At 52.0% G+C, this 61762-nt stretch overlaps 1 protein-coding gene and 1 long non-coding RNA gene across 3 annotated transcripts; one reads left to right on the top strand and one right to left on the bottom strand.

Moving 5' to 3' along the window:
* Positions 1 to 2355: 2355 nt before the first annotated feature.
* On the bottom strand, positions 2356 to 40765 carry CPD (carboxypeptidase D). 2 transcript variants are annotated; one of them, XR_008311799.1, is made up of 22 exons: positions 39978 to 40765; positions 36276 to 36523; positions 29880 to 30022; positions 27332 to 27501; positions 25802 to 26157; positions 24550 to 24741; positions 23503 to 23670; positions 22288 to 22397; positions 21105 to 21207; positions 17829 to 17971; positions 16466 to 16635; positions 13520 to 13831; positions 12444 to 12639; positions 12197 to 12332; positions 11752 to 11901; positions 11400 to 11495; positions 11162 to 11226; positions 10875 to 11006; positions 9594 to 9779; positions 7770 to 7869; positions 4769 to 5470; positions 2356 to 2616 (listed from the first exon to the last, which is right to left on the bottom strand). XR_008311799.1 is itself a non-coding variant. In XM_053274996.1 (21 exons), exons 1-21 carry the CDS (start codon positions 40736 to 40738, stop codon positions 5244 to 5246), a joined length of 4164 nt encoding a protein of 1387 aa, XP_053130971.1. In that variant the 5' UTR covers positions 40739 to 40765; the 3' UTR covers positions 2356 to 5243. The 2 variants fall into 2 exon arrangements, 1 of the variants encoding a protein (XP_053130971.1); XM_053274996.1 differs by having other exon boundaries at positions 2356 to 5470.
* Positions 40766 to 51735: 10970 nt separating this feature from the next.
* LOC128335987 (uncharacterized) lies at positions 51736 to 56188 on the top strand. The gene is made up of 3 exons (XR_008311800.1): positions 51736 to 53177; positions 54917 to 55443; positions 55506 to 56188. It is a non-coding gene; the product is annotated as an uncharacterized LOC128335987 (long non-coding RNA).
* Positions 56189 to 61762: the final 5574 nt, after the last annotated feature.

The raw sequence follows: 61762 nt of genomic DNA, 5'->3' as shown, positions 1-61762 counted from the left end.
AAACTGCCCCCCATATAATGGCTATGTATACGAGGTTGCCTCAAGAAGAGAAGCCATAAAAATGGCTTCTAAGGGGGGAAATGTGGAATGAGGGGAAAATGCCTTTTCTGAAAGCTGCTTTGTAATAACTTTGTTCTCATGGAATGGGAAAGTGTCTTTGCACTGGTCAAGAAATGGTTAATAGAGTCTGCAAGTTGCCTTGCCAAATTGCGAGCTGTCAAGCCATAAATTTGCTGACAAGGCTAGAGGGGGGGAAAGGCGGGGGTTTCCTTGTATCTCTTGAAAAAGCAAAGGCCTGAAAAATAACACCATCAAGGACATTTGGCTAGAGAAAGAGAATAAGAAATGTTTCATTGTACCAAGAGGAATGCAATGATTATAATATTTGTAATATGACGGACAATGATGTTAACCAATGAAACGATTGGTCCCTCGGGGCTGAATGTTGATGCCCAGCTATGTCGTTATGCCAAAGTATAAAAACTTGTGACCCAGGCAGCTGCGTGCGTCTCTCTGACTAGCTGTTAAGCTCAGAGAGGAGCCACCAGCGCTGGGTTAAAATAAATGGTGATTATTGCTTCCTTCAATCATCCTTGTTTGTTTTGGTTTGTGGTAACTGGGCCTCCCAGGTAACAGAACTACCACCATGTTTGGTTTTTTTTGCTTTGTATTCCAACTAAAGATTACAGCACAACATCATAAAATTAACGATAATCAACCTGTACAACAGCAGCGAATGCACCAAGGAGAGACCTTCAAGGCCAAGTGGAAGGCAGACCATGCTGGAGAGAAACTGTCTATGTGGTCGCTAATGGCACTTCATCCATCCATCCATGTAGGGCAGAGCTCAAGGACAACTTGCCTCTTCTTTTCTGTCTTCAGCCCAAGGGGTGTGTTAAGAGTGACTCTGAGCACATGCAGAGAGCACCTGGCCCTTCAACACCACAAAGCAATGGGCGCAGCCGTGGAGAGAGCAATACAAGGCTGGCTGTGCAGTAAAAATGGCACACTGCATCCTCTGCCTGAGCATACTGGGAGATATGAGCCAGGAAACCCTTAATTTCATACCCCTGTTCCTTTCCATGCAGCCCAACAGCTCAGGGTCATTAAAAAGCAGGGCTCTCTTTAATATGGTGTCACTGCGTGACACAGTTATGAGTGCCATCTCTATTTAATTTTCTCATTTATATCCAGCTCTTCCTCTGGAGAGCCCACAGCGGTGTACATGGCTTATGTTTATCCTCACAACAACCCTGTGAGGTGGGCTAAGGTGAGAGTGAGAAGCTTCTGTCCCAGTCACCCAGTGAGTTTCATGGCTGATGGGGACTTGAACCCAGGTCTCCCCAGTCCTAGCCCAGCACTAAGGCTCCTTTCTCTGCCGCTCTGGCTGCAGTTACCGGAACCCCATGTTCACATACAGTGGGAGAGTTTTGAGGAAATTTCTCTCAAAACGTGCACACGAGAAGGGCCTGTGACCCCTGGGCATCTTCTTCCAGCTGAGAAACCTTTTCCCTCACCACAGCATTCAATTTGCTCCACCTACCTGCGTACACTATTGAGCACATGAACATTTTGCCCCATTGACTAAGGTGAAGTTTGGGGAGGGGGTCCCTTTAGGTCCCCCCACTTGATATGATTTTTATTTTTTCATTACGACTATCGTGAAAGCTTCCTAGAGACTGCAGCTATCTCCCCCTTGCCTATAGCTGCCCCGATTCGTTTTTTTAAAGGAATGTTTGCTCCTATTTTTAATTAAAACTAATCTTAAACTTTGTTTTACTTTATGAAATTGTTTTTGTTTCTTTCTGTGAAAGTGTTTATTTTAGTATTGTATAGTAGTGCGAGAGTGTGTCACACACACACCTGTCTGTCTCACACACTCACACACTCAACATAATCCAAATTACAATATTTAAAAAACATTTTGCAGCAGAAAAAAACATATCAGGCAGTATATAAATATGACAAATGCACTCAGCTCGTCCAAGGCCTGCTTCAGAGGTTGCTTTGGTTATCAGTGGTGTAGCAATCTACCCACCCACCCCACCTCACCACATGAGGAGAAGGGCTCACAGCACAAGCTTCCTCCTGGAAACAGGTATGAGGATCACCAAGAGGACCAGGCAGCCAGCTGCTAATGGGGTCGGCTTGTGCTCCCTTCCCCACCGGTATTTCGTAAGGAAATCCCTCTCTCAGCCCAAGGTCAGTGTTGAGAGTAGCAGCCCCCCACAGGGAGGGGGGAAACCGAGGTGGAAAGGGTTTCCCTTGCTCCAGAGGAAAACAGCCCTTGATCTGTATGTTCTGCTCCACACTCTCAAGGAATGTTGCTACCAATGACACCAGTCAGACAGGAGAGACATCATAAAATAGTTTTATACAGATTAGAGCCAGTGTACATGTAAAAAAAACCCAAAGAGAACACTCACAGAACACATGGTTGGTGCAGAAAGATACAAAGCCGCCCTGGACACCGACGGGTTTCCATTCTGAAGCCAAACCTCTCGTTTCAACCACATTTGCTTCTGAAGGCACACAGCACAAGGACACCGGAGGGCACGCAGGCAAACTCTTGTGCCGAGAGGAAGCAGACGCGGGGTCTGGAAGGCATTTACGGTGCTGCACAAAGAACAGGAGGAGCTTGCTTTGTCAATTTAAAAAAAATTTTTTTTTTGCATAATTGTTACTAGAAGGTCAGCTGTTATTACATCAAGACTCACTTCCAAATTGTGGCTTTTTCGCTCATTTGGAACCAGCTCTTGAAGCCGGATGGGCCAGGGCTATGCTCAGAGAACCACTTCTTGCTGTCCGAAGTGGGGAAGGAGGGAAAGGGGAGCGTGATATGCATTATTCAGAAGGCCAAAGCCTGAAATGGGGCCCAAGGTGGACGTTTGGAGATGGAACTCTTTCTGAACCCTCGTGGCTCAGCGTCGGCAAGAATCCAGGACTAACCACTGAAGATCAATGACAGCAAGAACATGATTGGAAGGTAGTTGCAGGATCTTATGGCAGCCTTTGGGGGAGGATTCGAAGGGTTTAAGCGCAGGTGTTAACAGGCTCAGGTATTTGGTTTCCTTGTGCATCTCCCAGCTGCTGGTCAGGAAATACTTCAGCTAGTGAGTAGATTTAAGCATGCGCCAGATTTCTCCCACTGATTAAAATCCACAAGGAATGGATTGAGACCTCCAGGTTTAAGTGTGTGCCCTGACAGTCACCTATGAGCTGAAAGCTAAAACGGATGCATCTGTTCTATTCGCCTGCTGAGAAGACTCAAGGTCCACATTATTACCAAGCCCAAGCTGAAGAGGGTGAACGTTTTAGAAAAACCTTTATTCAAACACCAGGGGCACAGATTAAGCTGCTGCAACAGCAGGTTGATGTGGGGTTGGAGTGTCATCTCAACGATACTGCAATCCTCTGCACACTTACATGCAAGTAAGCCCACTGAATACAGTGGGACTTCTGAATAACTGTGCAGAGAATCACACTGTGAGCCATTGGTTTAGTCTTGAGAGGGCATAAAGAGAACTCCAGAACAGTGATTCTCAACCTTGAGTCCCCCAACGTTGGACTACAAAACTCATCATCTCCTTTGGCCATCGTGCCTGGGGGTGATTTGAGCCGTACTCCAATAACATTTGGGGACGCAAGTGTGACAACTTCTGCCTCTGAAAGATCAGCCATTAAATAGCTGGCAACCACCTGAACCTTTGAGACGCAGGTAAAAAGTACTGGCCTCCTTGTTAGTTTTACTCAAGAAGAAAGCTAACAGTGTGTCTCTCTCACACACACACACACACACTTGCTTGTCTTCAGATTTTGCTTTTCTTAACCCCCAGGCAATTCCATCAGCCCAGCTGCGCTGCAGACCACTTCCACACGGGGAACCCAAGAGCCGATGCCCAGACACATGCCAGGAGAAGAGTCCATCCAGGTGGAAATCAACGTGGTCAGCCACATTCTCCATCCCCGCCCGGCAGGAGCTGAGCAGAAGTTCTTCTCACCATCCTCGTCCTCCGAGCCGATCTACACTCTTCTGCAACTCAGCTTGGCCGTCTGACCTTTTGCGCCCACCCAGCGGAGTTCAGCTCCCAAAAGCCCCCCCTCCAGTCATGCTGCAAAGGCTTAGCAGGCACCACACAGAAGCCCTCAACGGCTGGTTTCCTTCCAGCCCAGTGATGGCTCATGCTGTCAGCTCTGTTGAAGAGCACCCCCTCTTCCACTAAGTGCCTCTAAGTCCTCAGCCCCCCAAGTGCTACCACCACAACTTACAACGTGAGATGGGTCCTCTCTCAACAGGCCCAATACACGGTCCGGAGAGGGGATTTTTTTTTTTTTTTTTGAGAATCCAATGCATGGCAGGGTTTCTAAAGGTCCAGTTCCCCAGAAGAAGAGCAGAGCTCTGTCCTAACAGGTGGGTACTGGAATGGCAGGGGCCCTGGGCCCTTCCAAAGCAGGGCCTGCTAACAGCTTCGTTAGTAGCCCGTCTCAAAGCCTCCCGAGCCCAAACCGTGAGTGGCAAGGAAGAGCTTGGCACCAGGCAGGGCATCTGGGCTCTTCCGACCAATATCCAGCTAGCATTAGAGGGATTCTTTCAAAGAGCGGAAGTGCCTCTCCCGAAACAGCAGATCTCCCGAAGCAGGATCTGTGCACGAGAGCTCGGAGGAACATTTATTTGACGACCCCCCCCCCCCATGGCAGCCTCACGAGGAGGAAGAAGTCGACAGCTCAGCACGCCTAGCCTGCAAGTTTATCACCTAGAGAAGCTGACCTGCCAGAATGACTGAACTTGAAGACGTTGTTAGGAGGAGGAGTTCAAGTTCCTTTAAGAAGGGAGCAAGCCTGCTGTGCCTTCACGTCCTTAGCCCGAGCAGAAAAGAAATCCACCCCGAAGCCTCCTTCCGGCCAAAGCAGCTTAGACAAGGGGCTCGGTGGCGGATCATTCCGCCCCACCCCCCCACCCCCAAATTGCAGAGAATGAATCGAGTCAGCGGTTCAGAACAACTCCGCTAAGTCGGGCGGGCGCCACAATCCCGGGGCGGACTGCAAGCAACCGGATGACCAGACCCAGCTGGGAAAAGGGATTCCAGTTCAGGTGGGCAAGCTCTTTGTGCATCAAACCGGAACGGGGGGGGGGCACGGCGGGGCCTGGAGGTCACGTGTTCTGGGTCCCACGGCTGGAGAAAGGCTCAGGCGTCGCCCGCCGGATCGGTCTCTGCAGGGAGCTTCCCCCGCCCGCAAGAGGGTCAGTGCTTGCTGGAGTAGAGTGTCTCTTCCTCGGTGTCCGTCTCGTCCTGGAACTCGCTGCTCAGAAGGGACTTCTTGGAGCCCGTGGACATCATGCGGATCTCGTCCTCGTAGTCGTCGTGGTGCTGCCGGAGGCGGTGGAAGCCGTCCTTGTGGCGGTTGGACTTGATCGAGCAGACGCACCAGATGATGCAGGCCGTCAGGATCAGAGCCGACATGGTGGCACCTGGAGAGGCGAGGGAGAGGCACTCATACGGTCAAGCCAAGCACGAGAACGCTTCCACACACACACACATACACCCGGCTTGCCTTTTCACGCCAGCACTGCCCCCTTCCCGCCATCACAAGCGGTCCCAAGGTGGTTTAAGCATCCAGGGCAAGTCGGCACACACTCCCAAGGAAGGCTCAGGCGGGACACAGCAGCAGCTGTGCCTTTGCCACCAGCAGGGATGGAGCCCGACAGACAATTCTCCATCCCCACATTTTTCCACAGATGTTCTCAATCTCTAGGAATTACAGGCTAATTTTGTAGAACGTAAAGGATACCAAGCAGGGATCTACCAATCCACTGGCCAGTGGGGCGGGCCCCCAGCCCTCTGACAAGCAGGACACCCAGCCCCAAACAGATCTTCTTTCCACGGCCGCTTTGGAGCAGAGAAGGAACAGCAGGAATCCTTGCCGAGCTGAAGGAGAGGGTCCTCCCCACCATTCCCTGCCCTCTCTATATCCCAGCACAGAGGGCCCACTTCTCACCTAGGCCTAGGGGTGTGCACAGAACCTGCCCGGAGGCCCATAAGGGGTGGTTCCGCCGGTTCTAAGGCAGGGGTGTGTGTGCTGCTTTGAGGGTGGGGGTGGGTGCAGTTACCCCTCCAGCCACTCTCCCCCCACCCACGCTCGGTTATTTAGAAAGTCCAACGGAGTGGCAATGTACCTCCCCGCCACCCCCGTCTGCCCCCTTTACTAATGGGTTAATTAGTAAAGGGTACTAATTAGTAACGGGTACTTCCCATTACTAATAATGGGAAGTACCTGACAGCAGGCGGGCGTGTCAGAGACTTCCAGTGAGTTTTGGTAGAGGGAGCAAATGGGGCGGGCAGGGAGGTACACTGCCGTCCCGATGAACTTTCTAGAAGTGGAGTGAGGGAAGAGCAGCAGGAGGGGTAGGTGCACCCCCCCACACCCTTAAAGAAGCAAGCGTGCGCGCACACACACACACACACACACACACACACACACACACACACACACACACACAGCCTTCGAGTGCCGCCATTCCCGCCACTGGTTCTCTATGAACCAGGAAAGGAGCTGCGGGAAGAGAGGGGCTTGGTGGCCACCATCAATAATGGCTAGCTAGTGAGCTAAGCTGAAATCTGAGGTTCCCCCAATACCACCACAAAAATCAAACCAACTGGACAGTTCTAAAGGTGTAGGTGACCCTTTTCCAGGCAACCACCCCTACAGGGAGCAAGGCAAGATCTGTATCAAAATAAGCAGTCACTTCACTGGATCTAGTTTCAAGTTGTATAACTCAAGGGTCAAGTTATTTCATCTTGAACTGCATGTGACAGCAGAACTAGACAGAGTTGGGGATTCGTTCTGACTCCACATCAAGCGCACACCCTGAGCAATTCCTCATTTATTTTGTTTAGCTGCAGTGGTTGGAAGTGTTGGTAGAGAACACTCGGCACTGTCTTCAATTTTTAAACAGTTCTGCAGAAGGCTTTGAATAGAAGAAAGTAGGCTGTGTGCTACAACGCTTTCTTCAATCCCTCATTTCCTAGGAAGTCCACATCACTGGCTACCAGATGTATCTCCCAACTACTCCCAGTTAACAGAGAAGACTCATTTTTCCCCACCCAAGCTTTTTAACTGGACTGTGGTTTCAAATTGTTTTAAGGTTGTCATTTTTAATTTGTTTCCTGTTGTTGTAAAGCACCCAGAGACAGGTTTGGGGCTGTCTACAAATCTGAGAAATAAGTAAGAATGTATTTTAGAAAATAGGTTTAAAAGCCCTGTAAAGTCTGAAAGTAGTTTCTCACTACAAGCAAGATATGGTGGATGCTAGGGTTACAGGATCGAGAGAGGACTGGGAAGAGAGGGTGGCTGAAAAGAACAGAGCCCAAACAGTCCTCTCCTTTGAGAGGAGAGCTGGTCTTGTGGTAGCAAGCATGACTTGTCCCCTTAGCTAAGCAGGATCTGCCCTGGTTGCATATGAAAGGGAGACTAGAAGTGTGAGCACCGGAAGAGATTCCCCCCCTTAGGGGATGGAGCCGTTCTGGGAAGAGCAGAAAAAAGTTCCAAGTTCCCTCCCTGGCAGCATCTCCAAGAGAGGGCCGAGAGTGATTCCTGCCTGCAACCTTGGAGAAGCTGCTGCCAGTCTGGGTAGACAACGCTGAGCTAGATGGACCGGACTCAGTATATGGCAGCTTCTTAAGTTCCTGTCCAGGGGCCAACCTGCCTTGCCTCCCTAAAAAGACTATCGGATAACACACACACCCCGCCCACGAGGAACATCTGCTTACCTGCCACCGTAACCACCAGCTCCCGCGAAAGCCCAAAGATCCTATTGTCCATGTCAAACTGGATGGCCACAAAAGTAGCCGCATCCTGGTGAACCACAACCTGAAAATAAAGCAACATGCATTCAGGAGAGTGAATTCGGGGTCGGGGGGTGGGACAAGCACAGCTCCAACAACCAAGACACACCACAGACATAGCAGCAGGGGCCAAGGAGACAATAATAGAGGAAGGGGGACAGGAAGGGGACTTTCTGATTTGTGGAGGCAGGGGAATGAACTCCAGGAGTATGGGGCAAGGGGGGGAAAGAATCCCACTAACATCCAAGTAAGGCCCTCCTTGAAGATGTGGCTGGCCCACACCCCTTGCTTGCTAGCAGGCTTCTTCACCCGGCGTGGCAGAGAGGAAGGGAGGCCACGCTCCGAAGGGTTGGGAGCACCAAGTTCTTAAACTAGCAGACACTCCGGGACCACGCCCCGAGTCTTTCCGGCTTAAAAGTGAAGCTGATTCGGAGTGCAACATCGAGACATCTGCAACTTTCCTGTTAAATATTAACGGGAATCCAAGACCTTTTCATTACGTAAACAAGACTATAAAAACCACAGGTGGGTCACGTGCAACCCTGAGCAAGTCAAGGACTTTGTTGCCTCTTGTGAAGGTGGGGACAGAAGGGAATCAGTTTTCCCGCTCTGGGGAGAGTTCAAGGATTTAAGCAGAGGGTCCTGTGGGGTTGCTCCGGGCTGGACTGGGGGCCTCTTCAGAGCCGGGGGGAAGGGGGCCACAGGTTGCATGAGACACCCTTGCCGCAAATGTGCCAAGAGCCTCGCCATCTCCAACAGCTTGTAAAAGGGTTGTAAACACACTTTTATTCATCCAGGCTTTTAATTAGATTTATAGACCTCAGCCTTGTCTGTATATTGCTTTAAGGCTTCAATTTTGTTTTAATCTGCGTTTTATTATAAACCGCCCAGGGGCATGCGTTTTGGATGGCATATAGATATGCTCAATAAATGAAATAAAGTGAGCCACTGTTCACAGAAGGCAACCTCAGGCCTAGTGGGCTATCACAGATCCAGCCCGGCTGGATCAGGCCCAAGGAGGCCCATCGAGTCCAGCACCCTGTTTCACACAGTGGCTCACCAGATGCCTCTGGGGAGCCCACAGGCAAGAGGGGAGAGGCATGCCCTCTCTTCTGCTGTTGCTCATCTGCAACTGGGATTTAGAGGCCTCTTGCCTCTGAGGCTGGAGGCGGCCTATCGCCCTCCAACTAGCAGCCATCGATAGAGCTGTCCTCTGTGAATTTATCTGAGCCCCTTTTAAAGCCATCCAGGCAGTTGGCTGTTCCCACATCCAATTCCATAGGTTAGTTATGTGCTGTGTGGGGAAAAAAGGCCTTCCTCTCATTCGTCCTAAATTCCTTGGCAATCCGTTTCACGCGATGACCCCTGATTCTAGTATGATGGCAGAGGGAGATAAATCTCTCTCTCTCTACACCATGCATGGTTTTATAGACCTCAATCACGTCTCCCCGCAGTCGTCTTTCTTCTAATCGAAAACCCCCAGAGCTGTAGCCTCGTAAGAAAGGTGCTCTAGGACCTTGGCTGCCCTCTTCCATCAGTCCTGGCCTCTTCCCACTGTCCAAGCCTCCCGTCACATTGCCCCCCAGCTCCCAGCATGCTCCTGTCCCACAAGCGGCTGCCAATCTTTTAAGTGGCTGCCAGCCTGTCCACAGGCTGGTCTGGCTGCAGCCCCACACCAGAGCCGGCTCAGGGAGGCCTAGCCACCAGGCTCTGGAGAGGCGGCGGCGACGACATGCCCTCTTCTCATACCCGGACGTGCTGCTGCTGGTAGCCATCGGCTTTCACGTAGATGTCGTGGGAGCCGGGAGCCAGCAGCACGTGGAAGTGGCCACCTTCCTTGGTGCGGACCGTCACCCCTTCATCCAGCACAACCTGAGCTTTTGACACCGGCCTCCCGTGTGTGTCGCAGACCAGCCCGTAGACTCCCTTGTGAACCTGAAGACGTTGTGGTTTTTTAAAAGAGAAAGAGGGAGAGAGAGTCAGTGAGTGGTATTCATCAAAGTGACCTTATGCATTAAGGCAAGGCTTCTCAAAGCTAGGTCCCCAGATGACGCTGAACTCCCATCACCCTCTGTCACAGTCATCGTGTCAGAGGGTGATGGAAGTTTTAGTCCAGCAGCATCAGGCGACCCTTGGATCTAGTTTAGTATCTAATCAGCTGAGCTGCTTCCAACTTAATAAGAACATAAGGACAGCCCTGCTGGATCAGGCCCAAGAAGGCCTAACCAGTCCAGCCTCCTGCTTCACACAGTGGCCCACCAAATGCTTCCGAGAAGCCCACAGGCCAGAGGTGAGGGCATGCCATCTCTCCTGCTGCTGTTGCTCCCCTGCAACTGGGACGGAGAGGCGTCGTGCCTCTGAGGCTGGAGGTGGCCCACAGCCACCGGACTAGTAGCCATTGATAGCCTTGTCCTCCATGAATCTGTCTAAGCCCCTTTTCAAGCCATCCAAGCTGGTGGCCATCACCACATCCCATGGCAAGGAATTCCATAGCTTAATTATGTGCTGTGTGAAAAAGTCCTTCCTGTTTGTCGGTCCTAAATTTCTTGATCTTCAATTTCATGGGGTGACTCCTGGTTCTAGTGTTGTGAGAGAGGGAGGGAAGTTTCTCTCCGTCCACCCTCTCCACTCCATGCATGATTTTATACACCTCGATCCTGTCTCCCCTTAGTCGCCTCTTTCCCAAGGCAAAGAGCCCCAGATGCTGTAGCCTAGCCTCATAAAGAAGGTGCACCAGGCCCTGATCATCATCATCTTGGTTGCCCTCTTCTGCACCTTTCCCAGTTCTACAATGTCCTTTAGATGCGGTGACCAGAACTGTGCACAGTACTCCAGATGTGGCCAAACCACAGATTCGTATAAGGCCATTATAATATTAGCACCCTTATTTTCAACCCCCTTCCTAATGATCCCTAGCATGGAATTAGCCTTTTTTGCAGCCACCGCGCACTGAGACGACTTTCAATGAGCTGCCCACCACGACCCCAAGATGCCTCTCCTGGCCGGTCACCAGGGCTTGCCATGACTCACCTCCACAAGCATGCTGAGAAGAGATTTCTTGTTCTCTGCCCACAGAGTACGGAGCTGCACAGCACTGGGGAAGTTACAGCAGCCGGTGTAGACGGTAATCTCTGGGCAGTGCCCATACGTCAGGCTGTAATCCTGAGAATGCAAAACAAGGAGGAGGGGGTGTGGCCAGAAGAGGGCCGCACAACAGCCGAGCACCAGAGCTGGCAAAGGGTCAAGTGGCAGCCGATTAAAGACGCCCCAAGCAAGGCTGTTAGGAGCACAAGGTCCAGGGAACCCCCCGGAAATACCTTCATGCTGCCCAGGTGACTGCGCCACTCCGCGCCCAGCAACACACCTCCGGGAATGTTCTCATCTGCAGAAGAGGAAGAAATCAGGTCCCTTGCGCAAGAGAGCAGGTCTCCACTCAAAGCAGGTCTCCACTCGGGTCCAAAGCAGGTCTCCACTCGGCCCAAAGCAGGTCTCCACTCGGGTCCCCCAGCTGCGGCAGGACTACAACTCCCATCAGCCGCCGCCGCGGGCACCTACCTGACTTGTTTGGGCAGCCGGGCTGGCCCAGGTGCATGGTGGGATGGTTGTCGGCATACAGAGAGGCCAGGCGCTTCAGAGTTTCTTTGTTCTCCACTGTAAGGGGAAGGGAGTCGGTGAGACATTTGAGGGGAGAGTCGCCGGAGTGAATCTTTCCCCCAATGCAGACCACAGACCAGTTTTCTTGGCCTCACAGGAGCCACTGAGAAGGCTACTGGATCACGCCGTCTACGACGCAGCCTGAAAGGCAAGCTGCTCCCAGTTTAAGGCAAGGAGCCCCGCAGCCGGCCCCCAAACCAGTGAGGAATGGGTGCTCCCCAAAGAGGCACCCAGAGGAAGGCACACACAATACCTGTCTGCACGGGCTTGTCGTAGGGATACGTGACAAGCAGGGAGCCTCCGTCCAAGGCAACAGAGAGACTGAAGTCTTGCTTCTCAATCAGGTTCTCCATGATGGCCCTGGTTTCTGGTTCTCTCACCCCAGAGTGCTGGGAGGAATTGCCTAACAAGGGAGCAGATGCACGAGGTGGTCTTAAGAGAGACTTCACACACACACACATATATATACACACACATGCCAAATACAGTCTTGCATCACCAACATGCTGGCTATCCACAGCCAATTCTGAGGATCTGCAAAACTTTGGAGGCTGAACTGGTCCTGAATTAAATTGCCCCAGTTTAGCCCAAACCCCTGTCTGGTTCAGGTCAGATGAGGGCCAGACCCAGAGGAGGTCTGGGCTAAAATTGGGCTGGTTTGATCTGGCACAGAAAGAAAAAAGGTTAACTTGCTTTACTTATGAAATCTGTGTCCAGATCTTTGCCGTTCACGTTGGTCTGCCCGATCTTCGAGGTGCATTCTCTCTCCTGAGCAACCTCCCGCCCGTCTGGATTCAGGGACGGCACAATCACGATCCTCGTCTTGTCGATCAGCTGGAAAGTACGTACAGAGCGAGTCAGAGGGAGAGCATCTCACTGGAGGAGCCGGAACGCATCTCAAGCCCCAGCCCTGGCGGGCGCTCTCGGGGCAGGCCGGCCCCCTACCTTGGTGATGGCCAGGTTCTTCTTGTAGTTCATGCAGAGGAACTCCGCCAGGGCCAGAAGCAGTTCTGTGCCCACCGGGGCGTTGCCGTGGATCCCGGCCACAAAGCGGATCTTGGGCTCTTCTGGCTCCGACTGGTTGGGCTTGTTGGAGATCTCCAGGGACCAGAGGTGGCGGATCTCCACACTCTGGCCCAAGCTGCCAAGGAAGAAGAGGAGGTCTGAAGGGTGACCCCGCTGGCTTCAGGGAAGGACGGCCATGCCGGCACCTTTTTAGCCCCCTCAGGGTCACATTTTGGTGAGACGCAGTGGCTTGGGGCGGGGGTGGGGGAGGCTGATGGAAAATGGCCTTTCCCCGCCTTAAGTGCTGGTCCGCAACTCACACAGCTGCACATGTGCAAAGCTAGTCTGGATGTCAGACAATGAATGTTTAAAACTGGGGGGGGGGAAGTATGGGGAAATCTCTTCCCCTATCTCTGGAGAGCCAGGGGAAGGAAGAGGGGGTTGCAGTGGCCTACGGAGGCCATCCTCTGACTGGCAAAAGCAGACGTCACAGGAACTGGCTCAATCCATGCAGCTCACATAATTCACGTTTCTCAGAGCCCTCGTTGAATTGACTGGTGTGCCAAACAGGCTGCTGAATACACACAACCCTGGCAAGATTTCCAACGAGGCTCTTGGTTCGAGACAGCTGAAAAACCTCTCAGCTGCACGTGCAACTCGGGGCTCTGATGCAAACCCAGTTGCAGGGGAGTCACAGCGGGAGAGAGGGCCTGCCCTCAAATCCAGCTTGTGGCTTCCAGCGGCATCTGGGGGGCCACTGTGCGAAACAGGATGCTTGTCTGTATGGGGCCGCCTTGGGCCTGATCCAGCAGGGCTGTTCTTAGGTTCTTAAGAATAAACGGTCTGTTTTTAATCTTTCAATCACACTTTTTAATATTTTATCTTAATCTGTTAAAGGTGTCATTTTTCTGGTCTTGTGTTAACTTTGGTGTGAACCGCCTTGGGGTCTTTTTTTTCCACGACAGGCGGGAGAGAAATTTAACGACAAAGAAAGAAAATAAAGTGGCGGGGCCTACCTGGTGAGGTTTGTGATATGTGGGTAATTCAGGTTCAGCCCTCGGAGGAACTGGGACAGGTAGTTGTAGGGGCTGTAGCGGTACGGCTCCACGTCCGCGGCTGAAGCAAGGAGCAGGCGCTCCAGGCCGTTCTCGGCCGAGAGGTCTTTGATCAGGGCCTCGAACTCCTTGGTGGCCGGGTCGTCCGTCTCCGCCAGGTTGACGTCGGGCGCCTTGCCCTCCTCCAGTTTGGAGTCTTTCTGAGTCAAAGTGAAGTTGGCTTGCACCGCGCACTTGTCTCCAACCGTGACCGTCTTGGTTTTCGAACTGTACCTTCCAGAAAGCAAGGCGGGCGGGGAGAGGAAAGTGTTCAGAGCTACACAAAAAGGTTAGTCTGTTCGGCAGGCGGGGTGGGGAGATAATGGAACGGTGTGGGTGTGTGTGGGGGAGAGAGATGGGTTCCCTGGGCCCGAGGGAGGGGCAGCCGTCAGCTGGGTAACAGCATGCTCTTCACGGGGGATGTTGCATGAACACATGATGTGATTCTAGTAGGTAAGTAAGCCAGGGAATGCACGTATATTGGCGTGCAAGATACTTTCACAGGAGAAGCCATGGGCATTCTGAGAACACTTGGGTTTTCACCATGTCATACGAACCTAGGATGCTGCCATATACTGAGTCAGACCCTTGGTCTATCTAGCCCAGTATTGTCTTCACAGACTGGTAGCGGCTTCTCCCAAGTTGCAGGCAGGAATCTCTCTCAGCCCTGTTTTGGAGATGCTGACAGGGAGGGAATTTGGAACCTTCTGCTCTTCCCAGAGAGGCCCCATTATCCCCTAAAGGGACTCTCTCCCAGCACTCACACATCAAGTCTCCCATTAATTTGCAACCAGGGCAGACCCTGCTTAGCTAAGGGGACAAGTCATGCTTGCTCCCACAAGACCAGCTCTCCTCTCCCTTACAGCTGCTTACAAAGAGCCCCTGGTGGCGCAGTGGTAAAACTGCCGCCCTGTAACCAGAAGGTTACAAATTCGATCCTGACCAGGGGCTCAAGGTTGACTCAGCCTTCCATCCTTCCGAGGTCGGTAAAATGAGTACCCAGAATGTTGGGGGCAATATGCTAAATCATTGTAAACCGCTTAGAGAGCTCCGGCTATAAAGCGGTATATAAATGTAAGTGCTATTGCTAGTGCTATTGCTACATGTCTTTACAGCTCTTCTGCAGCAAAGCCCCAGGGTGAGGAGGACGGGGGTGGCTTTGGGGCCCATCTTCATTTCTTGTTGCCAGCCTTGCTACACCTGTCTCCAACCCACACCGCAATCCACGGAGGCCATGCACCCCCGCCCCCCGTGCTATCACTATCAAACATTTTGCGAGGACAACCGTCGTTCAGACGCCAGGAACCCAAAGTGGGGACTGAGGAAATTCCCGGTTCAAGATGAAAACGTCTCTCTCGCCTTGCGCGTCCGCAAGCTTCGAGAGGCCTCCGAGAACTCAGTGATCAAAGATGACATACCAAGCCACCAACCCGGACGATTTGGACCAAGTCGTTATCAGTAAAGTCAAAAGAGCAGAGAGGCCTTCCAGGATTATTGACAGCCAAGAGAGGCTTAAAATGCTTTACTAGTTCAAACACCTCTGCGCCCAAGTACTTCTGGGAGTTGGTTGGGGGCAGCCTTTAGCATCGGTATTAGGAAGGCCATGGAACATGGTCAGAGGGCACTGCAATTCCCTACGGCTCTTCCTCTTTCCACATTTCATGAGCGGCTATTAATGTCATTCACAAATCTTTCAACAAGAAGTGTTGTGTTCTTCAATGGGGAAATGGAGCCGGGCCAGTATACTGCCCCTAGGGCACAAGATGTCAGGAAGTGAAGACATCTCTCTCCGGCCAGCAGATGGCGCTCCAGGCTACTGTCCAGCAACGCCATATATATGGCACTATTTGCCCAATTTTGGCTGAAATACAGCCCTGGCACTGCCTAATTGTTTTGACACGTAGTCATTTTCGCACTGGTCCCATCTGGATTTTACACAGAACACAGGCTCAGAAGGAGATTCACCATTCCGCAGTATACCGAGGAGGCTAGTGCCCCACAGAGTTCACCGCCTTACTGACGGTGAACTTGCTTGCAAAAAGAAGCCCCTTCCCAGCAACTGACTTGTAAGAAGGCGAGCACCTTGCATTCATGATCGTCATGCTGGGGTCACACAACCCTTCAAAATGCACCTCCCCTCCCTAAAATCTTTGGGGGGGGGCAGAATTGAAAGTGCCCAGTGTCCTTCCAAGAACGGACAGAATTTTATAGCTATTAAAACCCTGGAGAAATACTAGAGAGTTTGAAGAAGGACGCCCCCAACTGGACTCCCTCAGTCTATTCCGATTTTGAGGGCTTCCACCACAATCTCCTAGGAGCATAGGAAGCTCCCTTCTACCGAGTCAGACCCGCGGTCCATCTTGCTCAGGATTGTCTGCACAGACCGGCAGCGGCTTCTCCAAGGCTGCAGGGCAGGAGTCTCACTCAGCCCTTTCTGGGGATGCCAGGGAGGGAACTTGGAACCTTTTCTGCATGCAGATGCTCTCCCCAGTGTGGCCCCATCCCTTGAGGGGAATCTCCTAAAGTGCTCACACACGTCGTCTCCCATTCAAATGCAAACTAGGGCAGACCCTGCTTAGCAAAAGGGACAATTCATGCTTGTGACCACAAGACCAGCTCTCTTCCCGACCTGCTTCGGATCTTCGAGAACGAGAGCTTTAAAGTATGGGCCAACCGATCATAGTTACTCTAAAAGCAACTAGTGGATTGCTTCTCCATTTAAGTACCACGCACTGCACGTAGAGCGAACTGGGAATGAAAGTAACCCTGCCTCTCCAGGGCGTAGGTGAGTTTTACTCTCAACTGACTCGAGGCGGCAGCTCAAAGTGAAGCGTACGACCATCTCACACTTTCTCATTTGACACTCACCCCCTGGCCGATGCTGTAATTTTGTACGTCCCCGGGGTCAAGAGACGCCAGTAGTCTCCGCTCTTATAGGTGGAGACAGGGTGATCGAAGTTAGCCACACTGATGGTGGCATTCAAGATGCCCCGGCCATCGGTGGCATCCAGCACGAACCCTTTGACACCACGGTGAACCTAGATGGAAAGAACAGCTCTGAGACTCCACAGCCGGGCTTCCGCGGGGCGAAATCCATACGCCTCGACACGCATGCACAGTAACTAACAGCAGAGATCAAGTTTAAGAAGGGTGCCTCGGGAACTCCTAAGGTGATTTTATCTTCTTTGGAGCGTGCCCAGATACTTGAGGACACAGTCATCCCTGGGGTTCCGTTCTGGCAAAACCTCACCATTGGCAAGGTATTAAGATGTACGGAAAACCGGGGGTGAGGGGAAGCACGACTGCAAAAAGACTTAAAAATAACGAAAAAATCCCCCCCCGCCACACACACAAAAGCTGTTTAAAAAAATAATAATCACAAAAAATCCTGTAATATTGCCAAGAGTCACCAAGAAAAATGAACAGACCAACCCTCTGGGATTTTTTTGGGGGGGAAACCGCCCCCCCAATCACTCAAAGGCATTTTAAACTGGCAAGGGACAGCAAGGTCAGCAAGAGGAATGAGCAGGTCGAACCTCTGACCCACCCCCATCACTAACTCCCCACCCCCACCAATCACTCAAAAGCCTCGCCAACCGCGGATACCCAGGTAACCGGTCACAACTTCCTATCCGCATATATCAAAATCTATAAAAATAATAAATAAATAATAAATAAATACACTCAGAACCACCGCTGGCAAGGGGCGACTGTATACGCAATGCACGGCCTTCCAAAAGCGGGCTCTTCGTGCGGACGAGAGGCCGCCCGGCCTCATTCCCAAGCCGCAGGAGAGGGGTCCTCAGACTGGGGTAACTGGATGCGGCCAGAGGGCCCATTCTGGTTGGGGAGAGCAGGAGCCCCTCCTCATCTGGGGACCCGCGTTCCCAGCAGCAGGGACCCCACTGTTGGGCGAACTCGGGTCCTGGCCCAGGGATTCCCAGATGTGGTGGACTACAACTCCCATCAGCCCCCAAGGCCACGGCAGTTGAGGGTGGTGGGAGTTGTAGTCCAGAACGTTTGGGAATCTCTGTTACAGGGAGCCCAGCTGGAGACCCAAGCCTGAGAGCCCCTGGCTGAGGGGTAGTGCATGTGTGAACATGTGCACGTGTGAACTTAATGTTCACAGCTGGGGGGGGGGCGCGCTTAAGCTGAGTAGGCCTGCCCGTCTGGGAACAGCCCCGGCCTGCCACACAAGGCCTCCTGCGAGGGCACGCGGCCCCCTCCTCACCTGCTTGATGAACTGCAGCAGGGAACGGCGATTCTGCTCCCAGTACTTGGGCAGCTCCTCCGCCTTCGGGTACTTGACGCAGCCCAGCTCGATGGTCACTTCGAAGCAGTTGGTCTTGAGGTAGTTCCAGTCCTGCATCCCACCTAGAGCCAAGGCCCCCAGGAGAACCATGAGAAGCCGCCTCTCTTCCTAGCAGTCTACACTAGAGAAACTGAAGCTGGGAGGGTTCAGACCCAAGAGCTGGAACTCCCATGCTGACTGCACCGTGCTGACTGCACCGTGCTGACTGGAGTCTGCGGAACCCCAACAGACAGTGTTCCTAGGCTCTCCCCACGTAAAGCGTCAAACAGTCTGCAAGAAGGTGAGCAGGACTGTTCTGTTCTTGAAGGATCTTGTTTGGCAACTTTTTGTTTTTATCAACTAACAAATACACAGCGTGGGATAATGAAACAAATGGGAATGGGGGAGTAAAGCGGGGGTGTGTGTGTGCAGTGGTTTTTTCCTAAGCACTTCTGCCCAGATGCAAGAGAAATGGAGCAGGTCAACTATGCCAGTAGAATCAGGCATAGAGTTGCAAAGGACCTTAGTTTTGCTGTCAGAAGGACGTCCCTGGCCAGATCAGTTTTCTCAGACTAAGTTCTGAACAAGGACATCACAGAACTGGGAAAGGTGCAGAAGAGGGCAACCAAGATGATCAGAGGCTTAGAGCACCTTCCTTAGGAGGCAAGGCTACCACACCTGGGGGGGCTTTTTAGTTTGGAAAAAAGATGACTGCGGGGAGACAGGATACAGGTCTATAAAATCATGCATGGTGTGGAGAAAGGGAAGAGAGAGAAATTCTTCTCCCTTTCGCATAACACTAGAACCAGGGCTCATCCCATGAAATTGATTGCCAGGAAATGCAGGACTAACAGACGGAGGTACTTTTTCACACAATGTATCATCAGCTTGTGGAATTCTCTGCCATGAGATGTGGTGACACAGCCAACAACTTGGATGGCTTTAGAAGGGTTTGGGATAACTTCATGGAGGAGAGGTCTATCAACGGCTACTAGTCGGAGGGCTACAGGCCACCTCCAGCCTCAAAGGCAGGGTGCCTCTGAGTACCAGTTGCAGGGGAGTCACAGCAAGAGAGAGGGCATACCCTCAACTCCTGCCTGTGGCTTCCAGCAGCAGCTGGTGGGCCACTGTGCGAAACAGGATGCTGGACTAGATGGGCTTCCTTGGGCCTGATCCAGCAGGGCTGTTTTTATGTAAAAAGCTCTGTTCTTTTTTCTTTTACTTTACCTTAAATTGATAAATCTTACTATGCCTATGTGAATTTATATGTCTTTTTATGCCTCCGCCCTTTTTACATAACTCTTTAAAGGATGCTTTTTATAAGCCTTCTAATACCCATTTTTTACCAGTAATAACTACTGTTAACTGCTTAGACAGCCAGACATTTATTTTAAATTTCACTTTTATTTTACAGTCTTGTATCATATGCTTGCCTTGTGCTACTCACCCCTAGGCTTCTAATATCTACTTTGACTCTTAATCCTCTATAATAAAGTCCCTGGTGTGCGTCCGTGTGTTCATTGGATTGTGTGTGTTCGTGTCTCCCTCGGCTGTTCTGGAGAGCGCATGCCCAGAACACGCCGAGGAAGACACGACCGCCGGCACCAGGCGGCCATGTTGGGAGCGGGCGGTTGGATCCAGGAAGGCCTCGGGGGCCGGAGCGGGGCCTCATGCGAAGGGAGCCTGCGGAAAGGCAGAGACGGCGCCCTTCAAAGGAAGCGCCGCCGAGGAGGCCTGCCAGGAGGAGAAGGAGACGGCCAAGGCTGAGTCTGGCGAGACGGCCGTCGTGGTGGGAGGCAGAGCAGAAGGATGGCGGGGCAGCGGGGCGGACAATGGTCTATGGTGGTGGGGCCTGGCCCGAGAGGAGCCGCCGCCGCTGCCCCAACTACAGCAGCGGCCGTGGCTGAGCCAGGGGGAGGGAGCGAAGGCGGCGCCCGCCAGAGACGCAGCGGAGACGGCCATTGTCCGTGGGTTGGTGCAGTGTTCAAACGGTGTCGCGGAGGCGGCTCCGCAGCCCAGTGAGAAGCCAGCCGGGGTGCAGGTGGGAGGCCAAGCAGCAGCTACATCCATGGGGGGGAGGGCGAGGAGATGCCGCAGCAGCCGCCCTGGCCTTCATTCTGCGGAGGGGTTCGAGGCAGACACCTGCGTGATAATAGCGCTGGCATTCCTCTTCCGTCTGTCGGCTCAGAGCGGAGAAAGTAATGCTGTCAGTCAGCGGTGGGGGGATAGATGCGATGCCTTCTTTAATTTGTCAACCTCGGAAGCAATGCCCCCCACAGCCCTGGCCCGTTGCCCTAGAAACTGGTGCTTAGGACAGCCTCCCCCCCATTGCTGCTTCTAGCGCCCGTTAAGCAGAGTGGGCGGCGGCTGCCATGTTGGGAGCGTCGGAGCAATGAGGTGATGGGGCAAGAGTGAATGCCAAGCCCAGAAAGGTCGTGGGGGAGAGTTGGGCACCGAGCAGGGGAAAGTCGGGTGTTACTGTGAAGGGGTCACTGGGGTAGATCTGTGGGTGGGGGCTGGGTGAGGCGGATACCAGAGGTGGGGGGAGGAAGGGGGAGAGTCCCTGAAGACTTGCTGCCCATGGTGGATAGGGGTTGTGTGTGAGAGAGAGAGCATGTGTGAAAGGCAGCTCTGATGTGCAGAGACTGCCAGGACTGTGGCTTGGTACAAGCCAAACAGAGAAAGACTGAAAGGGGCTGCAAAAATAATTGCAGCGACAGCCACACAACTCTTCTAGCGCCCATTAATGTGACAGGGGAGGGGCAAGAGGGACTGGGGCGCAGGGAGGGCAGGAGGGACTGGGGCAGGAGGCTGACAGGGAGGGAAGGGTGAGAGAGAGGGGTGGGAGGGGGAGGGAGGGCAAGAGAGTGGGGTGAGAGGGAGGGGAAGAGAGTGGGGCAGAAGGGAGGGAGGGAGAATGGGGCAGGAGAGAGAAGGGAACAGCCAGCCCCAAAGAGCGAACCTGTTCCGCGGCCTCAGCCAGAGGAGGCGGTTGGACCGGCCGGGTGGAGGAGGACGCGGTGCGGTAACTGGCCCCAAAGGTCTACTAGCGCCCGTTAAAGTTTAACGGGCTTAAAGTTACTAGTATTAATATATTATTGCCCCTTATACTTTACACTAGTCTATGACAGTAATAAAGATATGATTTGATTTGTTCCCTTTCCCACATTGTCTTTGCAGACTCCAAAATGATGCCCAACTCCGGTCATACGCTACCTGGAACGTTGTACCAGTGCGCTCCATTTGTGATGCCATGGGGGAAGTACTCGTTCGGATACATATCTTCACATGGGTGGCCCTGGGACATCTGCGTGTTCTCCTGAAAGGCAGAAGCATGGCCACTCATGAAAACCTTTGACTTCCCAGGACTTATAAAACCAATGCTTTTATATTCCGTTCTTGAGAGGCGAGCGGGTCTTGTGGCAACAAGCATGAATTGCCCCTCTTGCTAAGCAAGGTCTGCCCTGGTCAGCATTTGGAGAAGCGACTGCACGTGAACTCTATCTGCTGTAAGACAGTCCACTTAAGAGGATGGGGCTGTAGCTCACGGGAAGAGCACCTCTATGCAGCTTCAATCCCTGGCAGCATTTCCAAGTAGGACTGAGAGACACTCCTGCCCAAAATCTTGAAGAGCTGCTGCCAGTCAGTGTTGACAATACTGAGCTGGAAGGACCAATGGCCTGACTCAGTAGACAGCAACTTCCTATGTTTATATGGCCAGAGAGCAATAGCCAGGATAACAGAATAGGCTGGCTATTTTGGCCACAAGCAGAAGCCGGTGCCGCAACCTATATCGCAAGTAGCAGCCACGGCTGGTCAGCTGCCTATAATTCAGAGTAGCTCACAAGTTTCACTTTTTTTCTTCCCGTTTTTTCACAGGGATGTTCCCTGCCATGATCACGTATATAGACACCAAAAGCCAATGTTTACCAACAGGGAAGAAAGTGTATTCGTAATCCGACTACCACCACGAACACAGGGAGCTGCCATATACGGAGTCTGACCCTTGGTCCATCTAGCTCAAGATTGTCAACCCAGACTGGCAGCGGCTTCTCCAAGGTTGCAGGCAGGAGTTTCTCTTCCAGCCCTATCTTGGAGATGCTGCCAGGGAGGGAACCTGGAACCTAGATGCTCTTCCCAGAGCAGCTCCATCATCCCCTGAGGGGGAATCTCTTCCAGTGCTCACACATCAAGTCTCCCCTTCATATGCAACCAGGGCAGACCCTGCTTAGCTAAGGGGACAAGTCTCGCTTGCTACCACCAGACCAGCTCTCCTCTCCACGAAATAGCATGATATGCATCACTGGAAGAACTGAAACGCCCGGAGAAAGACACACAACCACAAGCATCCAGTGGAGAAACTTGAGGCCATTCAAGGAGACACCTGGGGCCGTTTTACCTTGGCGTAGGAAAGAGCCAGTTGTTGAAAGATGGCGTCATCTGGGGATTTACTATATGTGGCAATTCCTTGCTGGTCATCATCATAAGGATAGTTCACCACCAAAGAGCCTGTAAGGAAAAGGAACATGTATTTGGTTTCTTGGGTCTTTACCTCTGGGGATGACTCAGCCCAGCACAAAAGGTGCTCGGTTTGTCAACACAATGCAAAACAAACTTGCTGTTTCTCTAAGGCCACCAGACTAAGCCAGGTAAACATAACTGGTCAAATGCTACAGTGCAGAATTCTCTTTTCCAAGCTGTTCAAGCAGCCCAGGAGACACACTGGAAAGGAATTGCCAGCGACTCTACAGCATCAACCGGCAGCAATCCATCTTGACAAGGTTTCGCTGAGCCCTCTGGGATATTTCTATATGGGCACAGCCATCCGGGACTTGGGAACACGCTCCCAAACCAAGTTGGAGCCTTCCCATCTCTGGATGTTTTTAAGCAAAGTTTGGAACCATCGGGTTTAAATCAGGCTTTTCCTTTTTAATTTTTACGTTTACATCATTTCTCTTTAAATTTAAAACCTTTCATTGATTTAACCTTTTGTTTGTGTTTTAAAATCTTAGAACCGCCCAGAGATTTATATTTGGGGCAGAATAAACATGGGTTAACTAAAGACCAACACACACACAAAGAGAAGCAAGAAAATGCAACCAGTTGAATTACAACCATCAAAAGCAGGAGGTTTTCAGTGCTGAGACCCTATAGTTTTTCAGGGTCTTCCAGAGAGGATTTTCTTGCAGTGACCCCCAGTCAAACAAATCTTTAAGAAGCCATCACAAAGGGTGGAACTTCCACAGACGGCCAGATTCAGTCCAACCTGTCCGCCCCTTCTTCAAGTGTTTGTTTTGTTTTACATTTTATATCCCACTCTTCCTCCATGGAGCCCAGAGCAGTTTACGACATACTTGAGTTTCTCCTCACAACCACCCTGTGAAGTAGGTTAGGCTGAGAGACACGTGACTGGCCCAGAGTCACCCAGCTAGTATAATGGCTGAATGGGGATTTGAACTCGGGTCTCGCTTGTCCTAGTCCAGCACTCTAACCACGACACCACGCTGGCTACTAGTGTTGCCTTTGGGAGACAGCAGAGACCTCCCAGGGCAATCGGAGGTCCAGAACGGAGACGCCAAAGGCCTGCAGTCCAAGCGGGGCCACATTCTCTTACCTCCGTGCAAGTTTGCAGACAGCACAAAGGGGTAGGACTTCAGCCAGTTCATGACGGCTCTCGTCTCCAGCTGCAGAGGGTCAGTGATCTGGACAAACTGATCCGGAAAGTTCCGATTCAGGTCAAAATTGTTGCTGTTGTTTCTGCCAACAGTCCCCATGCGGTCCCCTGGAAGCACAAAACAGATTGTACAGCCTTTGCTTCCGGTGTTTGCTTTCCCCTCTGCCCCCAAACCTGCGCCCCCAGGGGAGTGGGAAGGGACGGGCAATCATTGGCCTTGTGTGTGTTTTAGTCTTACATTTCTATCCCACTCTTCCTCCACGGAGCCCAGAACGGTATACAGGGTTATGTTTCTCCTCACAACAATCCTGTGAGGTAGGTTAGGCTGAGAGAGAAGTGACTGGCCCCGAGTCACCTAGTGAGTTTCAAGGCTGAATGGGGATTTGAACTCGGGTCTCCCCAGTCCTAGTCTAGGCTCTGTTGCTACCCACATGCAACCTCAGCCATTGCAGCTGGGGATTCTGGGAGTTGTAGTCAGTAACATCTGGGAATCCCTGTTAGAGGGAGCACTGGTTGCCTCCCCCGGTCTAGACCAGTGGTCCTTCTAAATCTTTCCATCTCTGTGCGGAATGAGTTTTGTTCTGGGTGGCAGGATCCAGCCAGCGTGTTCACACCTGCATTCAGAGTGGGGCCTTCCTGATTCAACCAGAGTGGGATCTAAATTGAACTGAGCGGACATCCGAAAACTTGTGAGCACACACTCGTGAGCACGCCTAGGATGAAACAGTAGTCTAGACCAAGGTTTCTCCACGTTGGGTCCCCAGATGTTATTGGACTTCAATCCCATAATCCTCAGTGGCCTTTGGTTGGGGATTATGGGAGTTGAAGTCCAAGAACATCTGGGGACCCAACATGGAGAATCCCTGGTCTAGAGGGTGGATGAATCCGGGCCATGAGCTTGAGAAGGCCGGAGATGACGGCCTCATAAACAGCATTCCCAACAACACTGGTATGACCCCCAAGCCGCTTGTACAAGAGACGGCTCACCTTCTTGGGCCTTTTCGTAGCCGTCCGGGTTCATGGAGGGCATGATGTGGATCCGCGTCTTCCGGACCAAGTCGGTCACTTCAGGGTCGGTCCCGTAGTTCTTGCAGAGATACTCTATGAGGTTCAGGAGCAGTTCCCGGCCCACCACCTCGTTGCCGTGCATGTTACCAATGTACTTGAACTCTGGCTCGCCTAGATACACACACACACACACGTTTCAGATACAGGTCAGCTTTCGCTTTAGCACTTCAAAGTATCTGGAAAGCAGGACATCTCAGAGCTGCCCCCAGGAGCATCGATTCATTAGAAACCCTCTCTGAACCAGAGTGCCTCCTTTAAATCAGCATCCTCATTCTGCTGTGCTTGCCTGGAAGACAGGGGCTTAGTATTTAGGGATGTGCCTGCAGCATTTCCTGGGCAGATGCCGCCACAAGCTAGACTCCTGTCACTTCCCGATCCGCTACATCATCATCATCATCATTATTATTTCTTGTTTACACAGTCAGTCAAGTGTTATTGACTGGTTTGTTTTATCCAGACATCGAGTCCTTCCCAAGGACCTGGGATGCCAGAATTTTATTGTCAATGGTTATAGATATCGTCGCAGAATATAGGCTGTTCCCAGTAAAGTTGCTTTTTGTAACTGGCTGATGGTGATTTCTGTGGCCCCGATGGTGTTGAGGTGCTCTTCAAGGTCTTTTGGGACTGCACCCAAGGGCGCCAATGACCACTGGGATTACTTTGGTCTTTTTCTGCCACAGCCTTTCAATTTCAATGTGTAGATCTTTGTATTTGGTGATTTTTTCTATTTCTTTTTTTTCTATTCTGCTATCCCCTGGTATTGCTATGTCGATTATTTTGACTTGTTTTTCTTTCTTCTCGATTACAGTTGTTGTTGTTGTTGTTATTATTATTATTAATTATTTGATTTCTATACCACCCTTCCAAAAATGGCTCAGAACGGTTTACAAAGAGAAATAAAACAAATAAGATGGCTCCCTGTCCCCAAAGGGCTCACATTCTAAAAAGAAACATAGGATACACACCAGCAACAGTCACTGGAAGTACCTGACTGGCTCAATGCCTGCTTGTCTCCCCCTTTAGAGGGACCCTACGCAGCTTTCACTCCGGCCAGCAGGTCTTCTGGGGCCAGCCCCTTCCAAAGGAGCATCCCCTGCCAGACACACTGCTCGTCCACGTTTTGAACCCGGCTCTGCTGCACAAGCGGAGAACTGCCTCCTCCACCGCTCACCTGCTTCGTGGATGCCCGGGCGGTCCGAAATCTCCATCACGTACAGGGCCCTCTCCTCCACCGACTTGCCCACTGGGTAGAGGCGAGTGATGTTGGGGTACTCGTTGGCGTACTTCCGCAGGAAGATCTCCATGTCGGGAAAGTGGTGGTGGCGGAAGTCCTCCGGCTGGATCGCCTGGTGGGCCGCGGTGGGCTTTTCTGGGCGGGTGGTGTTGGCAGCCATGGGCGTGGCAGGGACCGGGGCCTCCTGGGTGGGGCTGGAGGCTGGCATGGCAACTGTGGTCTGCAAAGAGAAGTCCACGACCGTTGTGTTCCCCGCTTTCACCTCCACGTTCTCTACGGTGACTGGCAGGTAACTGGGGGGGAGAGAAAGAGACAGACAAGAACATGCCTTCAGCTTGAAAGCGATTTCAGCGGGACTCAGCCAGGAGGATACCAGACAAGGGCTGACTAAACCCCATCTCCCCCCTTACAAAGACCAAGCAGCTAGGATACTGAGCTACCCCCAAGGATCCCGCCGGGGGGGGGGGATCTCTAAACAGAAGGCAAACCCGCTACAAAGGAGAGCGTGTCTGGGGAAGAACGCTTTTCTAGAGAACCAACAGCAAGTCACATCTATGGCACTCCCAACACACACACAGTGTCTCGTCCATCTTCCAAGCACTCGGTGAGAAGGGTGGCTAGCAGCGTTCCCTGTTAACAGGGATTCCCAGATGTGGTTGACTACAACTCCCAGAATCCCCAGCCAAAGGCCACTGCAGCTGGGGATTCTGGGGGTTGTAGTCAGCACCCAGGAATCTCAGTTACACAGAATACTGGTCACTCTTCTAAAGGTGGACGGACACGCGCTCACGTGCAAGGCCAGCGAGTGAATTCTTAGAGCCCAGATCGGATACCAGCTCACAGCCCAGCACTCGATTCGCTCAGCCTTGACGTGGAAGCTGGGCAGAGGTTCCAAAAGCTGCTTCGTCATCCCTCTAACCAAGAAGGGCTGAAGGGAGGAACAGGCCTTCCCGTGCGTGCAGCTGAGCAGGTTAACATGTTGCCTCCCCATTTGCTGCTGCATGTTCTGGTCTCCTGCTCCGTTTGCATAAGCAATGGGGACAAGGAGCAGTTCTTGCCCGGCTCGCGGCAAAATGAGGCCAGGCAGCAAAAGCAAGGCCATCTCCTGTAGCAGGAAAATGCTCTCCCAGCTCAAAGCTAACGGCTGCCAGTGGTCAAGGCACGGCACCATCGGTCAGCTCTTAGGAACATTGGAAGCACAGAGTCAGACCATTCCTCCACCCAGCTCAGTGTTGTCTACCCCAACTGGCAGCAACTTCTCCACGGTCTACCTGGAGATGTTGCCAGGGAGTGAACCCGGGACCTCCCGCATGCCAAGCAGGGGCTCTTCTCCCGCTGAGCTACAGCCCCATCCCCTCAGGGGAATATCGTCCAGCACGGACAGGTAGGCACCCAACCCAAGCAAACCCTGCTTAGCAAAGGGGGCCATTCATGGCTGCTACCACAAGGCCAGCTCCAGAGATTTACCCCAGGACGGCAGCCGTGACGTTGTAGGTCCCAGGCACGAGCAGCCTGCGGTAGTCCCCAAACGGGCCAGTGGTGATGTTGTGAGCAATCCCAGCCACCGCAATGGTGACGTTTTCCAAGCCCGCGCCGCTGACCGAATCCTTGACGAACCCTCCGATGCCAATGTGGACCTGGACAGATGGATGCAGAATGGATCAAAGGTTCAGGCACATCCACCACGCAATTCTTGGCCTCCACCATGCCTGTAGCTTCGCTCTTCACAGCAAAGGGTGTACTTCGCACTAACAAGCAGCGTCCTCTCTCACAGGGACTACAACTCCCAGAATCCTGCTGTGGACTACAACTCCCAGAATCCCCAGCCACAACGGCCTGTGCTTGGGGATTCGGGCGGTTGGCGTCCACAACAGCTGGGAATCCCTGTGAGAGGGAACACCGCTAACAAGTGTTCCCCACGAACAATGTCTACACACGCCCCATTATCAAAAATAGATATTGTTCTATTCAACACGTAACCTTATAAAGAGGGAGAGAATAAAGAGATCTGGCGATGAAGATCACAGCCTCGCCAACGCTCCGATACCAAGGTATAAAAAGGGTACCCGCTGCAGTATGAGAGACCCCGAGACAGGTGTCTGTTTATTAGGTACTTTTCAGAACCCCACATTATGTGACTCCGTCAGCAGAATGTCAGACAGAGCCTGGATATCAAATCCTCAGGTCCGCCTGAAACATGAGAACGGCTGCCGAGGAGGCCATCCTGCTTTCTGCATCCCTGCAGCTGCATCTCGCCCACCATGATGGGAGGACAGAGCTCCCCATTCAACTGTCGCCGACGCCATTCGGCAGAAGAACTCTCTAGAGCAGAAGGCCAGCGGGGCACATTTTCTCCTGCCTGCAGATCTGCAAGAGGTGGGTGCAGAGGGCTGGGCCAGCCCAGTTGTGGTTCATTGTGCTGCTTTTTGTGCACTGCTTTTATTTATTTATTCAATTTCTATGCCGCCCTTCCAAAAATGGCTCAGGGTGGTTTACACAGAGAAATAACAAACAAATAAGATGGAGAAATAACAAACAAATAAGGCGGTTGCTTTTGTGACGAAGGAAAGCCAGCAACGCTCAGAACGGATGCTGGATTAAGCCCCACATCGCCTTCGGGCAGAGTTACACCTCTTCAGCTCATAGGAACACAGGAACATAGCAAACTGCCATATACAGAGTCAGACCCTTGGTCTCTCAAGCTCAGTCTTGTCTTCACAGACTGGCAGCGGCTTCTCCAAGGTTGCAGGCAGGAGTCTCTCTCTCAGCCCTCTCTTGGAGAAGCCAGGGAGGGAACTTGGAACCTCCTGCTCTTCCCAGAGCGGCTCCATTCCCTGAGGGGAATCCTCTTACAGTGCTCATACTTTTAGTCTCCCATTCATATGCAACCAGGGCAGACTCTGCTTAGCTAAGGGACAAGTCATGCTTGCTACCACAAGACCAGCTCCCTTCCTTCCCAGCCACCGAGGCCCGAGGAAGAGATGACGGGCCCAGCGCCCAGCAGGAGGGCCGAATTTGTGCAGCCCTGCCTCGAATTTCCTCTCCATTTCCAAATGGACACACCCAGCTCATGTAAGCCGCCAACAATGTGGTCAGAGAAAGGCCTATTTACAGGAATGTGGGGCTGAACCAATCCTGCAATTCGGGGTGGGTGGGTGGGGAAGTCAAGCGGAAAGAACTTCCAAACTATAGAGAAGACGGATGGGTGACCTTGGCTAAACTGACGTTTGCTTCTTTTCTTTTCTTTTTAAAGTCTTTCTATGATTAGATAACACAGACAAAACTAAATAGATCGTTCCGTTGCAGTCCCTTCACTTTAGATGCTACTTTAGAGTTTATTCATAAGGTGACTTTCTCACAACCTTGTCCTTGCTTGCTTCATTGGTTAAATTCAAAATTTGAATCTTTTGCTGCAGCTAAGCTAGACATTTTACGCAAGCAACAGCCTCTTAGTAGCTCAGATGCGGTACAGTTTTGCTGTATCTAAGCTAGCAATTTTAACGTGTACTCCTCGGTAAGGAGAGCCGGTCTGGTGGGAGCAAGCATGCCTTGTCCCCTTAGCTAAGCAGGGTCCACCCTGGTTGCATACAAAAGGGAGACTAGAAGTGTGAGCACTGGAAGAGATTCCCCTGAGGGGATGGAGCCGCTCTGGGAAGAGCAGAAGGTTCTAAGTTCCCTCCTGGCATCTCCTGAGGGAGATTCTTCCTGCTTGCAACCTTGGAGAAGCAGCTGCCAGTCTGGGTTGACAAAACTGAGCTAGAGGGAACAAGGGTCAGACTCCGTATATGGTAGCTTCCTATGTCCCGTTTGTTACTCAGAGGACCTTGGGGAGCACCTGGCATTCTGGCAAACGAGCTACAGGATATGGAAACCCCTATCACTAGGGTCCTCACTTTCCTGCCCAACCTCCAGGCCGAAGTGACGGATGGGGCCATTTGACATTTCTATGTGCCTGAAACATGTACCAGGGACAGCTCACACTCACACCCAACATGAAGTCCAAGCAAGGTCTCACCTGTTCGATGAAGGTGAGCAGCGACTCCCGGTTATTTTCCCATTCTTCCTCAAGCTGCGAAGTCGGCGGATATTTGCAGCAAGACAGCTCAAAGGTGATCTCAAAGCAGTTGTGCCACACATAGTTATAATCTTGCATGCCGCCTAGGGAATTTAAAGGAAGAGTTATGAAGCCATTAAGCAAAGCACCACCACTCGAGGACCTCCGCATCCGCAGAACCTCATCCCATCATTTCAAATTAGCTTCAGCAAACGACTCTTGCCCGCCGGCTATGCGAACGGCTAAGAAAAAAGGACGACACTAAGCCAGCAAGGAAGGCTGCTGTTCTGGGTACCACTGCCAGGTCTGTGTCTCTGTGTCCAAGTGGACACAGAGACAGAAAGACACACACACACACACACCAGTGAGCGATAACATCCGTAGCAGCCAAGGCTCTTCGAAGCAACCTGCCAGTTTTCCAGATAAGAGAGTCCAGATTTTGAGCATCTAGCAGGTCTTCTTAGGTAGCACCTCTAGACACATTTTCAGAAGCAGTCAAGATGCCAGCCAGCAGAAATCCTGCTCTTTCAAAGGGCCAGGAAGAATCTGGCATAACCACTGCTCAGGCTCTCACTTCAGGTTACCCAAGGAGAAAGGAACAGGCCTGCTGGATCAGGCCCAAGGAGGCCCATCTAGTCCAGCACCCTGTTCCCCACAATGGCCCACTAGGTGCTTCTGGGAAGTCCACAGGTAAAAGCTGAGGGTGTGTCCTTTCTCCTGCTGTTGCTCCCCTGCAACTCGGGTTTAGAGGCATCTTACCACTGAACCTGGAGGTGGCCTCTAGCCATCCAAGCTAGTAGCCACTGACAAACCTGCCATCCATGAGTTTATCTAAGCCCCGCATATAAAGCCACCCAAGTTGGCGGCCATCACCAACATCCCAGGGCAGAGAAGGCCACAGATTAAGCGCCACATGGAAAGATACAAGAGAACACTTTTGCTGGTTCCATTTTATCAGGAAAGCTCTTTCTGCCTTTGAAGCAGACAAGTTTCCCCGAAAGAACCACAGAATGCTACCGACGTGCCCAGCCCAACTTCAAGTCCAACCCCACAATGGCAAAGTTGATGCATTCGCCTCGTGCTTGGCAGAGCCAAGGCACCCCTTGGGAAGACCGAACCAGAGAATTCACACGCCAGTCATCACTCACTGGCCGACGTCCAGGAGGTGGGCACAGAGAGCCTTAACTGATAGTCCGTAGGCATTTCCGTGGGCAGCTTTTCACCCGAGGCCTGCTCCTTTGCAGCAGCGAGAGACGTAAGAGGAAACTGAGCAAGCCACACAGCATTTTAGGGCAAGACAGCTTTCCACAAAGGTCTGGACCCAAACAACGGATGAGCAGGGGGCGCAAAGGCTGATTTGTACTGGAACAGGGAGGCTTCGTGCAGTACTAAGTCACAGGATATCGGGGGTTCGCATACAGTGCAAGATAGACAGCGAAGACAGACGACACCGGCTGTAGGATATCCACTCGTGTCTCTCGAGGGCCAAAAGGAGGCTTTGAAAAGAGCTTCCTCGAATACTTGCACAACTGCTTGCATGAACGGAAGCGCTCCTCTGATTTGGGGCCACACAACTCCTTTTTCATACACCCGTCAAGTCAGGAACGGCCCTTCCGTGAGCAGAGGAGGCTGCTCGCTCTCCCTGGGCCCCAGCCAAAGACTTCAGGAGAAGCCTCCTTCCGGATTCCTGAAAAACTGACCCCGACACACAGCTACCCACGTCCTTCCCAGAACATTTTTGCGACAGACCCCTCTGGCGCTACAACACTGTCCCCTCTCACAGGGACTCCCAGACACCGTGGACGACAACTCCCACAACCCCCTAGCAAAGGCGACTGCAGCTGGGGATGCTGGGAGTTGTAGTCAACCAGCTGATGTCACAGCCCTGGGGTAAGGGCCGCGTTGTGTCCGACTTGGGGCTTGCTGTGGTTGTTGGCGACCTGGGCGCAGAGCGTTTCGCCCCGGCAGGAAGCAAGCGGGCAACATTACGCCTGCACTTGGGCCCCCAACCCCAGAGGATTGGGGGCCACACTTTTAAAAAGCAGCACACGCACCTTGGAAGCTGCTTATGAGCTGAGTATTCTGTTTTGTAAGCCACGTCCCCTGAAGAAGGGGATGCATGGGACTCGACTCTTGGATAAATGGCGACTACCCCATTCCAGAGCTTCCCCCTCCTGTCTGCTTTTGAGGCTTCATGGCCCATTAGGCAGACCTCCTGCAGGCAACTTCTCTCCCCACAGAGAAGCTGCCCCACCGCTTTCCCAGGCTCAGTTATTCGCACTGGAGAACCTGAAGGCGCGCTTGGTTTACGCAAGGACCGGTTCTTATCAGCAGAGCCCAAGACGAAAACCTCGCCGCTTCTGCAATTTCCGTGAGCCCAGCAGAGGTTACAGAGACGCACAGAGCCAGTTTTCGAAATGGCCCAACTGACTTCAATCAAGCATTCAAAGCATGTGGCTTCCGTGGCTCTAGGATACCGGGTGGGGAGTTGGCCTTGTATCTCACAGCAAAAAGACAAGTCGGGCGGTGTGGGGGGGAGTTTCAGTGGGACCTGGAAGAAGTGCCTTGGGCTGCAAAGCTAGCTTCCTTCTGTGGCCACCAACTTCAGAAGGCCACTAGGCTCTTGACTAACAGCCCTAAACTACCCCATACTGAATTACATACTGAGACTATAGGTGAGCACTGTAAGATATTCCCCTCAGGGGATGGGGCTGCTCTTGGAAGAGCATCTAGGTTCCACGTTTCCTCCCTGGCTGCAGCCTCTCCAAGATAGGAAAAGATTTTTTTAATAGAACAAGATTTTTTTTATTGAACCAACAAACTACCAAAGCATACAGTATGTTGCCAAAGCACAATTATATACAAAGTGGTTGTTTGGACATGATATATCTACAAAGATTTACACACAATGATTTGGAAACCCACAAGGTTACGAAGTATATGCAGGTAGTACTGTAACTCGGGGGTGGGGGATTACAAGGCACATCAGGTAATGAGGGGGGGGGTTACGTCCGACGTCCATTTCCACAATTTGTCCCATTGCTGTTTAGAAGAGATACTCTTGTCTTTTTGCACATAACCATACAGACTTTTCCAGAAGAGATTTACTGTCTAATCCACGTGAACCTCTTGGTCACATCTTCCCTCCCTATTCCTATGCAGGAGCATTGCATAAATGACATACAGGTTTACTAACCTGATTACGAGGGGAACATTCCAATTCCCTAGTATGAGGGCACCCGCTCCATCCCGTTTCCTTGAAGGTTTCCTTCTGGGACCTCGAAAGGAGGTTCTATCGCTCAAACCCGAGGTTAGTTCTTCCCAAGTCTGTTTTCCCAAATCAGGCCACTCTAACAGCTTGCTTACTCCCTGCCACACTCTTTTGGCTACCACACACTCTTTTAAGAAATGTGAGTGGGTTTCCCTGAATGTTTTGCCTAGCTCACTAGCTTTCTGTTTGCAGGTGATTTTAGGGCACTCTTGCTGGTCCTCTGGGAGCCATGGCTTAGCCTCAGGGCTGAGAGAGACTCCTGCCTGAAAATCTGGAGAAGCCGCTGCCAGTCTGTGCAGACAATCCTGAGCTCAAAGGACCAAGGGTCTGACTCAGTACATGGAAGCTGCCTATGTTCCTAATTGCTGTGACCACAATCCACAGCACCGCAGCCAGAAGTGACTGCAAGCCAAGCTCCTCAGCCAGCGGACACACAACTGTATCGCCAGAATGCCCAAACCACCACAGAGAGCGGCTGTCAAATGTGGATCCTCAGATGACACTGTACCACAATTCCCATCAACCTCAGCCACAATGGCCAAGGGTGATGGGAGTTGATGTCCCACAACATCTGGAGGTGCACACCTGGAGGCCCCTGGCCTAAGTAGTAAAGACCATCTGGTCTGGGGAAGTCTTCAGTTGGGGACAATCGGCTTAGCTCAGGGCTACACAACTTTGGTCCTCCTACAGATGTGAAACTACAACTCCCACCACAGCCAACCATTGGCTGCTGTGGCAGGGCATTATGGGAGCTGTAGTCCCACAACAGCTGGCGGGCCAAAATCACACAGCCCTATCTTAGCTACTAGTGTTAGATGCTTCACTCACACACACACACACACACACCTTTATCTAACCTCTATTCTATCTGTGTATAAAACCTCTTTATTTATTCTCTATTTTATCTTTGTACCCCACTTTTGGGGGCCCTGACTGGCTGACAAGTGGCGTAGATTTAAGCACTGGAAACTCATGACTCTTCAAGAACACGACGCTCATCGGGACGGACAAGGAGTGGCCCAGCTCTCGCTTGGAGAAAGCATTTGACAATGAAGAAACCCCTCTCCAACACTGCCTCCGTGCCGAGGATGAGCCTCGACTCTTCCGGCCAGGGCTGCTGAGACCAACTTGCCTCTGGGAAGAGAAAAGGAGTTGGGCTCCTTCAGGATATCCTGGTCGGAGCTGAACTCCAGGATGAGGTTTCACAAAGGCTCCCTCATCCTGACTCCTTGCACATCAAACACAGCCATCCTTGTTGAATCAGTAGACCCACCATTTCCACCACCTGGGTGTGTCTGCAGTGGGGAGGGGAGGGGAAGCCGGAAGTAGGGAAGTGGAGGCAGCCGCCGTCGCTGCTGGCAAACAGCAAGAAGGCAACATGTGTATTTGAACAGTGAAGTTGCCAGCAGAGAAAACAGGATGGTCAAGTACGTACATGTTTCATTTCGCCCCAGACTGCAACCGAGAAACATTCCCACCGGTTTCTGACACGCTAGCTTCTGGATACTTCCCCAAATAAATACAAGATCCAAAGCAGCTTCCAAACCGTGGACACAGCTTCATAAATATAAGACCAGTAAAAGTGTTTAGCCTTGAAGAAAAAGCTCGGCAAAACTTACAAAATCAAAACAGCCAGGAGCCTCCACAACAAAAGCTATAGACCTCAGCCACAACTCCTTGACACACTTACAGTCAGGTCCCACTCAGTGGTGCTCAAAACTAGACCGGGGGAGCAGACAGGTGGACCCTTGACACCAGACCCAAAACCTGTGAAGCATCCCCTTGAAAACCATAGACAATTGTGGGGAAGAGAGCTGGTCTGGTGGTAGCATGCATGACTTTTTAAAAAAATTGTATTTATTCAATTGCCTACTGCCCTTCCAAAATGGCTCAGGGTGGTTTACAATTAAAACAAAACCATTAAAATCAGTTAATTAAAACAAATTGTAACACAGCATAAAACAACTAATGATGAAAACACCATAAAACAGCAATTAAACAACCAGAACAATTTAAAAACACTGAAAACCAGGTTACATTAAAAAAAATTACAATTATTTAAAAACCCTGGAAGGCCAGGCCAAAGAGATAGGTTATAGGGCTCTCCTGAAGGCCAATCCAGAATTCAAACTGTGGATTTCTGCCAGGAGTGCATTCCACAGTCCAGGAGTGGCTACAGAAAAGGCCCGCCTCCGAGTGGCCACCAGACGCACCGGTGGTAGCTGGAGACAGATCTCTTCAGATGACCTTAACGTGCAGTGGAGATCACGCAGAAGAAGGCGCTCTCGGAGGTAATCTGGACCTAAGTCGTTCAGGGCTTTAAAGGTAATAACCAGCACTTTGTATTTTAACCTGGAAACATATTGGCAGCCAGTTTCCAATTAGCTAAGCAGGGTCTGCCCTGGTTACATATGAAAGGGAGACTAGAAGTGTGAGCACTATAAGATATTCCCCTTAGGGGATAATGAGGCCACTCTGGGAAGAGCTTCTACAGGTTGCAAGTTCCCTCCCTGGCGGCATCTCCAAGAGAGAGCTGAGAGAGACTCCTGCCTGCCACCTTGGAGAAGCCGCTGCCAGTCTGTGCAGACGAGACTGAGTGAGATGGACCTATGGTTTCACCCAGTAATTCAAAGGCTCCAGCCCCAGCATGAGGAAGCTCCACATTCAATTCGGTGGGAGCCGTCACCTCCACCCACCCATGACTTTTGCCACTGACTGTGTTGAGGAGCAAGTGAATGGAACACACCGCATTCCTTGAGTCAAGAACTGTCCGTCAACAATGATTTAGACAACATCCGCGGCCAGCAATCTGCAACACGCAAAAGTAAACAGCAGCGTATTTGCTTATATTTAAACACACTCGACACAGACAACTCCTTTACGGATTGTTTTCTTGTACGAACAACGAAATGCACCCCACCGAGACAGGCACACGTGGCTATATCAAGAGCAAATGATACATTGTGGAAAACATGCCTCGGGATACTCTTTCAGAAGACCAGACAACAACTCAAGGACGCATCGACCTGTGACGGGCACCGAGATCAGGTTGCCAGGAGTCCCGCAGTTCATTCCAGCCGCCTTACCTTCCAGGTCGTACCACTGAGCGCCATTGGTGATGCCGTCTTTGAACGTTTCCCCCTCCTCGCCCGGACAGTTGGGGGTGCCGGTTTTCATGATGGGGTGGTTTGACGCATAAGCCTTGGCCAAGTACTTGAAGACCTCGTCGTCAGCAGACTTGCTGTACAGCCCAGAGATCTGGTGCTTGGGAGAATCGTCAAAGGGATAGCTGGCCACCACCGAGCCCCCGTGCAGGTTCGCAGAAAGGACAAACCTGGTGGAAGCAGGAGAAGCACAGCAGTCAGCAGAGCCAAGGAGACAAAAAGAGAGAGGAGCGCTGGTCTCGTGGCAGCGAGTATGCATTGCCCCCTTGGCGGAGCAGGGCCCACCCTGGTTAGCATTTGGATGGGTGACTACATGTAAGCATGATAAGATATTCCCCTTAGGGGATGGAGTTGCTCTGGGAAGAGCATCTGCACGCAGAAGGTTCCAAGTTCCACCCCCCTGATATCTCCAAAGTAGGGCTAAGAGAGACTCCTGCCTGTACCCTAGGAGAAGCCGCTGCCAGTCAGTGTAGACAATCCTAAGACAAGGGCCTGACTCAGTATAGGACAGCTTCCTTTGCGATGAGACCATAGCTCAGCGGTAGAGCACCTGCTTGGCATGCAGAAGGCCCCAGGTTCAGTCCTCAGGTGTAGAGCTGGAAGAGAGTGCTCCCTCTAACAGAGATTCCCAGATGTTGATGACAACTCCCAGAACCCCCATGCAAAAGCCACTGAAGCTGGGGATTCTGGGAGTTGTAGTCCACAACCTCTGGGAATCCCTGTGAGAGGGAACATTGATGGGAAAGAGTCTGCCTAAAAGCGTAGAAAGTTGCTGCCAGTCAGTGTAGACAACCCTGAGCTGGGCAGACCAACAGTCTGACTCCGTATCGGGCAGCTTCCCACAGAGTCAAGATAAGCAGACTTAATGGGGCATGCTTTATCCACCACACGAGACTCCACTAAAGCAACAAAACCAACTGGGTGGAATTGCGGCGATTGTTTATAGGTTAAAACCTGGTTGAAGCGAAGGCCCACCCCAAGCAAGTGTGGTGCAGCAAATAAGATGATGGAGCCCTCTCTGTAAACTCCTGCAAACAACTAGTAACTAGATAGAAAGCCCAAGAGCTGTCAGTGCTAGCAATTATGCTGGCAAAACCAACTGAAGTCTGGTATGGGGAAGCCAGACTGTAAAAGCACTCTAAAGGCAACCGTTACTATGGTTCCCCACAAGTGCAGTAACTGGGGATGCAATTCCTAAGTTTGTAAATGTCATTCTAGATCAAGAACGCACACTAGCTAAGAAATGGATGTGCAACGGAGCTGCAGAGACTCGCCTCACAGGGACTGCAAGCAAACAGAGGCACAAAATTGCTAACCTGTCCAGAGTTCCTCCCAGGGCCCTCGATATTCAAACACGTGCATTTAAAGACAAGCCTGTTATTGGCAGAACTTGTCTTTAACACGAGGCTGCTCCACTGTAGTGTTAACTTGATTCCATAGAAGCAGCTCACAAACCGTTAATGGGCTCCCTGCGCAGGCTTCAGCTGGTTTATCCAGCTTTGTACCACCAGCAACCAAGAACTGCAGCAGCAGTTTTATTGCACGCCGACGCAAGCCAGGAGGCGGCCACAATGGGTGGCTTTGTTCAGCTCGTGTCCATCGTTTCAATCTGAATCATTTCAACAGTCGAGTTTGGGCGCCTGGATTTGGATTTACACCGCAAGGGAGAGCTCGGCAAGATCCGGTTGGGTCGGTGCAGCAGGACTGCAGCTATTAAGTCCTGTGACCTTTTGGAACAAATGTGGGGCTGTTTAGGAGTTCTGTTTCTGTCCTGTACCAGATCGCTTGCTTAATTTCCCCCCGGGGTGGTAAACAGGTTGTGCTTCCTAGGGCATCGCTGATAAGGGAGACACCACACCAACTGTCTCCTCCACGGACAATCGTTAGGACCTCCTAACTCAGTAACGAGCATGACGCACCTAAATCAACAGTGTACTGAACATCCAACGACGAATCCTCGAAAAGCACGCTGGGCTCAGAGACCCACACTTAACTGCATGCCAGGAGATAGCACAACTGCTCTTAGAGACTATCAGCACGTCAATTTTAATTCATTCTCATTGTCCACCACACTTCTCTTTAGCAGAAGGAGATTCGAGTTAGAGGATTCCCCAACTCCAAAGAGTGGACTAGTCTGCCACAGCGGGGGCTCTCCTTTGCTGGGGAGTTTTCAAACTGAGGCTAAACTAGTACCTGTCAGCAGGGCTGGGCTAGAAGACCGCCGAAGTCCCTTCCAGATCCCAATTTCTATTACCTAAGAGGGAGATGGTTTAGACTCCACTTCCCAGTAATGCAAAGGTTCCCAATCAGGGGTCTCCAGACGTTGTGGTGACCACAGTGCCAAGTATGATGGGAATTTTAGTCCAACATAATTGGTTGTATTCTATACACGTAGGTCCCACTCTTCCTCCAAGGATCCCAGAGCAGCATTCCGAGTTACACCACCCACAACCACCCTGCGAGGTAGGTTAGACTGAAAGATAAGTGACTGGCCCAGAGTCACCACCCAATCAGTTTCATGTCTCAGTAGGGATTCGAACTCAGGGCTCCCCAATCCTCGTTTGACACTCTAACCACTATACCACACTGGCTCCACAGATCTCATACCCACAATGATCCCCAGCTTCCAGAAGTCCTTGAGCCCAGTGGCAGGGATGGTGGGAGCTGCAGCCCAATATAATGTCAGAACCTAATGGGAGCTGCAGTCATAAGAACAGCCCTGCTGGATCAGGCCCAAGGAGGCCCATCTAATCCATCATCCTGTTTCACACAGAGGCCCACCAGATGCTTCTGAGAAGCCCACAGGCAGGAGTTGAGGGCCTGCCCTCTCTCCTGCTCTTACTCCCCTGCAACTGGTATTCAGAGGCATCCTGCCTTTGAGACTGGGGGTGGCCGATTGACTAATAACCGTTGATAGCCATCTCCTCCATCAATTTGTCTAAGCCCCTCTTAAAGCCATCCAGGCAACATCACCCATCAATATCGCCACTACAAGGAGAGAGAAGCTGTCCTCCAACATAAACATCTCCTGACGGGAGCTGGAGTCCATCCCTGCAAGCACCCCAGGGATGAGGGGTGCTGTAGTCCAACATCACCACCCCCAGCAGGAGACCAGCACGACTGAACCCCTGCAGTAGGGGTCACCCCCACCCACCCACCCCTCCAACCCTCTGGCCAGCCCCGCCCCCTTGGCACAAGCCCCACCCCTCTGATATAAACATCTCCTGATGGGAACTGTAGTCCATCCCTGCAAGCACCCTAGGGATGATGGGCATTGTAGTCCAACATCACCCCCTTGGGTCCCTCCCACTCACTGGACACCCCCACCCTGGTAATCATCTCCTGATGGGAGCTGTAATCCATCAATGCAAACACCCCAGGGATGACGGGCATTGTAGTCCAACATCCCTCCCACCCACTGCCCCCCTTATCACCTCCTGATGGGAGCTGTAGTCCATCACCGCCAGCACACCAGAGATGATGGGCGCTGTGCTCCATCCTCGCCACGTCCTTGTACTCCATCGCAAACCCCGCCCGCCCCCCGCCGCCAGCAGAAGAACCGGCAGGGGTCACCCTCCCCACCCAGCCACCCCTGAGGCCCCGCCCACCCACCCCCGCGCTCACCGGTTGCGCCGCATCCACTCCATCAGGGCGCGCACCTCGGGCACGGCGGACAGGTCGGGGGCGGCCTGGCCGAACTGGTCGGGGAAGCTGCGGTTGAGGTCCTTGCCGAGCGCGTTCTCGCGGCCCCGGCCGGGCGGCTGCTCCGCGTCGTCCACCAGCTCCTCCTCCTGCTGGCCTCCTCCTGCTCCTCCGCAGTCCCCCTCGCGGGCGCGGGCGAAACCGTCCGGGTTGAGGCTGGGCATCAGGTAGAGGTCGGCGGCGACCAACAGGCGCCGTGCGCGCGCCTCGCCGCGCCGCCAGCCCCGCAGCAGGTGGCGCGCCAGGCGGACCAGCAGCGCCCGGCCCAGCGGCTCGTCGCCGTGCACGTTGCCCACCAACTTGACCTGCGGCCGGCCGGGCAGCGGCGCGCCCCCGCCCGGGGGTTCCTCCTCCTGCTCGGCGGGCAGCCCGGCGCTCAGGCGCAGCACCCACAGCGGGCGGCCCTCGCCCGAGCGCCCCACCGAGAAGAGCCGCGCCAGCCCCGGGGACTCCAGCCCGCGCAGCGCCGCCTCCAGCTCCGACGCCGAGGACAGGTAGCGCGTCGGCGCCTCTTCCTCCTCCTCCTCCTCGGGGGACGCCGTCGCCGGGGAGGGCGAGGCGGGCGGCGCCGCCGCGGCCTCCGCCTTCTTGATGTGCGCCGCCGCCTCCACAGCAGGCCGGCCTCCCCCCAGCAACAGCAGCATCATGAGCAACCACAGGCCGCGGAGCCGCGCCGCCGCCATCGCCTCAGTCAGTCAGCAGCAAGAGCAGGAGGCGAGCACGGCTTCCTGCCGTCACGCCGACCAGCGGAAGGGGCGGGGCGCCCGGGAGCAGCCAATGGGCGAGCGCGCCTCGGAGGAGGGCGGGAGGGCGTCGCCGCCGCCGGGAAGGGGGAGGAGGGAGCCAATCGCGGCCCCCGCGGCGCCCTCTCCGTCACCCGCCCCGCCCCCGCCTCTCTTTGGCCCCTACGTTTGCTTTCTCCCGCCTTCCCCCCCGCGGCTATTGGTTCGGAGTCGTCCCAAGCGCGCCCCGGTGTTTGTTTATATTAATTGTTTATCATGCGCTCTGTGTGTCAAACTGTGGAGAAGCAACTATATTGTTTGTAATTGTTTACAGACTCGACCTTACATTCTTCCCCCCAATTGAACCTTGTTTCCCCTCCGCATTTCCTTATAGTTTTGGCCATTATCTAGTTTGAGCATTTAGTTTTTATGCACTTTTTGCATTTCTATCTTAGGAACCTAGGAAGCTGCCACATACTGAGTCAGACCCTTGGTCCATCTAGCTCAGGATTGTCTGCACAGACTGGCAGCGGCTTCTCCAACACTGCAGGCAGGAATCTCTCTGAGCCCTCTCTTGGAGATGCTACCAGGGAGGGGACTAGATGCTCTTCCCAGAGCGGCCCCATTGTCCCTTAAGGGCACGAGTCATGCTTGCTACCAGAAGACCAGCTTTCCTATCTTTCCTTATAGTTTTAGAACTTGACCACGATCTAGTCTGATTTATTTTTTATGCATTTTTTGCATTTCTATCTTCTTCTGTCCTCTATCCTTTTATACGCCCCTTTTATGCCGTCTATCTTTTTAATGTCTTTTTAAAAATTTATGCCATTTTAGGATTTTTATGCCCTTAGGTTTCTTATGGATTTTTCATGTACCCTAACTTTTCTTATACCAACTCTCAGAACTTGACAACAACTCCCAGCAACCCCAGCGGGAGTATCCGGGAATCTCTATGACGCAAAACACTGGAGCCAATCGCTGAGGGGAGGCGGGGAGAAGGTAGGAGGAGAGGCCAATGAAACGCAGGGAAAGGATGATGGAAAGGCGAGTCAACAGACGAGGGCGGAGCCATAGAGACGGGTAGGTGACACCATCCGCAGAGCTGTACGCCTGAGTGGCGTTCCGTGTAAGCAGCGTAACGTCTTAAGGGAGAATACGAACGGTGCTACACAAGATGTGCCCCCCATTCTGTTCAGGGAAATAGTAGCCAAAATATTTTATATTTTAAAATATATATTGTGGGAGAAAATCTAGCGAATAAGTACTCTGCTGTCCTGAATGCAGGGTTGTGTGAATACAGTACTCAGAGCGATCTACTGCCATAAAAGCCTGCCAGAAGCTGCTGTTTTGAATATCTGGATGCAAAAATGCCCAAGGAGAAAGGTCACTGTGCTCGCAATGCATAAAATGCTGTTCTGATAGAACATAAGCCCAAAGTCTTGGGGCACGGGGTGGGGGCGAGGGGACAAGAAGAAGTTTTCTTTTCTTTGGATCTTATTTGCATGATGCCACTGTTAGACTAATGGTGTGTGTGTCCTGACACTACTATTACTACGAATATTTCTATACCACTCTTCAACAACTTTCTCAAAGCGGTTCACATTGAATAAATAAATAATAGATGAATAAGATGGTCTCCCTGTCCCCATAGGGCTCGCAATCTAAAAATAAACATATGATAGACTCCAGCAACAGCCACTGGAGGGATGCTGTGCTGGGGACGGAGAGGGCCAGTTGCTCTCCCTCTGCTAAATACAAGACACTTTGAAAAGGTCCCTCTTTGCCCAGTTAGCAGGGGTTAACTGATTCCCTTGAGAGCAGGCAGGGTGCGGGTCAGCTGGAAGTGAAAACTGTCAGTCTATTTACATTTCTCACAAACCTTATCTCCTTAACCTTTATGCCACACAAAGGGTCCTGTGATACTCCAGCCAGAATTAAACCTGGGTTGGGCATTCCACTCTTTAAAAAAGATTCAATCTACTGAAAAATCTAATGTCTGTCAAACATCAAAGGCCAAGTATTTTAATAGCATTTTGAAAGCATTTGAAAAACAAACAAAAAAGCATTATTTAACTGTCAACTGATTTAATACTTATGCTCATTACCCAAATCAGCCAATTTCATAATTTTTTGTTTCATTAAAACAAAATGGTCGTCTTTGTCATTATTCAACTTTAACATGCTAGGGAAAGTTTCTCTCCATGCCAACTTTTTATGCTGTGACAAGAGGGAATACCCTCTTTATAAGTAACTCAATAAAGCCAAGGATTTGCAGCTTTTTTAAAAAAACTCCGTTTTTGAAACACAGCTGTGCTAAGCAATGTCTAGGTTGCCAATTGACCCATCTGTGGCTAATATTTGACCACTCAATTGCCTGGCATGCCAGTGGCAACACACTTCGGACAGCGTCGCTCAGGCCAGCTTTATAGCTGCAGGACAAGCAGGATAGGCCGCGTTCCAGATTCGACCCTACAACGGGGTCACGACGTTTCTGCTACGTGTGCTTCCGTACTTCCTGTGTTGTGACACCCAGCAGTCCCTACGCGGTCAGCAGGGTGCCGCTCCCATCCCAGATGCCTTGTTCCAGATCATATCCTCACTGTAATTTAGTGCTCAGACGTTGCAAAAAGGTTGCTGTATTTCCCCATGGGAGTGGTGTTGGTTTTTTTTTAATCCTGGGGATGGTTGCGAATACGATCCAGAGTATCGTATACGATCCGGTTGCGGATCGGATCGGAATGCGGAACGGTTATCGGAATACGATCCGGTTGCGAATATGATCCAAATACGATACGAAGCACTTCACTGCAGTCGTAGCGGGTAATCTGGAAAGCGCCGCTGAGAAGGGAGCGAACTAGCACCTGAAAGCCAAGCCAAGGCCCCTTCAAGGCTAGCCTGTGCAACTTCCTCAAGTGGTTATTGTGAAATCAAGGAAGGAGAAGGCATTGACCTCACAGGAATGCCTCCGCAGGAACATTGAGCCTAGGGTGGGACTGATGCCATCAATGACTCATTTTAGATTTAAACACCATGCTGGTGGCAGGGGGAGAGAGAGAGAGAAAGAGAGAACAGATCCCATAACACAGAGGTTCCCCAAGCTTGGGGGCCGGGGATTATTTGATTTGTAGCCCGACAGGAGACTCCCGTGTGGGAACATACCAAATTCAAACACAAGGCAGCCATCAGCATCTGGCACAGGGGTGGGTGGGTTTGCTTACGCGCCCCATTTGTGGGCAAAACCACGCCCCCTGCTTCTGACGCTCTTCCTCCACGGAGCCCAGAGCGGTGTACTACATACTTAAGTTTCTCCTTACAACAACCCTGTGAAGTAGGCTAGGGTGAGAGAGAGATGTGACTGGCCCAGAGTCACCCAGCTAGTCTCATGGCTGAATAGGGATTTGGACTCTGGTCTCCCCGGTCCTAGTCCGGCACTCTAACTACTACACCACGCTGGCTCCACGTTTGAGGCACAAGTAGGGTGAACTTGTGAACGGCCTAACCGATTTGAACCAAATTTGCCACCGGTGTAGGAACACATAGGGCGTTGTCCGTGTAGGGATACACTGTTGTTCTGTCGGTGTAGGAACTCAAGGGCGCCATTTGTGATGATGCCACCCACCCCAATTCAAGATGGCGGGCGTGTGAACATTCCAGGTCGATGGGGGCTAGATTATAGTGAAAGGAAAGTAGGCAGATTCGTTCTGAACAGAACCACCTGTCGCCCCGTCCTCTGTTCGATCCCAGGCAGCCACTTTTCACATCCGTAGGGAGATCTGCCTGCTCCACCCTGAGAAAAGGCGGCCTAATGCCCCTCGCCAGGTGATGGGGTTGCCTCTGCCTCCTTGAAACCTGGCACAAACTAGGTGTGAAGCCTGGGAAGTGAGATGGTGAAACGTGAGCTTTTCTTTGGCATATCATGTCCCTGATCTCCTTCCTTCTCAGGCATGGGAGGTTTGGGTGACCATGAGTTATTGATTCCTCAACTGTGCCAGCCACTGCACATGTTTCGAAGAGAGGTCCACTCCTCTTTCATCTGCTTAGAAGAGCTCAGTGGCTTCATGTGGCTTGCCAATTTCTTGCAGTCGTCATTGCCAGATGCTTCCAGACAGAGAGCGTCAACCTCTCTGGCACATGGCAAAGCCTTGAAGGGCCAGTTTGCTCTGGCTGGCTCCCACGGAACTGGAAAGGAAAGATTGTGCCGTTGAGTCGGTGTCGACTCCTGGCGACCACAGAGCCATGTGGTTTCCGTGGCAGGATACAGGCGTGGTTGGCCATTGCCTTCCTCCCACGCAGTCTGAGATGGTGCCTTCACCGTTGTCGCTGAATATAGACGACTACAAATATCTATATTTACTAGGCACAGTCTCGGAAGCACCGACACCGGCGGGGATTCGAACTCACCACCTCTTGCTCCCTAGGCAAGCTGCTTCCCTGCTGTGCCACCACAGTGGATCCCATGAAACTGAAGGCCAGGAAATTTAGGACCAGCAAAAGGAAGGACTTATTCACACAGCACATAATCAATCTATGGCATTCTCTGCTCCTGGATGTGGTGGTGGCCACTAGCTTAAAGGTAAAGTAGTGCCGTCAAGTCGATGTCGACTCCAGGCGCCCACAGAGCCCTGTGGTTGTCTTTGGTAGAATACAGGAGGGGTTGACCATGGCCATCTCCTCCCACACAGTGTGAGATGATGCCTTTCAGCATCTTCCTAGATTGCGGCTGCCCAGTATAGATGTTTCCAATAGTCTGGGAAACAGACCAGCGGGGATTGGAACCGGCAACCTCTGGCTTGCTAATCAAGTCATTTCACCCGCTGTAAAAAGGGACTGGGACAAATTCAGAGGACCAGTCTATCAATGGCTGGTGGCTACAGGCCACTTCCAGCCTCAGAGGCAAGATGCTTCTCCATCCCAGTTGCAGGGGAGCAACCGCAGCAGGAGAGAGGGCATGTACAGACCTCTGGCCTATGGGCTCCCTGCAGGCATCTGGTGGGACACTGTGTGAAACAGGAACGCTGCACTGGATGGGCCTTGCAGCCGAAACTCAGAGGTAGAGCATCTGCTTTACACAGAGAAGGTCCCAGGTTCAGGCAGCATCTGGCAGCATCTCCAGACAGAACTGAGCAAGACCCGTTTTAAAACCTTGGAGAGATGCTGCCAGTCAGTGCAGACAATCCTGAGCTGGAGGGAGCAAGGGTCTGACTCAGCAGGAGGCAGCTTTGGATGCTGCTGTGGCAATGAAATGTTTGCATGGGGCGTAGGTGTTGGCCTGGTGAAGGTCAGCAGCTGACTTCTCTCTTCTGCCCTCCTCAAGACTAAAAGTGGGGGGGAGGAGCAACCCACGAGGTCAAATGTAGTGCTTTGGCTCCCTCTAGTGACCGCTCCTTTGCATAGCAACTTACGAAGCCGCCTGATACTTAGAATATTTGTCAATATTGCTTAGTATTGTGTAGACCAGCCATTCTCAGCCTTGGGTCCCCAGATGTTATTGGACTTCAGCTCCCATAATCCCCAGCCCCAATGTCCTTTGGATGGGGATTATGGGAGTTGAAGTCTTACAACATCTGGGGAGTGGGGACCCATAGTTGAGAAACCCTGGATAGGGGTTCTCCAAGGTTCGTGGAAAAGCCACAAAGGTCCTCTTAACTAAGCAGGGTCCATCCTGGTTGCAAATGAATGGGAGACAAGAAGTGTGAGCACTGGAAGATCTTCCCCTTAGGGGATTATGGGGCCGCTCTGGGGAAGAGCATCTTCAGAAGGTTGCAAGTTCCCTCCCTGGCAGCATCTCCAAGATCGGGCTGGGAGAGATTCCTGCCTGCAACCATGGAGAAGCCGCTGCCGGTCTATGAAGACAATACTGAGCGAGATAGACCAATGGTCTGACTCAGTATATGGCAGCTTCCTATGTTCTTATGTAAGGTTTGAGGCAGGAGTCTCTCCCACCCTTCCCTCCTCTGCCAGGGATTGAACCTTGGACCTTCTGCATGCAAAGAAGACGCTTTGCCCCTGAACTAAGGTCCTTCGGAACATAGGAAGCTTCCTCCAACCAAGGTCGATCTAGCTCAGATTTGCGTACACTGACCGGCAGCAGCTCAGGCAGGAGTCTCTCCCAGCCCTACCTGGAGATGCTGCCGGGGAGTGAACCCTGAGGCCTTCTCCATGCAGACCAGAGGCTATTCCACTGCGCTTCGGCCCCAATCCCCAAAGCCAGAGGCGTATCTAGGGAAAACAGCGCCTAGGGCAAGCACTGAAATTGCACCCCCTGTCCAGACAGCTGACACCCATCTTTCAGATAACTTTACTATAATATCAGCTGAAAAATACAAGTCAGGCTCATTAATCTATTAATATTTCAAAAACTATTTAGCAGTGGACCTAGCCAGACCAAAAAATGCTGGGAAACTACAAATTTCAGTATGCTGGGGCTCATGAAATACCCAAATACTATGTGGAGGTGTACTTGGAAAACTAAACAGAAGTGCCTGTCTAATTCTCTACTATGCATTGTAGCATCACTATTACATAAGTTTTAAAAATAAATGGAGAATTTGACTTTTCCCAGATACTCTGAAAATAATTAAAGGATATACAGAGTAAACTGTGTCACTTAGAAACTCCCAGTGGGCCTTAATACTAAGGATTTCACACTGATTCAGAGACAAACTCACCATTAATAGCCATATTATTAAGACATTACATTTAACTCACTTATCACAAGAAGCAAAGTAAGAGCAAATGAATACAATCCTAGATCATAAGCTTCAGCTCAGTATTCACAAGCCCTGATTCTCTGTACATACTGCCAATCTGAATATGTGTACAGTGACATATTATATTAATTTTTTTAAAAAATATATTTTTTTACCTGTAGACCCTTCGGGGGGCTTCCTAAAGGCCATGGGGGGTCTGCAAAGGTTCCCCCTCCCCCTGCTGACCACTAGGGCCTCACAGGGACCATTTGAGCATGTGCGGTGGCCATTTTTAAAACTTATTTTTTAAAAACTGGCCACTGAAAACAAAATGGCCACCATGCATGCTCAAATGGCCTCTGCAAAGCCTGGCATGGCCTAGGGTCTCACAGAGGCCATTTGAGCATGCACGGTGGCCATTTTGTTTTCGGTGAACTCTTTTTTTCAAAAATTAATTTTAAAAAATTGCACCCCCCTTCAAGTGGCGCCCGGGGCACGTGCCCTGCCTGCCTTACCCTAGATACAACCCTGAATGCAGTAGGTGAGAATACAGGTGTCTAATGCAGATAATGCAGTAGCTATTAATAATTATACTTATATTAAAGATAACTCTGCATTGTGACAGCAGTTGCTAGAAACATCTATCTTGGCTTTATTTCTTGTGGGCTTGGCTTGATCTAAATACCTGGGAAATTTAGCTTGTAATAACCTGGGGGGTGGGGGGGGAGGAAGGAGAAACCACCAATTTTGGAATTATTGGCAGGAGAATATGGCAGAGGAGGTTGGAAGAGGCAGATGGTGGGAAAGAAGAGCTCTATTGTGGAGGAAATGTGAAGTTCCTGAATTTTGTGGGGGGGAAATTGTCTTTACAAATTGGTCAATCTCAGCCACGGAAACCCGTAGCTGAATACGTAAGAGGCCGCAAAATAGCAGCTCAGGGAACCAGAGGAAATGAAAGTGATGCTCTGACATCCTGGCTACCTCACGACTGGGGACGTGGCAGCTCTGGGGATATATAAGCTGGAGAAGAAGTTGGGCAGTCAAACTTCCTGGGAGATCTTTGGTGCGGGTCCCGCGAACAGACTGAGAGGCTTTTCTGGAGGAAATCAGAACCGTCCAGGAGAACTGCAAGGCCTTGACTAGGTATGGAACCAAATGAAAATAGGGTCAGAGCTTTAATTAGTTGAGATGGATCCATTTCAGTGAGTGAGTGAGTGAAATTTTATACCTTTTCCTAATATCAATCAATCAATCAATCAATCATGCAAACGTGTGAATGGTGGCACAGTTAAGGATATGAGTGTCTTACTCCAGGGGTGCACAATTCAAATGCCCCAGTGGGCTGAAACCAACCGTGACTTGGCCTGTGGGGGCTGAGGCCAAAATTAAAACTACAACAAAAAGATTTATATGTGCAGCTCTTATTCTTCTTAATACATTTCCTATAATTAGAAGTGACTTCAGTCTGACTGGAACAATTCTAGAGCAAGGTTTGACAAATCCCAGGCGCCAGGAATCCAGGGCGCCTAGAAATTTAACCGTGGTGCCTTATTTAGGATATCCAGAGAGAGACTTATTCAATAAAACCGTGATTTGTCCCAGGAGGCCCTGTTTCTGTTCCGGTGCTTGAAAAGGGCATAAAGGGAAGCCAACCTCCTCTCCCCCTCCGCAATGTCCATCACTAAGTCTGGTAATTTGGGCTGGCTCATAAATCTTTGGGCTGGCTCCTAGATCCAGAGAAAATTAGTCAAGACCTGCTCTGCTCCCCCTTCCCCTCAATTGTCTCCCAGTTTCTTCTTCTGTGTGCAACGCTTTCTGTTCTTGATAAATTCCATATATTCAGCAGTATCTTCAGTCTGGTTTTGGAAAGGGTCCTTGTGGAACTATTTGGGAGAGGCTTTCCAAGGTCATTGCAAAGTTGCAATTCTTAGAATCAGCTGGGTTCTGCAGAATGTAGCTGTACAGTGTCAGGAAATAGGAATACGACAAATATTGATATCCCGTTTCTCAACAAAAGTTCCCAAAGTGGTTTGCATCAATATAAATAAATGATAAAAATGGTTCCCTGTCCCCAAAGGGCTCAGTCTAAAAGAGAAACCTAAGATGGACACCAGCAACAACCTTCAGTGGGTGGCAGCCTACCTGCAGGAGCGGTGTGCTCCCAAAGTGAGATCAGAGCAATCTCTCTACTGAGGGCGATTCCAAGGAAAAACATGATTGACACCCCCACCCCTCTGCCTCTGGGTAAATGTTTTTAAGACTGCTAAAAAGGGAGGAGAAGTGACATTGCAGTAATTCCAGGAAATGTGCATGAAATCCCAGAAACAGAGAGTCTTAGAAAAAGCTGGGCGGGTCTGGCAATATTAGCAGGTAAGTCATTTACCATAAGATGTGAAGAGAGTGGATAGAGAGACTGTTCTCCCTCTCTCACAACACTAGAACCAGGGATCATGTCATGAAATGGAAGGTTGGGAAATTTAGGACCGACAAAAGGACCTTTTCATGCACTGCAGAATTAACCTGTGGAATTCTGTGCCACTGGATGTGGTGAGGACCACTAGCTTGGATGGCTTTAAGAGTGGCTTAGACCAATTCACGGAGGACAGATCTATCAAGGGCTACTAGTCTGGTGGCTGTGGGCCACCTCCAGCCTCAGAGGCAAGATGCCTCTGAATACTCATTGCAGGGGAGCAACAGCAAGAGAGAAGGCATGCCCTCCCCTCTTGCCTGTGGGCTTCTCAGAGGCACCTGCTAGGAGGCTGGGCTAAATTGGCCTTGAGCCTGATCCAGCAGGGTTATTGCTATGTTCGTAGGAGAACCTTTGGCTCCTAAAGCACCCTCTGCTTTTTAAATATTTCTCTTTTGCTTTCCCCACAGCATTGCTCTTGCACCTTATTACATTTATATCCCCACACAACCCCTCTTAGTGCTGGAAATGTCAAGAAAGGTCCAAAAGCCTTTCCGGGGCCAGGCCTGGAGAGTGAAGGAGACCTTGGATCTTCTGGATATCTGGGGAAAGGAGGTCATCCAGGATCAACTCCGCAGCTGCCATTCCAATATAGAGATCTTCAAGTACATTGCCAGTATAATGGCCAAACGGGGCCATCAACGCAGTGCTGAGCAGTGCCGGTCAAAGACCAAGTGCTTGAGGTTATCAACAGTGTTCCCTGCACCAGGGACTTCCCAGAGGTTGTTAACTACAACTCCCATGATCCCCCAGGGTAAGGGTTCCTTTTGCAGCTGGGGATGCTGGGAGTTGTAGTCAGCCACCTCTGGGATTCCCTGTTACAAGGAACACTGGTTCCCAGAAGCCTTCCCAGATGGCAGGCTTCACCATGCGTTTACTGCGAGTTCGAAGCTGCCCAAAAAACTGGATGCAAAAAGTGGATTTTTTAAAATCCTGGATATAAATCGGGGTATGCTTTAAGGCGCAGTGAAAACCCCGAATCGTGTGTAACATTCTCCCCAATCGCTCACAGGGACTTCGGGATAAATCTCGAATGCACCCACTCCACTTCAGAGGAGATGCAAGCTCAAAGCCAGGTGTGAAAAACGTCCAACCTCTCCTCTTCCAGCTGTCGCTGAACTACCATGGCCCCCAGCCCATGTGCCTTTTGCCTCCGTTTCCCAGACAGTCGCCTAATCGGGACTGACCTCCCCCTCAGTCTGGAGCATGGCGGTTTCTCTGCACACGGATGCCCAGCCAATCTGCAGTTGGCACTCCCCTTTCCCGCCGCTTGCTAACAGGCCGGCCGCCGTGCTAAAATACTTTCTGCTTCCTTCTTCCCAGGCAGAATTGGCACAACCCTTGACATCAACTGCTCAACCGCCGCCAGCGAATGTGCAGAGCCAGGTCAACAATGCCGGTACGTAACTGTGTCGACATCCGTCATGTTTTCCGTCATATGGGGCTCTGCCCAGTTGCATCACTCTGTGGGGCTATCCTCACAATCTTCTTCTTATTATTATTAAATTTATATCCCGCTCTTCCTCCAAGGAGCCCAGAGTAGGGGTGTGTCCGAACCGGTCTGGAGGCCATTCTAATGGCCTCCGAACTGCCGGACCGGTCGGACTGGGCCGGTCCGGGTCCGGGGGTCTCACTTTAAGGGCGGGAGGGCTTGCTTACCCCTCCCGCCTCTTTGCCCCCGTCAGAGGCCGTAATCTATGGTAAAATTGGGGCGCTGGAAACCAGCCGCCCCAGCTTCCGCCGCCCCCCCCCCCCCCGTGAGCAGATTAGAGAAGGAAAGGCTACTGCCGCCCCGCCGCCCCTGACTTCTGCTGCTGTCCAGACTGTCGGAACCTCGGCTGGGAGATGTCGCGAAAAGACTGCTGCGGTTTCTTCCAGGAGGGGAACTTGTCTTGTCTGTCCTGACGGGGACGAAAGGACGACCGGAAACCCGAAGGAGGAAACAGAGTTAGAGGAAAACTGCTTGCGCTCTTGGCGCTGTGCAGAAGCGGAAGGCATCGCCTTCTTTTTATCCTTCCCCTCTACCAATACAGGTTCCAAAATGTCACCAAAAAGCTTGTTCCCCTTAAAAGCCGAAATGGCCAAATTGGACATGGACTTTTGGTCCACCCTCCAATGCTTCAGCCACAGGTGACGCCTGACCGTGACATCGGAGGCCCTAGCCCTAGCTGAAAGTTGCATTGCATCCAAGGAGCTATCAGCCATGAAGGCCAAGGCCTTGCCAAGCTTATTCAGGCCCTGCCTCAGAGCCAGCAGCTCGGGGGGCACCAGGGGCAGTAACTCCTTAACCCATAATACCGAGGCGCGGGCAAAAATAGAATTGGCCTTAGAAGCCCGCATAGCCAGGGAAGAGGCTTTGATGTGAATTCAGTTCGTCCCTGGGTCCGCCTTAAGCCAATCAAACAGACACAGTGGGAATCAATTAGAGGCTTGGTTTAATGCTCTGCAGAAGCAGGTAGACAATGGGGCTCACGCTCCACATTGAATACAAATTGGTTATAGGTGCATCTTACATTTATACAGACAATCTGAATGATGCTGACATAGTATACGTGGCAGTAAAATGGTGGACTAAGTATCTAGTACGCATGCGAATGATTCATTGTTCATCTGGTGATCACTCCTTATATGGTTACATCCTGTTTTATTAACTTCTCAGCAAAGAACGGTGAGAACCAAGTTTCTTTAGATACATTTTAGTGGAGAGAGATAACGACATTGGCCGTATGTCTCTGAGCTTGGCTGGGGTTACTTTAAGTTAGAATTAGGTTTTCTAAGCAAACTTGGAGATGCTTTGGTATTCTAAGTAAAATGGAGTTACTTTGGTTTTCTAAAACACATCAGCTTCATGGGATCTGCGCAGGGCAGCATCGCATTTTTTGTCATCGTGGTTACGTAAGACCTCGTCTCCATCCCTGGGCAGGACAGCGCCGGTCACCAGGGCTGCCACTTCAGCGTCCACTGGAGGAACCTGGAGTGTGTCCATCACCGCCTTGGTGGTGGTATAAAAGCGCTTAATCCCAGGGGGAGGGCCCTTGGCTTCAATGGGGCGATCCCACTCCGAGCGGATAAGGTCCAAGAAGAGCTGGGGGCAGGGCACCACAACCTCAGGAGCCTTCAAGGAAGGCAGAACTGCGGGGTCCCCTTCGGTGGGATCCTGCGGGGGAGATACTACCCCCCCCAATCGCAGAGTCTTCCAGGCCTTGTGCAACAGGACCGGGAAATCAGGCGGTGAAAACAGACGGTACGGGGCGTGGGGGGGAGGGGCACCGTCCTCCCCGACCCCCGAAAGTTCACCCTCTTCCCTATCTGAGTCAGACTCCTCGGAAGGGGGACCCCCCCGGTGGGGTAACGGATGGCCGAAAATCACAGTGGCTCAGCGTGGGGGGCCCTAGATCGGGTCGTATGGCCGCAGAGGGCGCTGGAACGTCGGTACTAGCAGTGGCGGCTTCCCCCGGCCTCAAAATGGCGGGCGCGGCGGACGAAACACCCCCTCCAGTGCCCAAAATGGCGGCCGCCTCAAAACGGGTGGGAAGGTTTCCCGCCAAAGTGGGAATCAAGCGCCCGAACTCTTCGGCGACTACCCGCCTGAGAAAAGCGGCAAAGCTGGGGGGAATCTCCTCCTCGGCGCCGCCCAAGCAATTGGAGGGGGGCACGCGCTTAGCGGGAGGCTCCGCGGAATGGGATCGGGCCGGGGAGAGCGGGGTGGGGGAGACTTGCGTGACCGATGTAGACGCCTGGGACGGTGCCGCCTTATTTCCCTTTGAGCCCTTCTTTGTTTTCTTCCGCTTGGGAGCATGAGTTACGGGCGCGGGAGTGGTTGCCGCAGCCCACTCATCCTGGCACGTAGCCAGCGCCACAGAGTCCTCCGAAAGGGAGGGGGAGGCCCCCCCTTCGGGGCCAGCGGAGAGAGCCGCCATTCCAGCCGAAAGACTCCAAGCGAAGGGAGCCGCAGGCGTGGTGCAGTTCAATCCACCCTCAGAAGCCCAGCACCCAATACTGCCTTGACTGGAACAGCTCAAGGCAGACGAAAGGTGAGAACTATCCTGACTGGAGTGGCTCAGGGTAGGAGCAGTAGGTGGAGAAAACTACCCTGACTGGCACAGCTCAGGGTAGAGTCAATAGGAAGAAAGAACTAGGATAGGATAGTAGCCAGAGCACTATGAAAAACAGCACCTGCCAGAGCGAGACAGGGCAAAGACTGGAGTCTGAGGGGATTGCCCCTCCCTCCTGCTGCAGGAGGAAAGCTCTCTGATTGGCCCTGTCTCGGAGCAGGAGGTCGTGGCAACCCATGATGCTCGGATGCCATCCTCTTCTGAGGGAGAATTACCTGGTCTCGTGGGCAGCAAGCATGAACTGCCCCCATTGCTAAGCAAGGTCCACCCTGGTTTGCATTTGGATGGGAGACGACATGTGAACACTGTAAGATATTCCCCTTAAGGGATGGGACCGCTCTGGGAAGAGCTTTAAAACAGTCTTCCCCAACCTGCAGCCCTCCAAATGTTGTTGCACGACAACTCCCAGCATACCCAGCCACAATAAATTGTGGCTACGGATGCTGGGAGGTGTAGTTCAGCAACATCTGGAGGGCCACAGGTTGGGGAAGCCTGTTTTAAAAGGTTCCAAGTTCCCTCTCTAAGACAGGGCTGAGAGAGACTCCTGTGTGCAACCTTGGAGAAGCCGCTGCCAGCCTGTGAAGACAACACTGAGCTAGAGGGACCAAGGGTCTGACTCAGTATATGGCAGCTTCCTATGTCCCTATGAAATCAATCGTCTGTGAGCTGGGTACAGAGGTGGGAGGCAGCAGCAAGCCCAGAGCTCATACCCAGCTCTAGAGGGAGGTCACCCATCTCGATTCGGCTTCCTTTTCCCTGCAAAAATGTCATGGTCACAACGAAATGCTTCGGGGTTTCTGCAGCATCTCTGTGCATCACTGGTCCTGATGCTAATTCTGTTGCATGGCCTTGTCCTCTTCCCTTCCAGCTCCCCAGACTACGATACCCCATGCAGTGCTGCCTCCGGCCACCCGCTGTGCCCCAATACGGAGGACCAAGAAAAAGACAATGGGGAGGACCAAGAAAAAGATCACGGGGAGGACCAAGAAAAAGATCACGGGGAGGACGGACGAGACCCTCCAGGCCTCTGTCCATCAGCTGGCCGGAACAGCTGCCAGAGCAAGTGAAGACATCAAAGAGATCCTCGCCCTGACCCAGGAGAATGGGAGGAAGATGGCCACTGCCCTGGAAGGGTTGTCTGCTAGCATCACTGAGCTGAAGGCAGCTTTCCAAAGGAGCGTGGGAGGACGCGGCCCCTCTCTGCACTTATACCCCCACTGATGAACCTCCCCATGTTATCAAGGCGTTTCCTTCCTCTTCTTCCTTCTCCGCCCCCCTTGGATCCCTGATGATGGAGCTGGAGGACATCAGCACCATCCCCCAGCAGAAAGCGAGCACTGCAAGCCACCCCCTTCCAACCCCCACCAGTGCCCCCCCTCACAGGGATTCCCAGATGTTGTTGACTACAACTCCCAGCATCCCCAGCCAAAGGCCATTCCAGCTGGGGATGCTGGGAGTTGTAGTGAACAGCTGGGGATCCCTGTTAGAGGGGACACTGTCCCCCACCCCAGCGATTGGTCGTTGATGATAGCAATGGACATCCTCTGAGGCTCTTCCAGTCACCCCCCCCCCCAAATCCCCATCCCTGCCGAGGGGTTCAACACCAAGGAGAAGAGGAAGGGAACTGTCCCTTGGAGAGAGCTGCATTATGATCTCTAGGAAAGGGATCTCTAGGAACCTATAAAGCCCAAAACAGCTTGGGCCCTGGGTATTTAAGAGAACGTCTTCTTGGTCATGAACCCCACCGCCCATTGAAGTCATCTGAAGAGGTCCGCCTGCATTTGCCACCGGCTCGTCTGGTGGCCACTCAGGGCCAGGCCTTCTCCATCGCTGCCCCAAGGCTTTGGAATGTGCTCCCTAGAGAAATCAGAGCCTCCCCATCTCTGACAACTTTTTAAAAGTCTTTGAAGACACATCTGTTCACCCAGGCTTTTAGCTGATATTGTTTTGATGGTGTGAATGTTGTTTTTAGAAGATTGTTTTAAAAAAATTAAACTGTTGTTTCTTAAATTTGTTTTTAAATTTCTTGTTTTTGTTTTTAACCAATGTTTTACTTTTGTTTTTATCTTGTAAACCGCCCAGAGACACAAGTTTTGGGCAGTATAAAAATATGTTAAATAAAATAAATAATAAATAATAATTGCTGGGACACCCACATGCTCTATTCCAGGCGACCGAGGGCAAGGCTACTGTCGATTGCTCCTGACTGTCCCCAATATACTAACAAAATGCTAGGCAGTCCATCCTAGTGGTTCCATAATTTGCATTATCTTATTTTGAACCGTACTCGACCGTTCTACCCTATCCTGGTCTTGGACCGTAATAAAGATGCCTTGATTTTGAGCAGAGAAGGCAGAGGCGAGCGGAGACCGGCAGGAGACCCACAGCCCTCTCTGCGGGGAGCGGCTGGGCTCCCTGGGCTGGGTCTGGAAGCGTTTTGTCTTCTTCCGCTCGCAGCTTTCTAAGGTCCAGGCGAAAGGCAGCCTAGAAATCTTGGAGAGAAACAGGGAGTGTATTCCGCAAGGGCCTCTTTGATTGTCCAGAAGGCATCGGGGTCGAACTGGGGGAAAGGGGGACCCTGCCAGGTGCAGAGGACATCCTGGGCCACCAACCCTACAGGGCAGTGTGAGAAGACACGAGCCCCCTCTGCTGTCAACAGAGGTGGCCAGATGCCCCAAGTCTCTTCCTTGCAGCAAGCCCAGTTCCAGCGGGAGTCACTCCGGCCAGCCAGCGTCTGGCTTTTGACTTCCCTGCCCCTGTCCTTGGTCCAGCCTCCAGCATGAGCTCGGAGCATGGGTCCTTCCCAAAGAGCTCCCTTCGTGCGGGGTGTCTTTAAGCTGACCTCTGTGCAGTGCGTCGTTTCCCTCTCGTCCCCGGGCCAGCATGTTTCCACATTTGGCTCAGTGCCCGGCTTCTGCAGGGGTGCCCTGCCTTTGAGCCACAGAAAGCAGGAGCCCCAGTGGGTGGGTGGGTGGGTGGGTTCCAGACCTCTAGCCTACGAGTGCTTCTGGGCATCTGTCTGTGCGCCCTCCGTTCTGGATTCTCTGGAAGGAAGCCTGTAAATTGTGGCTGCAGGCTGTGGTCCCAGTTCCCTGCCTCCAGGGCGGTTGTTGAAGCTAGACAGTAACAGCCTCCCCAGCATCTGAACTTGTCCTCAAGAGAAGCCTGGATCACTCCAGAGCAAAGCAGGACAACCGATGGCCTGTCCGTTGCCAGTCTAAATGGTGTGCCCAAATACCAGGCAATGGCAGATATAGAGAGTGTGTTTCTAGGGGTGAAGGGAAAGGGGGGGGGCGCCGGTGGTGACAAGTGATGGGTTTGGCCAGTGGCCAAGCCAGCATTTGTGGCCCTCGGACGATGTGGCTAGCAGCAGATGTTGTCGTTTCCCAGTGGTGAGCAGACCCCCCATGAGCCCAAGGTGGGGCCAGTCTACTGGCGCTCCACCCCCCGCCCCCACACCAAAGGAACATGCCTACATCTCTGCTTCGCCATCCACTCTGATCTCCTGGAAGTCCAGCAGCAGCATCCACCTTGGGGCAGATTTGTTCTTAAAAATGGCAGACTGGGATCACCGCATGGGCGGGGAGGGGGTATGGAGCCCTTTCCCTGTGTGCCAGTTTCCTAGGGAAACTCTCCGGGCCTCCAAAGGTGCCACTGCAGCCAGGACGCGAGAACAGCCCCACTCCACCAGGCACAAGGTGGCCTCTTGAGCCCCAGATCCTGTTCCCCCCAGTGGCCCACCAGATGTCTTGGGGAAGCCCACGGGCAAGAAAGGAGAGCAGGCCCTCTCTCCTGCTGTTGCTCCCTTGCAACTGGGATTCGGAGGCATTCTGCCTCGGAGGCTGGAGGGGGCCTCTAGCCCCCGGACTAGCAGCCACGGATAGCCCTGTCCTCCAACAGTGGGGTTGGTTCTCGGCAGCCAAACAGCACCAGAGCGCGGCAGTCGCTTCCTCCGCGGTTAGAGTTGCCAACATTTCATAGCCAGAATGAGGGACACAAATGGGGGGGGGGTTTTATCATGGATGGATTGGTGATTGACTGATATGCTATTGACTAAATGAGGGACCAATGCTGTCCCTCTAGGGTCCAACATCTCATCCCTGAAATGAGGGACATCCTGTGTCATGGGGGGGACAGTGGGCAACCCTATCTGCCTGGATCGGGCCCATCCGAGACCGCTGTTGGGAAGCAGCCAGCTGTCCCGAACCCGGCCACAGCTTGTTTGACCCCGATTGCCCTCGTGCTCGAGGGGTTCCCTCCTTTGCAAGCAAACTTTACTCTTTGACTGTGCTGGTGTTGGAGAGGGCCAGCTGCTCTCCGCCTTCTAAATAAAGAGAATCGCTGCTTTTAAAAGGTGTGTCTTTGCCCAGTTAGCAGGAAATAGCACTCAGTCTTCAGTGCGGGACTGAGGGCTGGGGCAGAGTTTGGGGCGGAGCTGCCGCACATGAAACGGCTGGGAGAGATCATCAGGAGATCCGGTTAATGCAGCAGGTGTTAGCGGTATGCTGACGACATCCAGATCGATTTCTCCATATTGATTGACCTCAGCAGGAAATGGCATAACTTCCCTAAATGCCTGCCTGCAGGTGGAAATGGGCTGGATGAGGGATAATAAACTGAAGCTGAATCCAAATAAGGTGCAGGTACTGCCTGTGGGGGTTAGGGACGCAAGAGATGGTTTAGATCTGCCTGTTTTGGATGGGGAGACACAGCCTAAATGGGGAACTGTGGCAAGGTGAAATAGAGAGGAAGGGGAGCAAAGCTTCCTGTGACAGGATGCCACCAGGATGCCCCAGTTGGAGGCCTCTTGGAAAGATGTGGGCCAACCTGTTGCCCCCCCTTCCTCACAAAAATAGTGGCCATTCCCAGGCAATGTAGCGCTGAGCCTCCCGTCACTGACATGGGGCGTTCCCAGGCGCTCATTTTACTTTGGAAGGGCAGGTGTGTGTTCACACGTCATCCAGAAAGAATCCCCTAAAAGCTATCCGGGAACACTATGAACAATTCGGGTTTTTCATTGCACACTGGTGCTTAGACCAATTTATATCTGGGGTTTAAAAAAAAATCCACTTTTCCCATCGGTTAGTTTGGGCAAACTTGAACAAGCAGTAAAGCCTCGCAGCAGACCTGCGGTGAACCTGCTGTCTGGGAAAGCTCCTGATGCTGAATCTTTCACTGCAGATCCATCAGCGGGCACAGCGGCACAGGGAATGGAGGCCACGGAAAGTAACCCAGCGGTTTCACCGCATAAATCTCAGAAGATACCCATGCTGAGATGGCTCCGCCACTAGATTCAGAAAGAGACGCCGCCTGCTCCCATGAGAAGTGTAAGGGTAGGAGAAAGATGTCAAGAGAGCGGGTCGTCACGAGGGGTGGGGCAATGGAGCAGGAGAAAGAGAGAGACGTGGCGTCATGTAGTTATGAAAAGCGAACTAGTACAGCCACAGAGAGGTGCGGGGGGCTTTCCAGAACTTCCGGAGACGCCTGCAGATCCGCCACCGGGCCCGGGTGAGGAAGAACACAGCGCGGCGGCAGCAGAGCGTGAGTATTTCCAGCGGTAGGCGGGACTTGGGGTGGAAGCGGCCTAGGAGATTGACACAGAGGCCAGCATAAACGCCCCTGCCCCCTCCACCTGGCAATGATACTATGTACAATGTGTTTCTGACCATATGCAGCTAGGATGTGCTACAATGTTTCTGGCCATACACATAAATAGCTAGGAACGACTTCTTGATATCCAGATGCCACCTGCTCCCATGAGAAGTGTAAGTGTAGGAGAGAGAGGTTGAGAGAGCGGGTGTTCACGGGTGGGGGGGGCAATGGAGCAGGAGAAAGAGTGGCGTGGCGTCATGTAGTTATGAAAAGCGAGCTAGTAAAAGTGACTCTTTGGCAACCAACTGGTCACTGCACATTCCCTAAGATGCACAAAACTGCTTCCCAGGTCCTCGGTCCTCTCTCAATGGGGGTGGGGCTGGCTCCTGCTGGGAGGGGCTCCTGAGTCAGCCGTGACCCCAAAATGGGGGGAGGCTTGAAGAAAAACAGGAGCAAGGAGTTGGCTTCAGAACCAGTTTGGAGAGAGGAGGAGCAGCAGTTTGTGGAGAGGAGGAGGAGTTTGTGGAGAGGAGGAGGATTATTCTATTCACATTATTTATTCATTCATTCATTCATTTATTCTCATATATATAGCATATATATCCAATATTTTAACCTTCGGGGGTAGGCAGCTCTCTGCGGCTTCACCCCCCCTCTTTCGTGGCCATCATGAGGCCAGGCAGGGTGCAACCCCCCCCCCGGCAAGATCTGCGCCTCAGGTAAGTGTCACCTGCTTATAGATTCATATCTTATATTAATAACTCTCTGGGGCTTTGCCTGCCCCCTATCCCCCCACTCCGTGGCCATCACGAGGCCAGCAAGGGTGCAACTCCCCGCACGATCTCCGCCGCAGGTAAGTGTCACCTGCTCATGGCCTTCCCCCCACCCCGAGGAATCCCCTCTTCCCGATGCGCACGAGTAACCCTGTGCTTCTGCCCAAGGTCCTCGTTGCCAGCACTGGAGCCTCCCCTGCTCTTTCTGGTGCTCATGAATGCTCTTTCCTCCTCTTACAGGGCATCCGTTGGCGGATTCTTGTGTGGCTGCTGCAGTCCGTCCAGTGGCTGCTCATTTGACTGGTAGGTCCGGGCCATCCAAGACCTCCTGGCAACCACCAATGTCGGGTAAGAAAAGAGTCTTTAGAGACCGTTTTCAGGCAAGAGAAGAAGAGCCCCAATGGAGAGGCTATGTATGAATCCCGCCACGCCTCCTCTGGACAGCAAGCAGGTGCAGCCTCAGATTTATTATTATTATATTATAATATTAGCCCCCTCCCTGGCTGCTTTTAAGGCCCTTCTGGAGGCCCACCTGTTTCGCCAGGCATTAGTCCTTTAAATATTATTATTTTCATTAATAGTTATTGGTGCCATGAAGTCTCATCTTAAGCCTGTCTTCCCTTGCTTCTGTCCCACCCACATCTCACAGCAACAGGTCATTTCGGGTATGATTTCTGCATGGCCATCCGCACGTGTTGAGACCCCCACATGTGATTTGGACGAGGTAGGACCACAGATCAGTCTTCTTAGCAGGGAACTGGCCTGGTTCAGCCCCAGCACAGCATCCCACCAGTGGCCCTTGCTGGTTTCTACCAAGCATCTCTCTTAGACTGAGAGCCCTTTTGGGAGAGGGAACCATCTTGTTTGTTTATTAGAATGATTTGTCTATGCCAAGCACTTTGAGGACTTTGCTGAGATGTGGCATAGAAATATGCATGATAGTAGCAGAACAGCTATCTGTCAATAACTGGGTATTCTGATCATCAGAATTATTATCCAAAAAACTGCAGGAAAAGTATTTTGATTTTCCCTGAGGACATCCCAGTGTCAAAAAAGAAAGAGCAGTACATCCAGCTCATTTCAGTGGCAGGATGGTCATGAAACACAGAGTGTTTCATGAGAAAATTTCAAAAAAGTATCATTTTAAAAACCCCTTAACAATAAACCACGAAATTAGCATTGGGTCAGTTGAAGATGACTGGAATTAGCATTGGCTCCGCGATCAGTATCAACTCACAACTGTTTTCCCTTGCTTCTGTCCCACCCAGATTAGCCACCAGCTGCCCAAGAGGAGGCTGTCTGCCACCAGCAGCCTAAATCTCGCCGTGCCTCCTGAGGGCAGCAAGCAG

This window comes from Hemicordylus capensis, chromosome 12 (genome assembly GCF_027244095.1).
Source record: "Hemicordylus capensis ecotype Gifberg chromosome 12, rHemCap1.1.pri, whole genome shotgun sequence".
Classification (NCBI taxonomy): domain Eukaryota; kingdom Metazoa; phylum Chordata; class Lepidosauria; order Squamata; family Cordylidae; genus Hemicordylus; species Hemicordylus capensis.
Note: the sequence above shows the minus strand (reverse complement) of the source record. Positions and strands in the feature narration are given on the sequence as shown.

What these genes read in the sequence shown, in the direction of transcription:
- CPD (XM_053274996.1), bottom strand. Translation starts at nt 40,738, where the DNA reads ATGGCGGCGGCGCGGCTCCGCGGCCTGTGGTTGCTCATGATGCTGCTG. An exon ending in TGGCTCTTTCCTACGCCAAG is followed by an intron (nt 21,208 to 22,287) that starts GTAAAACGGCCC and finishes TCTGCCTTTCAG; the next exon opens with GAGAACACGCAGATGTCCCA. An exon ending in TTCTCAGCATGCTTGTGGAG is followed by an intron (nt 9,780 to 10,874) that starts GTGAGTCATGGC and finishes CAACGTCTTCAG; the next exon opens with GTTCACAAGGGAGTCTACGG.